Source organism: Polypterus senegalus, chromosome 5 (assembly GCF_016835505.1).
Source record: "Polypterus senegalus isolate Bchr_013 chromosome 5, ASM1683550v1, whole genome shotgun sequence".
NCBI classification, from domain to species: domain Eukaryota; kingdom Metazoa; phylum Chordata; class Cladistia; order Polypteriformes; family Polypteridae; genus Polypterus; species Polypterus senegalus.
Window position 1 is genome coordinate 29,876,075 of NC_053158.1, and position 72,089 is coordinate 29,948,163.

General features: G+C 38.6%; 1 protein-coding gene across 1 annotated transcript; it reads right to left on the reverse strand.

Annotated features, from left to right (window-relative positions):
* Positions 1-16,337: 16,337 nt before the first annotated feature.
* On the reverse strand, positions 16,338-47,241 carry LOC120530178 (peptidase inhibitor 15-like). Its single transcript, XM_039754417.1, has 5 exons — positions 46,475-47,241; positions 20,695-20,813; positions 19,787-19,919; positions 19,583-19,698; positions 16,338-17,708 (listed from the first exon to the last, which is right to left on the reverse strand). Exons 1-5 carry the CDS (start codon positions 46,733-46,735, stop codon positions 17,573-17,575), a joined length of 765 nt encoding a protein of 254 aa, XP_039610351.1. The 5' UTR covers positions 46,736-47,241; the 3' UTR covers positions 16,338-17,572.
* Between the last annotated feature and the right edge of the window lie 24,848 nt (positions 47,242-72,089).

A 72,089-nucleotide genomic window follows, 5' to 3' on the forward strand; every position in this document is an offset into this window, starting at 1 on the left:
TTTGAGATAGCAATTGTACCATCTGAAAAATGAAACAACAACTTACTGATGTCTTCTCTTTTTTGATAAACATTTCTGCATATAACGGGACCAGGGTTCTTTCCACATCTCTTTCCCTGTCTCAATTTATTTAGCCTCTATTCCTGTTTGTCACATTCTACATGCACACACATTTACAGACATATTGTTAAGACATATAGTCTCAGGACTACACACCAGGCATCCAGCCTCAACTACTACCTCCAGGCTTTGGCCTGTCCAAGCCAAGAATGGAGAACTGGCTTTAAAAGTTCAAAATGCAGTGAAAGATCAGACATGTCTGTAACCTTAAGCTTGTAGACACAATCCAAACAGGAAGTTTTATAAATTGAGATTGTACAGTATTAACTAAAAGCAAGAAAGAGCAAAAAAAAAAAAACACACACACAAACACGGGGTGGCCCTGCCTCCTGTGGCACCAACCTCAAAACACAAGGATGACTAAACATTTAAATATGTATAACACAAATAACTAATGAATAAATCTAAGAAAAATTACATAAAAACACAATAAAGTAATAGTTAAAAAAAGAACTATAAAACAGAAAATACACAAGACTATTGCTGTAACACATGGCATATGTCCAACACACAAGTGGTCTGTTCCTTGACATATTCAAAGTAGTTTAAAAAATTAGAGGCAAGCTTTTTTTAGTGTTTGAACTTGAGACACTAAACTAGCAGCTATTTATACTCGGAAGCAAAACTTGAAATATCATATAAAGTCTTAATGTAGACACTCATATAATACAAGGAAGGATTTTTATTGCATTTTAAGTAACTGTTTATAATATAAACCTATGAGACAACACAATAATTAGCTTTCCAAAATGGAGAACATCTCATTTTTAGTCATAACAATGCTTTCCGTTTTTGAAAGAGTCAAAGCCATTGTCCACCTGCAAATTGTTTGTAAGTTTGCTATAGCAATGAAAACTCTGTATTAGGTGCTTTTTGTTTAGTCTCATTAGCAGAGACAATAAAAAATTTCTGCAGCAATAAAAACCATTAGTAATTTGTTAGAGCTAAGCCACGATGAAACAGAATAAAATGCCAGAAACCAACTACTGATTTGTTTTATGAAGTGTATACTGAGTCAGTGTTCTTTTTTTTTTAATTAATTTTATTACAATCCATACAAAGCAATCAAGTTTTTACAAAAAGAAAAATTAAGTTAAGAACAGATCGATCCCCACTCCTGAGAGAGAGAGAGCAAGCCCAACGGCGTTAAATTTAAGGCTTGTAAACATACCTAAATTAATAAATTCTCTGTGCTTTATGAACTTGTTTTAAAATATTACTGATTAGATCCTGCCATGTTTTGAAAAAAGTCTGTACGGATCCTCTAACTGAGTATCTGATTTTTTCCAATTTTAAATAGTATAACACATCGGTTTCCCACTGACTTAAAAGAGGAGAGTTTGGGTTCTTCCAGTTTATCAGAATAAGTCTGTGTGCCAAAAGTGTAGTGAATACAATCACAATTTGTTTGTCCTTCTCCACTTTAAGCCCCTCTGGAAGAACCCCAAACACAGCTGTTAATGGATCAGGAGGGATTGTGAGTCCAAGGCTGTCTGAAAGGCAATTAAAAATGTTTGTCCAGAATAATGTTAATTTGGTGCAGGCCCAGAACATGTGATCTAGTGAGGCTGGGGCTTGGTTGCAGTGTTCGCAGGTTGGATCATGCCCTGGAAACATTTTGGAGAGTTTTAGTCGAGACAGATGTGCTCGATATATAATTTTGAGTTGTATAATTGTATGCTTTGTGCATATGGAGCTCGAGTGAAGTCTCTGCATTGCTACTTTCCACTCCTTTTCTGATATATTAATTGAGAGATCTTTTTCCCAGTGTCCTCTTGGATCTTTGAAAGGGAGGGATTGTAAAATGATTTTATATATTGTAGAGATGGAGTCTAAGTCCTTGAGATTGAGCAATATTTTTTCCATCATGGATGAAGGTGCTAGATGTGGAAAATCTGGAAGGTTTTGTTTAACAAAGTTTCTGATTTGAAAATAGTGAAAGAAATGTGAGCCATTGTTCTTAAGCATGAGGTAGAAAGAGAACAGCTCCGAATGAGGATTTATTTTTGGGTAACAGTAAATACTAACTTTTATTGTGTCTTGTTAGTAGAGATGTATTCATCTCCATAATATGATGAGGCAGTTCTGATTTTAGTCTTTGATGCCAGTGCATAGCTATTCTCAGCAATTTTTAAATCAACTTTGAATGATTTTTAATTATCTTTATAACATTACAAAATATTGCTGAAGGTGCTATGTCTTGTGATACAGAGTCTTGCAGCCATCTCTGTGTATCCACCTCCCAACTGCTGGAGATGCTTCCGCATTTTGTCTTTTCGGCACATGTCACATTTTGCACTTCTGTGGCATCACTACTGTAAGTTATGTTCATATGCAGCTTTTCCCTAATGGATTCCTCACATTTATGGCAGTTCACAAGTAATTGCTCTGCTTGCAGTGAGACAAGTACACTACTGACTTTCACTACTGATACAGTAAATTAGCACTATTATGATTTTTGCATTTGGTATCAAAGTATTCTTGTGACATCCCTTGTGGGCGCTAGCAAAAAGCTACTGGCATAACAATCAACCATCTGCTTTATCCTATCCTTTTCTGATACCAGGAAGTTTGTTCATGATTTCATAACATACCACATTGCCCTATTATGTGACTTCTAGTTGTAGGGTGTGTCAGATTTGCAGAATGACGTTGCTGATTTTGTCGACAGAACATGTCAGTTTACATGAGTGAAAATCAATGGGCATGTTGAATTTAGTGACTGTGTGATGACTTTTCAGCACAGTCAAGTGACAGACAATTTTTCTGACAGATAACTGCCTGCTGTCCAAAGGGTTAACAGATATCAGGTTCAGTGGCAATGTTTTCTTTTTTCTATTTTGTTGTGTTACATAAAACACAAGATATCAGACAGAAGAGCTTCTCTTCTGTTTGTAAGGTCTAAAGCCCCCGTGTTCCTTATTGCTGCATTATATGCATTGTACTTCTGGATGATCATTCATCGGTAGCCAGCTCTCATGCATACAGAGTCTGTCCCTACAACTAAATGTTTGGTTGGGGAGACTCATGGATTAGTTGGAGTGAGATTCTGGGTATGTCACTTCAGATGAGTGGACTTCGCGGGAGTGCGTCACCGTCCACCTCCGAATCACTAAGATTATGCAAATAAAGGTGATGAGCCCCTTCTAATCTTTTATCTCAACTCCACCTGACTCAAAACTCTGCTGCACAAATAATCACTTTAATTCGCAGCACTCAGCGCATAATGCTTATTTTGTTCAGTCTTCACTGGCTCCTTGTGTCTTGTAAAATTGAACACAACATCCTATAAAGCTTAAATGGCCTGTAACAGGATTACATCAATAACCTCCTGCAGCACTATAACCCTGTTTGCTCACTCCGGACCACTGATGCTGCCAGCCTTGACCTGTCCCAAAGTAAACTGTACACCCAGACCCAGAATGACCTCCTTAAAGTAATAAGTTTGCTGCTGACTCAATTCACTCTTTCAAAATGTAACATAAAACTCATCTGTGCAGGAGGATATTTAATGTTCCCTAACATTCTTATCCTTTCTGTCAATTCATGCCTCTGTATAGATTTTCTTTATTGCAAATTATGCCATGTATTTATTATTCTATAGCATTTTATTTGTATTTGTGTGCTTTGGGTAACCCCATGATTTTGTTTCCTGTGTTCCCACATCTTTAATAGTAGTTTCTATAAAGTTATTTACTGAGCTATTTCTGCTCTTCCATCCCTGTACCTTTGCATATTTCTGAAGTGCTCTACGCATGAGGAATGTGCTATGGAAATAACGCATATTATTATTATTATTATTTGCATAAGTTTGAGTTCATTTTAAAAGTTACCCTTTAGTTTAATGACCAGATTGGCTTTACAAGGCCTGGTACGCTTTGGTGCACTTTGTTTGAGTCTGTTTATTTATAGTAATCGCAGTTGAGAGGCTGTTACCGAAAATCAGCCTCTTCTCATGAATAAACTTAGTCAGGAAAATTTCTGCTGACAACTTACCACAGACATGTCTTAGACAAACTTAACCACACAATGTTTGGATCAAGGCATAGACAACAATCCTGTAATGTGCTCTTGAAACTTTGAACTGTAGCTCTATTCAGAGACTGATGGAGGCAAGTGCACAAAATGGAGAAAGTCATAGAAGCATTTACGGCATTGACGTCAGGTACACAAACTGTAGTCGTAATAAGTCATATTAATTCTTTCAGAAGATTACATGTTTATAAGGCACCTTCCATGTAGAAGTAAAAGCAAAACAGTCAACATGCTTCTACATTTAGTTATACTGGAGTTGTTTAGAGTTAGGAACATAAAAAGTTAAGACAGGAACAGCACACTGGGGAACTGGGTTTGAAAGCTGGCCGTTAGTATTATGGTCACCAGTTTTTATAAATTTTTTGGGGTTTTCCCGAATGAAAAATGATAAAGTAGGCATCTGGAGGTTCTGAAACCATAACAATTCTGATAATATTGTTTGTTTCAAGGCATTTTGAAAAAGTTGTAATGTTTTATTGTTATTCTGCAATTCCATCTTTGTTTTGTTATGGGCACCGCCATTTCAGAACAATTGCATTGGGAGTTTCCATGGTAATAGTACCCAGAATTCTCCAAAATATGAGACATCTTGTCTTTATTTTTAATTTTAAATGACCAGAAGAGAAAACATAATCTGGGATGTACAAAGTTCGGTAACCAGACGGCAATCCTATATTTTGCCAAAACAAAAAGGGGAAATCAAAAATGTAGTCAAAAGCTAGAAAGAAAGTATTTTTTTAAAGCTAGAAAATACAAAGAAATAATTGACAAGGAGTTCACTGGATTTTTATCCAATCTCAGATAAATTTTAACTAAAAGGATGACCTTTAAATAGTTGCATTGGTGACGTCAATGTTGTGCTGTCCCAGTGAATTGTTGGAATTTTGAATGTAAAGAAAAATACAAAGTCCACAAAATGTCCAAAATAATGGCGTCAAAAGATAACATAAAAAATTCTTAACTTTTCATAAAGCCTTCAGATAAAAAACAAACTGCAGAAATGGACTCCTTGGGTCTGAAACCCATAGAAAAAACTCCAGAAGACTTTTAAAAAGTGAACAAAAAAAGAAGAATCAAATTATAAAATGCATGTGACGTCTTTGGAGTGTGGTAGAAACAGAATGGCTGAGGAGCATGTTACTAACTTTTATTGTTTCTTGTTGGTAGACATTTACTCAAGTCCATTTTATGAGTAGACAACTATAATTTCATGCTTTTATATACAGTGTTGTGTTCCATAGCAATTAAATCAACATTGAATGAATCAACTTTTAATCATATTTACAACATTAGTGAATACTGCTGTTGTCTAATAGTGCAGAAATAACACCTTCTTGTTTCCAATGCTTTTCCCCGATGCCTGGCAAGAGATTTCATTGGACTAACAAAGCCTCCTGTTGACTGACTTGTTCCTGACCTCTTATTAAGACTTTAAGATGAAATGGAGGTGTACAGTATGTTTAACTTGTTAATGACATCTGATAAACACCAATTCACTTGAAATTTAGTTTGCTGAATGTCTGCATAGTGGTGTACAATTCAGCAGGGAGGTTTTGCAAAGCCACAAACGAAGGTGCTGGTCTGGGCAGCGTAACTGAGGTTCCTCAACCTTGTAGATCCAAGTTGACGTGTCATGGTAGGAATAGCAGTAAAACCCATTATTTTTGGCCCAGTTTTGTGCCCTGGTATTCAAGGGGTGTTGTGTGTATTAAGCCGTATCACAGATCATTTTCAGACAGAATAATAACAAATTGTACCCGTTATGTTTTTGCATAGTTATAAAAAGAGCACTTACCTGTCTGGTAGGTGAAGAGAAATGGCTGAAGTGGTGGTATGGAATGCCAAAGGTGGAAATGCTGTTTGGACCCTCGAGTGCCAGCATGCCAACATCCCTGCATATCTTCATGCCACACCAGGAAAGGATGTCCATTAGGCTGTATGAGATGCAGCAGGGCTGATAAAATTTGCATGTTTTAGAAATCTCGGGGAAAGAGTAAAAATGAAATTGACTGAAGTTGGAGGACAATGTGTGTGTGTGTGTGTGTGTGTGTGTGCACGCATGTATGTCGAACGCCATGCAAATGTGTGCAAGCAAAGATCTACAGTAGATCAAGGCTACGGGGATGGAAGGTCACAGGCGGCAGCACTGATTGTGTTATGTCAAGCTGGCATTAATGACCGGCCAGGAAAATCAGCATATAAAACTGAGGGACGCCCAGTAGGGATCGTCTTTTGACCATCTGGCTTTTGAGAGGAAGGCAGATGAAAACAATTTATGGCAATCCTTAATGAATATTCCTCTATATAGTTATTTATTTTTCATCTGAGTTTTTCCTGTATTTTTCTGCATTTTTCCTCTCTTTTGATTTCAATAACTATTTTTTTTCTGTGAGGAGGAAGAAGAATTGTGATCATTTGTTTTTTCTTTTTTGTTATTTATCCATCACCTTTGATTTGAGCCATTGTAAATAGTCTTATTTTCATTTATTGTCATATATATATATACAATCTCCCTGTCATTGCAGAGTACTGCATTTGATTTGAGGGGCATGATATCTGAATTTTTTTGGTCTTGCTGGCTCTGTAATACACAACTATTTTCCTTGATTCTGTGCTTTCACTTTTTCACCATTGGGTACACTACAGGCGCCCAGATTTGAGCGTGTGCCGAGGTGCCAGTGCCCGGGACGTCCCAGCGGCCTATCTGGCTCTCTTCCTGTTTTGCACTCAATACTCTTAAGAGAGGCTCTGACCTCCCAAAGCCCTGGACTGTAATAAGTGAATTTGATAATGATATTATTATTAAATATGAGGAGCTGATAATTTCAAGTGCCTAAGTGGGGGGTGTTTATGTACCACTTTGGCACACCTAAGTCTGAATCCTGCAGTAAATAATAATCTGTTGTCATTTGTATGTGTGTGTGTGTGTGTGTGTACTTTTTCATTATTTAGTTACATATTTACATAAATTGCAAAAAAATGCTGTCAACTACATTAATATATCAATTGTATTTAACATAAAATAGATACATGTTTACATTTTCTCTTCCTTTTTAATTAATGAAATTATCAAGCTTTTTCCAAAAGCTTGGAATTTTTTTCAAAATGCTATGGAATGTAAAAATGTCTTACAGTTTTATATAAAAATCTTATTTTTACTGTAATATTAAATATTCAATACACTTATAATAAACAATGAGACAAGATGCAGAAATGGTTTAATATCAAATTTTTATTTCAAAAAATATAAAAAGCAACTGGTGTTTACATTTATAAATATGAATACAACCTTAAATTATATTGAGCAGTGTCAATACAATAATACATGTCCAAGGCTATTTTACAAATTGGCAATGTACCCTACATAAATCATGAATTCCATTTTTGCTCCAATAAACTCTCATTCAGATTGTTGCTTAGTGATTAGCACTGGTGTGGAAATGAAATATTAAACTAAAACACACACAAACATTTACATGAAAATACTTACAGGACAGAAATATGTCTTAGGAAATAAGAAGCTGAAGATAATTTATCAAATTTAGGGAGAGTGCAAAATGAATAATAATAATAATAATAATAACATTGAGGATTTTAAATAGAGTAACTTAGAAAAATGAATAATAATTAATGCATAATAAATACTCAACACATATAATAATGAACATTATGCTAATGATTACTTATTTACATATTTATGACATGACTAAAATATGATGCGTCTCCTAGCTATATGGAATTGAATAAGTGGATATTACTCTGTGACTACACACATGTTAAAATGGTATGTGTAATGTGTTTATTTAATATATTTACTGGTTCAGTGGCAACTGGGCGACAGTCAACTCTGCGAAAAGACAATTCGGCAAAGAAACAACTTGGCAACATCCTTTACCAGTTAGATAATAGTTAGGTTCAAAGACATTTTTAATTATATTTAAATAACAACATGATTTAAAATGTTGAAAATAAATTTATTTAATTGACGAACAAACTTTATTCTGCAGATGGAACAAACTCTATCTTACATTATCTTCTGTAACCAAAATTGCTAATCCTTTATATAAATTGTATTGATAGTATGATAACGTTATTTAGAATACAAAAGGTGACCTGCAAGTACGGCTTAAGGAATATCTTTACTCTCAATTTATTGGGACTCTCATAAAGCAGGCGATTCTGTGGATTTTCCCGCGACCTACGTTGTCATTTAAATATCATTAAAAAATCTCTATGAACCTACCTATTACCTAACTGGCAAAGGATGTCGCCAAGTTGTTTTTCGCAGAGTTGTCATTCGCCCAGTTGCCCCAGAACGATATTGGGTTACTTGACACTGTTACCGATAATACCTTTTAATAATTTTAATTGAGTGTGTGTATGTCACTGGGGTGGGCTAGCATCCCATTGAGGACAGGGCCTGCTGCTAGAATAGGGTCCGGCCCTTGTGAACTTGATTTGGGAGAATGTAGGGCTACAGTTGCTGCAGGTTTTAATTAATTTTAATTAAAGTTTAATTAGAGATAATCATAAACAGGTTAGGATTAAACTGTATTGTAAGTATTTAGTTTTCTTTTTGCGTTTCTCGGTATGTGAATTTAAAGGTAAACAATTAAGAGAGCTGTGTAATCATTTTTCTGAATTTGGGTGTAAAGGTTGTCTTTAATCTCTAACATTTCTTTTAGGTTAATTCAATAAAGAGAGCATATATGTGAATATGTATGAATATGTGTCTCATCTCCAGAGCTAATTCAAAAATGCCATATTTTGTCTGAGTTCATTGCAGGCACATCCATGAGCCAGGACGGATTTTACTCCCGTAAGTTAAGTTTCTTCAGAAAAGCAAACTATAAGCCCAACTGTTACTGCGCTTAGAACCTCAGAAAACCTGAAGTCTAATTAAATTTTGTGCTCAATAAAAAAAAACAAATTAGCCCAAATCAGCGTGAAGCGACTTACACCAGCACCCTCCATGGACTGGGCCAACAAGTCCAGGCTGTACAGTGTATGATCCCCGAGCACCAATTATAGCAACGCCATAAAAATCACAACTGTCTGTGAGGCAGTAGACTATTTTTAATGCAAAAAATGTGTTTCCAATAATGTTGATACAGTTTGCCAAAAAAATCACAGTAAAATACATGACAGCATTTCATTGTATTATAGCACCCTGTTGCAGAGAATCACAACCTTTGCACCAATTCGTAAAACTGCTTTTATTGCTCGTTGTCAGTGTGAGGAATGTTTTTATAGGGTAAAGTGAAGGTCAGAATGCCAATATGTTGGCACACCCCTGAAGCAGCTGAAGCAAAATGCAATCTTTGTTTAAGAACATGCCAGTGTAGCTTTGGTATTGACTGACAGCACACTTCAGGCAATTGGTACACTTACGTAATTAAACTTTATCACACAGACCTTTTTTGGACTGATTATTCATTATTGTACTGTATAGTATATTGCATATATAATATTGTGAAAATATAAAAAAGGAAATATCATTACTTCTTTTGCATGAATCAAGCAATGCATGAACACAGAGAAAGAAGAAATCCATGATCAGTGCAGTATAGATTATGTATTATACAAGAAGACACTCTAAAGAGAGAAAAGGGAAAACAGGTGGAGGTCTCATTATTGGTATTTAATACAGGAGAAGAAATCAGCTGGAAAAGGAATATTAAGACAAAAGAAGAATCTCTGACAAACACAAAGGAAAGATCTCATGTATCTTACAACCAACATTTGAAAATTAAAATAAAACGCATTTACAGGAAAGATTCATTTTAAATGTTTGTCTTGATGTCACATAATAATGAAGAGCACAAATATAGCTAAGATAATGCCATGTGAGCCATAGCTTCACATTGGTGCTCAAACATTGGGCATCACGAGTACCTGAACACTTCCTCAGCGTAAAGTCACTGGTTCTGATAGACAGCCACACATAAACAGCAGCAACTTTACACACTGAAGTAGAATATTGCCGACGTTTACATTTATTTTAGATTTTTATTATTTGAGGTCTTTCTCATTAAAGGCTTTTTCCCTGGAACTCTAGTAAATTACGTTATTTTTTTTAAAAAGACAGTGTATCCAACAACATAATTTATTTAGTGTGCCAGTAAACCAATAAACAAATTGCTACAGAAGTGTATTTTTGATTTGTTTAAACAAAACAGTAACAGAAAGCATGTGTTGAGTAAATTATTGAGTATTAAAACTATACTGTAATATGAAAGGTAGTGTGGTGGGGTTTTCTCTTCTAGACTAAGACTACATCCTGTGGGTGGCATACAGGATGGACGGGCATCCCGACCAGGAGAGGGGATGGTACCGTACCTAGATGGGAGGCTCCTGGAGGACAGACGGACATGCTGGGCAAGGGATTAAAAGACTAGGAATTCCGTACCCGGGCAGGAAGCCCCAGGCAATTGGAAAGGTGCCCCGACCGGATATGTTTTGTGGACCTTCTCAGGCCGAAATAAAAGAAGAAGAAAGGGAAAACTGTCTCTGAGGGGTGTGTATTCTCCCCAGGTGCTAGATAGCAGCAGCCCTCCATATTGGCACCGATTTTGGAACCAGCAGGGAATGCCAGGAGTTATAGTTCAGCAGCAGAGCCCTGCTGGGGTCCATGGGTGCCGCAAGAGGGCCTCTCAGGGTGATTTACTCCTTATTATACATGACATCCATGTGACCCGGAAGTACTTCCAACGGGCAGTACTCGCAGGTCCTCAATAAAAAGGACTGCCCTCTCTTATCCAGGTGAGTCAGAGCTGGGAGAATGGAGAGCAACACTCAACCGGAGAAGGTGATTGAGGAGAGATAACCTGTGCTTTGTACGTAACTGAGGTATTGTGGATAATAAACCATCCTGTATTTGAACCCGGGACTGTGATTGTGTCATCGTGTTGGGGTTTGTGGCTTGCTGGTGCCCTGTTTCTATCACATCCATACTATTATGTTTTCATTTAAAAAAGGCAATTTTAAACGAAAATGATCTCCATCCACACTTGCATTTTCACATCATTTACAAAAATATCTCCATCCACAAAAACATCAATGAAAATGTGTATTATGTTTGCATTTTATATTGAAAAAACAGTACTGTGAACATAACCTAAGAGAGGAAAAGCTACAACCTGATAATGCCCAGTATGTCCTGAATTCTCCTCATCTAAGGAGAATATTTCTACAAATGTTGTGAAAAGGTTGGAAGGAGGGTTAGGGTTAGGGCTAGAATGAGATTGTAAGAAAGCAAGAGAGAGAGCAGGCTGCTTGGCTTGAAACAACTGACAGTAACTGGGAGAAATAATTTATTATAATGAGTAAGATTTCTTACTTTTAGATACTGATAGAATATCCTTTGTGTGGTGCAGTCCTATTTTTGCAACCTTACAGGTTAGTAAGTTGTTGTTAGTAATGGGACAACTCTAAAGTGAGTGTGGTCCCCAAATCAGACCAGCCCCCTGTGCCCATTAGCTCTTATTTATTCCCTGGTTTCCCAAATTCCTGAATTGGATAAGCAAATGGATGGACATCTGTTTTGTTCAGCTCATCAGTTTCATGTGAAGTTAACACTAACTGCCTTAGCTTCTTATAGATTCATTTAAAACTCTTTTTGTAATGTGGTACCTGAACAAAAACTTGGGCAGTTAATTAATAATAAATGTGTGTGTGTGTGTAAACTTAATGACGCTATGTTTTGGCCATCACATAAATTGGTAAAGACCAGGTTCTTTAATTAGCACCACTATATCGATTAAAGACCAATATGAAATGTATTTAACAATAATTATATTTAACAATTATAGTCACATGATATTTTAAGAATTGATATGCTTTAAATGTTAGAAAAACAGTTGATAAAATTGCCAGAATAAATACAAAAATTTCACATACAAAGTCTTAGTTTTTAGTATAGTCTTAAATTTCCATAAAAGCCACATATTCTGGGATTACAGAACATTTCCCAAATACAGACAAGTGCAGAATATTTAATCAAGTGCAAAACACTTGGTAACTCATTTATGAACACAATTTCAGCAAATAATGATTGATTTGACCAAATCCAGGAAAACCATGTTGGACGCCATAAGCAACAACCTATTTGCTTCTGTGCCTCCAAATCTTTAGTTAAGGGACACGCCAAAGTTATTTCTCCAAAACCATGGTATATACAGTAGAAAGTTGCCACATGTAATTGCATTCTAAAGTGAAGCATATTTTATAAATTTTAGAAAATAACTAGCCTGGTCTTGCTTTTATAATGGAGTTAACGGCTACTGGGTTCCATTGTGAAAAAAGCATAAAAACTGACAAAATATATGACATTTTTCAAGCCAAAAATGTTATCAAGCATTGATGTGCGACTTGAGATTGTATACATTTTGCAAAACAGCATATCCATGTCATTTGAAAAAAAGAAAAAAAAAAACAATTTTGTTTGATTCAACCATTTTAAAAGGAGAGCAGCTTTCCACTTCACTTTACTGCTTGAGTTCGTCTGCGACAAACTTTCATGGCCTTCCTAATTTACTGTAGGAAGTTATCACCAAGTGCCATTATCAACATTGAATGTTGATGCGAAGATGTGAATCGCTGTCTGTAGTCTGTATAGGCAACTAGACAATAATAACTGTAACACAGTCGCTCACATTCTTACAGATACAGATGTTTACTTCATTATTTTGAGATACTACTGTCTGCTGCCGCCAGTATGATGCATGCGTGTGCTTCGCTGAGTGAGAACATTGAGCATGTGTGTAGCATGCAATCAAGTGATGAGAACTGAACAGATGCCATAGGCACACATTTAGTTTTAATCAGGTTGAAGTCTAATAAGTTTGGCACAGATGTTTTAACATAGGCAGAGTGGTAACGCAAAGCTGTCATTCCTGCCTCACAGCAGCAGATTCTGCCCTAAGTTTGCACTTTCTCTTTGTGTATTTATGGATTGATTGGTATCAGGGTGTCAATGACTTTACTCACTCAAAAATATTCTGTTTTTTAGGCTCAACAAGAGTGACTCCTTGTGTGTTAAAACATTTGATCATTGGTTCGTGGCTGTTTCACTGTGGTTGGGCTTTATCACACACTGCCACTACACTCTGTAGACAGTATAAAATAACAACACAGAATATAATAGATGAAAAGTAGGTGCAATTTAGGAAAAATAATCAATGATTTGAGTGTGCTTCAGTCTGTCATTAAAAACCATACCAGAAAACAACCAAATGTAGGATAATCAGCTTGGTGAAGTAAAAGTGTGGGGTTGACATAACTTCACTCACAATGCCTGCTGCGAGCAGACAAAAAAGCAAGAAATGAATCCTTACCACAAGAAAATAGTGCTAACAATCTGTGGTGAAATGTGTTGTTTCCAGTTTACAATTGTTGTCACAAGTATGACTCAGAAACACTCAAGGCACATTTTTTTTATTTAATCAAAACCTTTGTAACTTCAAAGTGGACATAATCGGTAAGTTTTAAGGCTTTTCTTCTAAAATGTAAGGCAGACTAGATATTTTTTTTATTTATAAAATATTCTTCACTTTATAACATAATGTAATGTGGCAAATTAATGTATACATGATTATGAAGAAAAGACTTTGACTTGAAAAAAAAATTACTTTTTAAATAAATCTTTTAAATTGCTTGGGAAAGCAAAGGGAGAAAATGGGCAATTTTATTGTCAGCACAGCTTAATATATAGTGGCCAATGGAGAATTTACGAGGTGTTTTGTGTTTGCATATAAAATACTGAGAACTAGCACCATTATCAACAAAGAGTGCACCCTACAGGTTGCTACAAGGTGAACACCTTATAAGACCATTTGTATGTACTGTAAATACCTGAAATTGAACAAATACAGTATTATTTTGAATTTCTTACAAAGTAAAAAGAATATAAAACTGAAGCACCAGAAATCTGAGAATGAAAAACACTTCTTTTTTTTTTTTGATGGTGACATGATGGTACAATATTTAGTGCTGCTATTGTCCAGCTCCAGAGATGTGAACTTAGTGCCAAACATCAACATCATATGTGTGACATTTACCCTGTGTCCACATGGGTTTTTCCTTTTATCCTTTGGTGGATAACGTACTGTATCTCAAGTATCTTAGTTAGCTTATTTTTTAAGCAAGCTTGAGCATTAGGATTGTATTCTGCTTTTTGACTTTTGTTTTGCCATCGACTCCTAATTATCATTTGGCCCATTGATTCTGGCTATTTTTGATCTTTCATTTTTGACCTATTGCTTTACCAGCCAGTGTCCTTCTGTTAAAATTCATTTCCTGGTCTTTCGATACTCGCCACAACCCTCATAACAATGTGAAGATTTTTTGAAATGGTCAAAATTTTCAAATGTTTAAAGAAAATGCATTTTTTGATATACACTGAAAAAAAATGTAAATGATTCACAATTAATATTTTCAATCTGAACCAATATAATTCTTTTTAGCTTATTGATCCCACAATTTTTAAGTTGAGGCAAATCATTTAGAGTTATTGGGTGCAATTCACTTGTTTTTTTACTGAAGTAAATCTATTTTTTAAGTTGTTCTTCTTTTTTGGCAGTTGGAAAGCCATCAAACTGAAAAGTTCGACCGAAAGAATATACAAACACAGCACATGAACAACTTAAAATATTATGAAATAGGATTTTTACGTTTATTCGCTCCACCATAACTTAATTTGGTACAAACAAATTTTTTTACTTTGATTGAGATCTGAAACCAAATATTTCAAGCTGCAACACTAAATGACTAATCTTAAGTTGCTTGAAAGAGAAAATTTACGTTGAATGGACATCAATGTTATACTTTTTTCAGTGTATAATGCACTTCACATTTTTCAGAAGCATGGAAAATTGTTGCCAGACCAATTGCAACATAATAAAGAAAGCTTAAAATTAAGGCAACCAGATTATCTGACAAACACAACTAAATCGAGTCGTTAGATAGGAAGGGGAGAGTATAGGCGGTTCCAGGGTAGTTTGTGTGATTATATTTTATCTGATATTTTCTGATTTTCAGCGACAGCATTTATAATACTTGGGTTTCAATGTACAACCTATTCTTTCACACACATGAACACTGAATTTACTGGTACAGAAGTCATATAACCAAACAAAAGATGCAGACCACCTCGTATGATTCAGACCACTAACCATAAACTCTAAAATGTTATATCTAAACCAGTCTACAAACTTATTGACAGCCACTATAAATATGCAATAATAGAAATTTGCAAACATTCTTTCGCATCAGGAGGTGCTGAGTGTTGTGAATGCATTTTGTGTTTCATTTTTCATAGCATCCGCTTAGCGATGTTCACCCCCTTTCATTTCTATTAGGTGTTTTGGACTGTGTATTCCATTTATCTGGTTTATTTTTATATTTGAACCTTAATGTTATTAAAAAATATATGCAGACTCTAAAGCCATTTTGTTTCTTTGTGGACACTTCTGTTTTGTGGATCCTGCTGTCCTGATGCAAGTCCCAACTGCCAGGGGCTTAGCTTCTAAGGTCACGACTCCAGGGGTTCAGGTAGGTTAAGAGGTTAAAAGGTCATCTCACCAGCCATTTTGTATCTGACTTTGTGGATAACTCTCTCTAAAGACTTTCCTTTACAATCTTTTTTAGTTTTCATAGTTATTGGGCTACAAATTTCTGACTTTGATTCTTGTGTTTTTCTGGGGAGGTTTGATTAAAGAGCAGTTTCACATTCCACTTTTGACCTTGGTCCTTCTCTTTAAAGTATTATCTCCAATTATTAAAATAGCTCACTAAGCCGATTGTTTTCTATAAGGCAGCTATGAACACAGGGCTAGCGTTGCTCTCTGCAAGCAAATTTCACAATCATAGGACAACAAGTTGGTCTGATCGTGTCTATGTTAAGTTGAACTGATTGGTGATTGACGATTTAATGCAACAATGTAATAAGTAAGGGATGGGCAACAACATGTACAGCACAATGCCCACATCACTCTAGCATTTAGAAAGTAGTCACACCCAAAATACAGGATTAGGTACTTCTAAGAATACGTCAAGGAATGGAAGTCTGGACACCTTACTTATAACTGACTTTTTTCTTTCTTTTACAATGCTTTTAAAACTCTCACTGTCAATTTTTATACATCAAACTTATTTGATACTTTTACATGCTTTTTTAAAATGGCTCAAGTATTTCTGAAATATCTTAAAATAACTTTTTATCCATTTTAAGATATCTCAGATGCATTTTTAGGTATCTGGAAATGACTTCCTGTCTAGTCTATCCTGTCTTCCCAAAGAAAATACGGAACATCTTGAGAGGAATTGGTTTTGAGGTATCTTGAGCAAAATGTAAATTATGCCAAAACAAATTACACAGATGGGATGCTATTTCAAGTTTCCCATGAAGCCTTCCCATGTTTGTTTTCTGAGGCCCTAATTCTGGAAGAAACAAAGTGCTAAAGTTGATTTCATGCCAATCTATCAGAGAACACACTTGCATTAAGTTAGGGTCAATTTCAAATGTTCAGTCGAACCTAGCAGCATTTGTTTGTACTGTGGAAGAAAACCCAAATGGACACAGCGTAAATATGTAGCTCCACAAAAAGAGAAGGCCACCTGGAAACTAAACTCGGGTCAAGGCTTTGTTTGCCATTGACACGATGTGCTGTGTGAGAGAGCCAACGTATTTCATGGAATCCTAAAATTGCATTATAAGATAGCTAACAGTCTTGTCTAAATATATCAAAAACATGTTGCATGTTCATTAGCTCCCCGATTATTGCAAAGTAATATTTTAGCAGAATGTACTGTAATACAAATTATACTTTCTCTCAGAAACAAGCACCAAGTTGTACACCGGTTAACAGTATCTATGAATCAATAAAGCACCATTTATGACATAAAGACTGTGTATTATTAAAAAGATCTTATATCGAAAGACTGCATTGTTTTCAAATTAATATTGGTTGGCCTTTAGATAAAACTGTAACCTTGATTAAAAAAACGTTAATACATGCTTAAAACCTTTTGTAATAAAGGTACACAAATGACTTCATACTTGCATTATTCTTCTATGTAGTTACCATTTAAATGATAAGTATATACAGTAAATAGCTGTAAATTCCACACTAAGGTGACACTTCAACTCAAAGTACATTAACCAGTTAACAGGAAAATGTCCTATCTTTAAAATGGTCGCATTTGAGATGAATATTTAAACTTAAAATGCAAGTGAATTTTAAATTAATTGTTCAAAGTACTCTCTTTGTTACAATACAAGAGCAGCACAACCTAAATGTTATCTCCTGGCCCTGCTCTAGTCACAGCCCAGAGAACAATCAGCTGATCACAAATGCAAGACTCTTGGAATTATAAAGATGTGCAAATTAATTGAAATTAAAGAGCATGTAGAAATGTCTCATTTAAACCAGTACAGGTAGTTTGAAGTGACTCCTGGAAAGCACATGTTGTTGCTGCAAGAACCTCCATAACTTGGTGGACACGCAGAACATGGAACACCTACTTTGTAGGGAGCTTCTCCAATCCAGTTCCCTCTGAAAAAAGAAACAAAGACATTATATTATATTATTCTTCTTTTGCCTACTTCCATTTAGGAGTCACCACAGTGGTTCATCTGTCGCCTTCTATCTCTGTCTTTTACATCAGTGTTGCAGGATATTATATTATATTATCCATCCATCCATCCATCCATTCTCCAACCCGCTGAATCCAAACACAGGGTCACGGAGTTCTGCTGGAGCCAATCCCAGCCAACACAGGGCACAAGGCAGGAACCAATCCTGGGCAGGGTGCCAACCCACCGCAGGACACACACAAACACCAAGCACACACTAGGGCCAATTTAGAATCACCAATCCACCTAACCTGCATGTCTTTGGACTGTGGGAGGAAACCGGAACGCCCGGAGGAAACCCACGCTGGGAGGACCCGGGTCTCCTAACTGCGAGGCAGCAGCGCTACCACTGCACCTATATTATATTATATTATATTATATTATATTATATTATATTATATTATATTATATTATATTATATCAAAAAGCAGTACAGCCTTTTAAATTGATACCAACCTTTGCACACAACATTCCTGCCTAAAACTGACAAAAAACAATTCAAAACAATCCATGTGCTGTATGTTTACATTATTTTTAGTTAGAAGCTTGGTTTGTTTTTTGTTTTAACATTTGGTAGACTGCAACAACAAGAATATTTATTTCTGTAGCACATTTGCATACAAATGATGTGGCTATAAGTGCTTTACATGATGCCAAAGAGTAATTACATGCAAAGAAAAAAAATTAAAATTAAATTAGATAAATAATGCGGAAATTGTATGAAAAAAATGCACACTTTTTAAAGTTCTTAAATACAGAATTGCTTTTCTAAATGATGGGCCATTGATAAAGTCAGTTCGCCAGAGTGGATAGAAAAAATAAAATAGAGTCCAAAAAAATTAACCAACTCAGGCTTCCATATGAATAGGTATATTATTAGTAGAATGTAAGAGTCATTATCTATAATATCATATTCTAAGTCTCTAAATGTTTGTCCGATGATAAAGTCAGATGGCCAGGAGGACAAAAAAAAGAAAACTACACTTAAGCAGGAGAAAAAAACAAAATCTGTAGGGGTTCCAGGCCACATGACCTCCCAGTCCCCATTGGGCATTCTACTGAACAAACACGTTCTTAAGTTGTTCTTTATTAGTTTTAGGTGGTGGCCAGGGTCTTAGAGTGAGCAGTGAATCTGTAGAAGACTGGCATGGGATAAAACGATTAGGAACCCCTAATTGTGAGTAAACTGTATGCTGTGCCTAAGATGAAGCATGTTCGCACAGTGATTGTAACATTGCAGGCTCACAGCTCCCAGAGACTTGTTTTGAATCCCAGCCTAGTTATTATCATTAAAGAGTATGCATGTTCTCCCTTTATCCATACGATGTGCAGTACATTAGTTTAATCACCTTCCAAAATATGTTGCAGACACTGTTGTTGTAGTTAGTAGTGCTGGCCTATCTATCTATCTATCTATCTATCTATCTATCTATCTATCTATCTATCTATCTATCTATCTATCTATCTATCTATCTAAGGACCTTCTTGTAAAAAGCCAAACTACCCCCGTTGGCAAAGTTGTAAAGTTCTAGGCAGAAGTACAGAACAGTCAGACATTATTTAAGGGCTCTACATTACCTGAAAGGAACTGTGCCATTTTCAAAGATCTAATATGTGCCTGAGATTCTTTCCTGAGCCCCCTATAATAAATCTCCCAAAAAAGCAACCCTAATACTTCAAAAACAGACAAAAACGTTAAACTATTATTAGCACACTAGTTGATTCAAAGCATTCTCAGGCCCATGCATAAAGACACAGGAGTGACCTTCACGTAGGATGATGTGCCACACTTACTTGGGTGAATAATTGCACACCAGGTAGGTAGCTCTTCTCCATACTGAACCCCAGACATTCATATTATGGCAAGTATTGATCGCACAGCCAACTCGATTGGAAGTGGCCCACACCATCTAAGAAATGAAAGCAATTAAGAAGGAATGATCTTAAAGATAGTAAAATGAAGAAATAGAAAATGATGGAATGCTAGCTGTTTCCTACCTGGGTATAGTGTGTGCACATTGGGCCATAGCATTTTAATGGACATCTGGGATTGCAGTCTTGAGGGTATGGAAATGCATAATCCTTCACTTCGTCATACCAGGGTTTCACTAGTTGAAGAATGGATCGATAGCTGAAATAAAAATAAATCAAAGGAGTTCAATACACTTTTAATGGGAGACTGATTGTCATTAATGATTATTTGCTACAGACATGTTACAAATAGGAATGTACAGTGAAACACACAAGGTTTGGTTGTCCCTTAAGGTAATGATTTGAGGAGGAACATCAGGTTTCAAAAAGGGACATTGCACCTTGATAGCTCTACTTACTATTGTAGACACACTATGGCATGCTAGAGCTACCAGCACTTCATCTGTTCTCAATCTGATACATCTCTCCTCCGCTTTTAACACAGTCAACAACCAGATCCTCTTTGACTACTTTTTCTGACACTGGCACCACTAGGACTGCCTTCAGGTAGCATGAGTAATAGCTCTTGGCCAGATCCTACTGTGTGTGGTGTGGAGAGATGTCAAGGGTGTACCAGGCAAACATAGCAGTGTGCCAAGGATGAGTGCTGAGCCCTCTCCACTTCTCTTTTTACAGTACATCTCCTATTATTGGGTCCCATGGTTTTCCCAATCTGTGTTATGCTAATGATATGTAGCTGTACTTCTCATTCCCTTCTGAGCACCACAGGATATCAGCGACGATCTCTGCATGTCTCAGATATTGCAACCTTGATAAAGGAACACCATTTCCAACACAACCTGGCAAAGACAGACTTTCCTGTCATTCCAGATCATCGGTCTGTTCAATACCCAATCTCTGTTCAGCTTGGCTCTTTATCACCAAGTCTGTATGCAACCTTTTGTTACAGCTGACTCTATACGGTCATTACATACCGTCCAGTCCTTACTGACAAGTTCTGACCCAGGAATCTCAGAAGATATTGGGGCCCATGATCCCATATGCACATCGAAGCCCACGATTCTGCAGATTTTGCAAGAGTTTCATCCCAAACCTACAAAAATAAAGTGATAATTGTGGCAAGTGATAAAAGGTAAAGAAACAGCATAACATGTAGAGTCAACAACAGGTGAGCAATCTTTGGAACTGTTGTTTCTTATTAACTTGCTACCAGCTTTTATCTCTTTTTTCAGACATCTGATGAATGAGACAGCCACATTCTGTGCCTACATACAGGGAATTAAGGAGATGACATTCAAAACAAAGGCATGAAAATTCCATCTCCAAAAGACATAAACATGGGTGAATCAACTTTGGGTCCAACTTAAACCCCTCACTTTGCGGAGTTTGCACATTTCTGAATGCCTGTATGGGTTTTTATTCCATGGTGAAGAAAGTTCAGTTATTCTAAAACTGTAATTGCCCTGACATGAGTTTTAGTGTGAATAAATGAGCCTTGTTGTGGACCCCATTATGACTTGCGTTCCCAAAATGAGTTTTGTCTTTCAGCTTCTGTAGAGGATTTCTAGCATATAAGCTGTATATATATTTTGTATGTCATTGTTTGTAAACTAGACAAAGTAAATGTAATATTAGTGTTGAAGAAGGCATGTTTTACTTTATTGATGATAATAGCGGTGCTTTGATGTTTACCTAATCAACCCGTCCTGCCTTTAGGGACTGACTTGGGATGTGAAATTTATGGTGAGGGGTTGGAGCATCAGACCAGCCTAGGAAGGGTGAATGTTGTCACACACATGCGTTTGAGAGACAGTTTATGGGCTCAAATAGATCCAGTTACTCACAAAACCAGGGGTTGTTGCTGCACTCTAACTCTTTTTCCTCTCTCCCAGCAGAACAACTGAAGAAAACCACCCAGTAACATCACTTCCGGTTCCAATTATCAAGACCTCACCTCTTCAAAACATCACTTCCTGCATGGTCTGCTATATATACCGCCATCATTTTCTCTTTTGTCAGTTCCAATTTGAACTCTGTCTCTAAAGATTTTATTTCCTTTGCTTGTGCTCCAGTACTGTATATGGGGGATCCCCCCAAACCTTTGACAGTGTTTTTGTCTTTTTTTTTTTTGTTCTTTATTTCACCATATACAATTTCTTGTATTAGGAATTTTTTGCATACCCCTTAGGTTCAGAGCGCAGGGACAGCCATTGTACAGCGCCCCTGGAGCAATTACAGGTTAAGGGCTTTGTTCAAGGACCCAGCAGAGTAGGGTCTCTTTTGGCAGTGATGGTGATTCGATCTGGCAACATTCTGGATACCAGCACAGATCCTTTTACACTGTGTATTGACCATAGGAAGGCCATAAACTGACTAAACAAAGCAGCAGGGGGATGAGTTGTACTTAAGCGCTTTCATTGGTAGATGACCCAGGAAGGGACAGATAAACTAATTCTATTAGTCTAAAGTATGGCTGTTTATGATTGGTTTTGAATCTGAGGCCATTCTGTACTATGGAAGCCCATTGGTTAGTGTTTTATGGTGAGAGTAGTATAAAGTTGATCACTTTCCCTTTACCTCCCTCTCTCTCCATGAACATGAGAATACGATGAAGACAACTCTATCTCAGCAGCCATATTGAGACAGGCATATGGCCATTTTCAAAAGCCCATTCAAAGACCATGTGGTAGCAAAGCAAGCTAGACTGAAGAGAAGCCAAGAGCCGCCTATGGACGTAAGATGCACCGCTGCTTAGGCTGTAAATGTATGATTTGCCAATATTCACATAGTATTCTATTTACTTAATATTTTTAGGCATTTTATCAATAATACAGAATTAAATGTATAACTTTGTGCTTGGTGTGTGTGTGTGTGTGTGTGTGTGTGTCCTGCAGTGGGCTGGCGCCCTGCCCGGGTTTTGTTCCTGCCTTGCACCCTGTGTTGGCTGGGATTGGCTCCAGCAGACCCCCGTGACCCTGTATTAGGATATAGCGGGTTGGAAAATGACTGACTAACTGACTTAACTAATGCCCGTCTCTTTATGCTGTCTAATTGCCCATGGTTACTGATATAGAAGGGAGGGAGGAAGGAAGTGCTAAAATACCTGATCACAGAGTTGTAAGTGTATGGAGTTTTACACATTTTATTAAGGTCTACATAATAAAGACTATAAAAGGGGGAAATTCCACAATAAAACACCATCATTGGAAATTAGAATCAAAAATATATGGATGGCTGAAAATTACCTAGAAGGGGAGCACTTATGAGGACATAAGTGCTAAAAGTGTATTGCCACAGAAATGGTAGTGCATAAAAATTTAGCCCTGTTTATGGTAGGGAACCCCAGCCTAGTTTCAGCAGCAGGATGTAGAATCAGGTGAAGCTATCAGGAAGAATGTTTTGTTTCATTTTGTAGATTCTTTTATCTGTGTGTATGCTGAGTAGAAGACATGGCATCTTCATTGGCACAACATATTTAGATTGAATTACTGTGTGTTCATATTGGCTCCTTCAGGTTGACTCATTAAGAATTTGTGGAAAAGTACCTTGTTGCAAGTGGTCCTGTAAAACACACAAGACATTTACATTTAGTTGCTTAGCAGACGCTTTTATCCGAAGAGACTTGTAAAAGAGGTCAACATAATTGAGTAACATCAGTCTGGTGACTGTTTAGGAACAACTGCTACAGGACAAGGTTACAAAATTGATTTCCACAAGCGAAAAGTTCAAAACAAAATATAAACTAGTTACACTGCACAGATTTACAAAACCGAACAGCTATTATTTAGACAGATTAGTAAAAATGTTGTGTATGACTGGTTCTGTGAGCAATGCACGAAAGCCAAGCAGCCCTTCCATTCACGCCCCTGAGGTTGTTGTCCACATTGCTGATGGTATTGAAAGAAGTCCATCCTACATCAAAAGTCATCAGTATGACAATTACCACAGATGGGGTGTCACAAATATCATTTAGGTGTGTACTGCATGTGCGGGTGACTTTTTTTTGCGTGCCATTTGGTACCTTATAAAGGAATGGGAGCGATGCAACAAGGTGTTCAGAGGGTGGCGCCTTTTATAACAGTACCTTAGATGTCTCCATGGGGATTCCACTTGACAGTCTGGGACAGCCGTAGACACAGAGGCATTGAAGTTGTTGTGTTCAAGCGATATGGAAACTCCGGCAAACAGCATATTTAGGAATGAAAGAAGTGTCAACAGTTCATTTACAGTTGATAGCATGGAAGTGTCAATAAACAAAGCCCCATTCTTCCAAATACTGACTTGGGAAACTCAAAGACTATTCAAGCATGAAGTATGACTAAGTAACTTTACTTTCTTGTGTACTTGTAAGGGGAAATCCCCTGATAATTTGCAGATGGACTTCACGTCAAACTGACTCACAGACACTAGTGCACTGACTCACTGCTTTGCAAAGTTGTAATATACTGTATATTTTTGGTTGCCCTGGTAATGTACCGCAGAATAACAGCAAACATGACATACGGTGCCCCCACTATAAAAGAGAATCTCCACATGGCTTTATCAAAGAGTTCCTGCACAAGGTTTGATTTATAATGAAAGCAGTGTTTAGGCTACGGGCTGCTGAAGGTGACTGCACCAACAGTACTGGAGGACAAGCATTGGTTCCTCTGATTCTTCATCTGTCATTGTGTGCAGTCTTTGGCTTGGACTTAAAATAATTAGCCATTAATTCACAAGGAAAGCTTGCACGAGAACACAACAATCGCTTGACTTTGGCACCTATCTATCAAGGCCTGAGAATTTAAAGGTATATAAAGGGAAAACTATTTTTAATATTTGGATTTCTTTTCTCTTGCCTTCTTCATTTAAAATAGACTAAATTTGCTAATTTTCAAGTCTGCATACATTTTTGGAAGCCACAGTAGAAGAGGAACATAATGGATTAACAAAACATTCAATTCAAGGCTAGAACCGCATCTGAAAAGGGCACGTGCACTTTGGGGGGCACATTGACTCACACACTCATGGTCACTCGTAACTCCTCTGGTTAACGTCTCCAAATGGCCTGACAGAAACTGTGTAGACTGTAAAGGGAAACCAATCGGAGAAAAGTACCTCAGCCAGAAGCAAACATGGGATCCACGAAACTGAGGTGGCTCTGCAACCTGTTGTGCCTCTCGTGTTACTCTATTACACTTTCTATTTCAAAAAACAATAACAAAACTAATTTTGAAATTAATTCATATTGAAATTCTGAAATATAAAATCTGTAAACAAATATTGTATCCTGAGCGGATTCTACTGAAAATCATGTTATAAATATGCTACTTTTTTGCTTTCATATGCATTACACCAGGGGTGGGCAAAGTCATTCCTGGCTGTGGGTTTTTGTTCCAACCCAGTTGCTTAATTAGAAAACAATCCTTGCCAATAATTACATTTCATGGCTTGTTAGTGCTTTAACTCTGCTATGTCAAGTCATCCTCATATACTACATTTTTTTTCCATTCTAAGGATATCATCCAAATACTTTGAAGTGTAAAACGGATGAGTAATTCTGAATCCTTCACTTTTTTCTCTTCTCTTTCCTTCCAAGTATTTAATTAAACCAAATAGTGCACGATAAATACACACGGCTGTAAAGGGTAACAAGCAAAATGGATAACTGCTGGTTTCTTTTGTCATTTGCATCTTATTGTTAATAAGGAGTAATTAAAAACCAAGAATGCAGCTGTTTAAGACTTAAATAAGCAATAAGGGTTGAAAACCTTAATGAGGGAGATAACTAAAATGAAGCAGAAGTGTTTCTAGAGCAATATGTGCTTCTTAGTAAGCAATTGGGTTGGAACAAAAACCTGCAGCCACTGCGGCCCTCCAGGAATGACTTTTCCCACCCCTGCATTACACAAAAATTATAAAAATGGGTTGCTTTGTCTTTATAATATTATTTAATAATATTTAATATTATTAAAACATGGCAATTCTAAATTGGCCCTAGTGTGTGCTTGGTGTGTGGGTGTGTGTTTGTGTGTGTCCTGCGGTAGGTTGGCACCCTGCCCAGGATTGGTCCCTGCCTTGTGCCCTGTGTTGGCTGGGATTGGCTCCAGCAGACCCCCGTGACCCTGTATTCGGATTCAGCGGGTTAGAAAATGGATGGATAGTTTTAATATACAGTAGACTCTTTTTCTAAACGTTGTTGTTTATTATTTTGTTAATACCTCATTTCTACTGTAAAGTGCAGGTGAAGTACAACCCATAAATGGTCCTGGTAAGGTTCAAATTCATGTATCATTTTCTTTGTGAACTGTGGGGCACCTGTCTGTTGTGGGCATACCAAATTAACATTTAACCGCCAATACCACGAGTTTACTGCTGTTCTTTTTCTTTTATCTTGCTAGAGAAGATGTCACCATCACTCACACTTCTCTGGTACTATTTAGACAGGAATACACATACTTCACAAGAAGCCTTGATAAAGCAGTTAACTATTCTGCTGCTACCAATTATTCCCTACATTTTCATTTGTTTTGGTGCTATCTGCTGATTTCATTATTAATATTCACTCATCCTGAACAATTCACACTTATTGGAATGTATCATTTTGGATTTCTTTGGTAGTTATCATTGTTGTACATGGCTGATGATTTCATGTTCATGTATGGATTATTTATAGGTTTCAGGGATCAATTTTGTCAGTATCATTTTCTTCGTTGTATAGAACTAGCTGTGTAAGCCTGTGCTGTAAAAAGCCCGGGGTCCTAGAAACTAATGAAATCGTCAGAAAAAAAAAATTGAAATGTAGAGATGTCAGGTAATTGAAAGGAACTACTCTGGGCATCTCTCTCCTAGGAGGTTTCGTTTTGCCAATGTGCTCGCCTCGCTTGTGCATTAACGGTGGGAGGAAAAGTAAAAGGGATACCGTTTTGTTGATGTACTTGCCTCGCTTCTTTATTAGCCACTAAGCGAGTGACTTTCTTCAGAGGTTTTGTTTTGCCGATGTGCTGGCCTCGCTTGCATATCCTTGGAGATGGAGCCCTTACCCTAACTCCACCTCACACTGCCACGCATAGACGTTTATATACAAGATGAATATATATGATCAATTTGTTTTAAGTAATTAACAGTCTCCTCAATTTTCAATGCATTTTGACAGGACAGTTGAACCTACATTAGGGTAACACCAGTGGATGCAAGACTGGAACAAAGTCCTGATGGGGTGCATGTCTCATGCAGGCTGTGCCAATACAAACAAGCAAAATTTGCAATCCCAAGTTAATCTAAAACTCACTTTGGGCTTTTGGGAGGAAAGCCATAGCACCTGAAGGAAAACCAATACAGACATAGGAAGAATGTGCAAACTCCACATGGAAAGCAACCGGGGTGGAAATTGAGCCAAGGGCAATAGATCTATAAGGCAGCACCACTAACAATGGTTCTACCCTTTGTACTATTTGTTTGCAAAGAGTTTTATTATGATAGTCATTAAGATCATCTTGTCAGCTATTATGAGATGTTTCTTAATCCCAATAGGTGCCCTGAGACTGTGGAACAACTGAGCTGTGCCTTCCATTACTGTTTTTAAATGTAGATTTTTCAAACCACACCTTTTCCATTCACTTTTAGATGTACACTTTTATATATTACACAGCCGGTCAAAAGTTTTAGAACACCTCAGTTTTTCTTCAAATATGATCAGTTGAAATGCAATGAATAACCTAAAATGGTGAAAAGGTAAGCAGTAAACTGCCAGAGGTTTAAATTTAAAGCTTAGGTTAGCAAAAAAAAAAGGAATATTACAAATGGGCCTTCCTTAGGGAACAACTAATAGATGTTGTGCAGCAATTAAAGTAAATGAAGCCTTGCAAGTTGAAGCAAACAATTTGCACAGGTGTCCCAACTTCTGTTGATTACTTAAAATACAATCTTTCTGTCTTGCTGCAGAGTTGGAACAGACTGTGTTACTTCACCCTCTGAAGTACTACTTGGACATTATTCCAGTGATGATGGCAATAAAACATCAATTAAAAATGAAATGAGACAGAGAATTAGTACCATTAGAAGTGTAGGCCTTTCATTTAGAGAAATCGCGAAAAAAAAAAAAAATCAAAGTGAGTAGAGTGGTGTCCTACACAAAGGCAATTAGAAACTGTGATCTGGCAGACCCAAAGTCACGACCCAATCAGAAGGCAAGTATCTGAGAGTCACCATCTTGCATGATAGACACCTCACAGCACAACAGCTTTACAGTGCAGGTCTAAAATAGCAAGTATTTTCTACTGTGAAGAGGAGATTTGTGCTGCAGATTTGACAAGGTGTGTGTGAGTGGCAGTAAGAAAACCATTCCTTAAAGGTCAAAACAGGGCTTTGACATATCAGCTATGATCTTCTGCAGACTGGTAGAAAGTCTGATGGACCGATGGATCCAAATCTGAAATCTTTGGTTCATCACACAGGGTGTTTGTGTGCCGTCATGTTGGTGAAAGGATGACTTCCTCAGTGTGACGGTGTGGGGTTCTTTTGGTGGAGGAAGGATTGGAGACTTGCACAAAGTGAGTGTCATTCCGATTCAAAAATGTTACCACAGTTTGGCTGTATACTCAGCAAAAGGTGCCTACTTTGCTGTTGTTGCTTTCGAGCATGCACACATTTTGTGCACTTAATGATTCCTTGACTTATTTATTTTTTTATTTGTCATTGTTTATTTGCTATATGTCTTGATTTCATGAAACATTGCATTCATTACCACAAAAACTGAAAAAACTGAGGTGTTCTAAAACTTTTGACCGGTAGAGCATGTCTCAATGTGTTTGTGCTAATGAGTATATGGTTTGCAATTTTGTCGTCCTTTTTCATGCCTTTTATCTCTTATATATACACAACACTTTGGTCATCATGATGCTGTTTTTAAATGTTCCTTATAAATAAAATCCTCTTGCTTGCTAGCTAATCACACACAGGTCATGTCAGTCTTGTTGATGGAGCAGAATGAAAGAAAAGTAAATCAACTTTGTGCTTCTTAAATGTAAATAAGAATACTCCTTAGTTATCATGTTACTGGAAAACCCAAGGAAACATTGCAAAATAAGTACTTTATTATTAAAAATTAAAAAGAAACACTATATTATTTTGCAAAAACTTTACCACTGAGTACAAATCATGAATAGGCAGCATTACAATAACAGAAAATGCATTTACATTTGAGAATGATTTCAGCTTTGTTTTCATAGGTGTATTGTAGGCGCCCCATATACAGAATACTTTTTTGATTAGCTTACAGATAACTTAAGTGATTATAAGCATGTTCAAGCAAGTATGTTCAATATCCTCATAATAACTACTCATGGTGGCTCTAAAATCCGTACTGACCCCTACTCTCTCTTCTGTTTCTTTTTCCGGTTTCTTTGTGGTGGTGGCCTGCGCCACCTCCACCTACTCAAAGCTTCATGATGTTCCAACAATGATGGATGGGTTAAAAGGCAGAAGTCTACATGGCCATCATCATCAAGTCCTTCCGTGAGAACCCTAAATCCAAAGAGGACTGTTTCATTTATGTTAGGTAGAATGCCCAGAGGGGACTGGTCAGGCGGTCTCATAGCCTGGAATCCCTACAGATTTTATTTTTTTCTCCAGCCGTCTGGATTTTTTGTTTTTTTTTTTCTGTCCCCCCTGGCCATTGGACTTTACTCGTATTCGATGTTAATTAATGTTGATTTATTTTGTTTTCTTATTGTATCTTTTATTTTTCTATTCTTCATTATGTAAAGCACTTTGAGCTACTGTTTGTATGAAAATGTGCTATATACATAAATGTTGTTGTTGTTGTTGTTGTTAAGCAGCATTTCAGGTCAGAATAAAGAAAGGCTGGACCCCCTGGCCCCTGAAAAGCTCTGACTATATTTCTAAATTTATTAAACAGGCAAAGCCTCTATTTCCTTTTGAGCAACATCCAAGATCATGTTTAAGGTAGTATTAGATGATCAGATGTTCTGTTTTTTGTTGTTTTTTCTTTTGTGCCTATCAGAGATGGACATTTAGGATTGTGTTTTTATTCAGCATACATATATAAAAGCAAAAATTTAAGTGGCATTGGTGTTTCCAAGACGTTTGAGCCAAAATGTTGATATTGTGTGGAGAGAGTTTGTCTGTTTCTTTCTGCATTAATGTTAGTTTCTTTTAGTGGTGATAATTCCAGAGATTTAATTAATTCTATATGGTTAGCTGGAATTGCTCAACTACATACTGCATACATTTAGTGTGTGTGCCCTAGAAAAAGACATCACTTACTGTCAGCATACTATAGGTTTTTAATTCACTGCATCTTAAAAGAATAACAGTGGATATTTTATAAAAAGATATTCTATATATATATATACTAGGGGGGCAAGCCTCCCTGGCACCTTCAGTGTCCAACCCCCATTTGCGGCCAGCATATTAGTAAAATCTGTAAATGTACAAAAGAAAATTATTATTTATTGGAGTCAAAATCACAAAATTCTATAAATATGTAAGAGAAAAATGAATTGTTATTTAACGGAGTAAAAATCATGAAATGAGAATAAAATATTTACTCTCTTACCGATTGGAGTATTCCCGTTAAACTGAGGTCCTTTGTGCTCGATGAGTATTTATATGAGAATAAATAAACAATTCATACATTTTAACTGACATTCTTATAGATAAAAAAAACTTTTTTTTTTAAATGACTCTTTTAAATAACAGGAAAAATCACGAGAAAACTAAAGTGGTTTGCAGTGGGTCATCGTAACTCGATCTTCAGCTAACTAAATCACCTAAATACAAACATTGGTGTTATGAATAGATCATTTTCTTTTTAATAGTTTGTTCCTGTGAAAGAAAGATTACTCAATCAAGAATTTCTTGATATTTTAGTTTATAATTTAAAACTGGAATAAGAATCTGAAGATCTAATTTTTCTTTGTTTTTTTTAAATTGACATTCCTGAAATGACATTTTACCTGGATGATTGAATGACTAGATAAGCAGAAAACAGGAGTTCAAGACTTCTGTGTGGATTGCAAGTAAATTAACTTTTTATGTCATATAAACAAATGGAAAGTAAGAAAAACAGTATTTTCTTACTATATACTATTACATACTATATTATTATATAATATATTCATTTGACTACACAATGGCACGGTGTGGGTCGACTCCACACTACCAGTTGCATCCCGGAAGCCACCAACCCCTCCACAGCTGCATGAGCACGCACACCCATGGAGATCAATCCGGCCAATTAATTGCATATTTATTAAAATTGGCCACCTTTTACTGAGCCGTGGGCCTGCTATACCACAGGCACTTCACTGTGCTGAAGTTCTATATTTAATAAACTGCTCTTTTCAGGAAAGTGCAACTTTTAGAAAACAATATCAGAGAGACCTCCTGTTCTTCAACAAAGTTGCTCAGGATTACAGGGTAGGTGACCATGTAGTTCACCCTTAAAAGATACAGAAACTATTTAGTGTTCATGTGAAAACTTATAAATAATAAAGATCAAATCAAAATTTGGTTTAGTTTTTATGCAATAGTTAATTTATTTTATACCTATACCTGGCTTTGATTCCAACAACACAGTGTAAATGCCACATGGGCTGGACAAACATCCTGGCCAGAAGGGGGGATGGTTCCTTATCCGGATGGTAGGCTCCTAATGGAAAGGCATCCTGGCCGGGGAGGAGAGAGGGATCAGACCTGGAAGGAACGACCAAAAGGGATGGACAAGCAGCCCACTGAAAAGAGAAGATGTTGCTGGGGTTTCTTTTACTCCCCCAGCACGCTGGATGGCAGCAGCCCCGGATATCAGTGCCCAGTGGGAAGCTAGGAGGGCATGCCGGGAGATGTAGTCTGGCAGAGCAGCCCTGCTGGGGTCACTGGGTGCCACAAGAGGGTGCTGCAGGGAGACAAGCTCCCTGTTATAATAGACTTTCAAATGACCCAGAAGTGCTTCCATCGGGCAATCTCCCTGGCACCAGAAGTACTCCCAGGTCCGTAATAAAAGGGGCCGCACTCCCTTGCCCAGGCGAGTCTGAGCTGGGAGGACGTGGAGCAACACTCGGTTGGAGGAGGGCAATGCGGTAGTGGTGGTGAGAGAAAAGTATTGTGCAGAGAGAGAGAACTTGTGTCTTTGTGCTTTTTCAAACTTTGTGCAAGAATTGGTTTAATTAACCTTACATTATGTGAACTGGGGACTCACTGTGTGTTCGTGTTTGGGGGTTTGGGGCTCACTGACTCCCCTGATTTCATCACTACAGTCATATGATATGTCTAAATATTATTACAATGACTTGTGGAAAATCATTTCACTGTTATACTGTGTCCATATGTGTTATTCTTGCCACAGGTAGCTTTGGAGGACAATTTGTAGGGAAGGTGTAACAGGATAATGGAGTCAGCTGCGGGTTACCCTTCCTGCTTCTTGATTACATGTGGCTGGCAATTTGTTTAAGATCATAGAGAGGACCATCAGAACTTAGTTATGTAAGGAGAGTCCTGAATCTTTTGCAGAAATACAGAAAAAACAGAACCACTCTAACTTCTCTCTCTAATCTCTTCTAATGTTTATGCACAATATGTGTGCTTCACCCTCCAAAAAACAAGTGGAACCTTCCTATATGTATACAGTGTTTAATAATTGCCTGGTGCCACTATCATAACGTGCATCAGCAAAAACAGAAAATAGTCTCTTCTCAATGCCACATTAGAAAATAAAAAACTCTAAACACAACAGTGTGGCAATTAGTTCTTGGTAGCCCAGTTGTCACAACATTATGTTTCAAAGTCTATTTGTTTTGTTTTTAGTTAGGAGATCTTAGGGATGGACAACTAGCATTGGTGGAATGTGTGACCTGTGACATGAGCTAAATTTGTGTACTTCGTGTGTAAAGGAGAAAGAGGCATTCAGATAACAACTGGAAGAAGAAGTGAAAAGGTAAGTGATGGGGAGTTGAACATCCTGTGGTGAATAAGAATAGGAGTGTGGGTAAGTACATTGAATGATTTAGAAGAAGACATGAAGAGAAAATGACCAGAGATTTGGGTTGGTGTGCATGAACTTCTGGAAAGCAGAGTAGCATCTGCTAACCTAACAGGGTGGTGAAGTTCAAAGTCAAACAGAGTACATTCTGGTAAGAAGAATGGACAGAACATTTTGTAGTGAACTGCAAAGTAATACAACAGGAGGCCTGTATGAAATAGCAAGGGCTGCTGGTAATAGACTTGAAGATGAAAGGAAGCCAGCCTAAAAAGAAATGTGGAAATTCAAGGATTAAGATGTGGAATATGAAAGAGAAGTTCTGAGAATACAGAAGGCTGACACAGTATTATTTTAAAATTTCAAGAGGGAATAAAGGAGATGATACTTGGAGAATAATGATGACTTTGTTCATAGAAGAGACAGAAGCAACAGTGGAATGATCACGTGGATATGTTCCACCACTGGGTGATGAATTTCAAGAAGCAATAAAATAAAATTCAATGGCATTTAAGGACTAGAGGAATCTGATGGGAAAAGAAGAATGGTACAGGGAAGCAAATGCAGACAAAGAGGGCAGTGTGATGAGCAAGAGCAGTGGTATAAACATATTAGAAATTGGAAACAAGAGAAGGAGAAAAGAGTCTGTATAGGAATAGAAAGATTATAAAAAAACAAAAACGAGGTCTGGATGATTTTGTCTGTGCGAGCTGTGGTTTAGTTGGAGTGAGTTTCTGGGTATGTCATATCACATGACTGACCTTTACGAGAGCATGTCTGTAACTTGCTAAGATTATGTAAATGAAGGCTATGACTGAAAAGGCGCAGAATGTTTCATGGCCTTATGTCTGTCTGGGCATAGCCAAGCCAGCCATTCTTACAGAGTGACAAGTTTTCATCTAACAAATTTCAACCAAATGACAGCGCTGCAGATGTGCCTGTCCCCAAAGACAGTAAACCTACTGAAGATACATCACTAGACGTTACCAACAAATGTGTGCCACTGTGAGGATTCAACTGTATCACGTGAAACTGGAGAATGTTTATTGTGATAGGTCAGAGCTGCTAAATCCAATCCATCACAACCCTCATTGAATAAAGTAGGTAGAAAATGCATGAGTGGGTGAGTGAGTGAATCTTTTTCAGATGATTTTTTCATAAATACCCAATAAAATATTCTTTAGACTGTACTTCAATTTTTTTTTTTTTTATTTGTGACTAAAATATGTAGGATTCACAGAAATAATTATTCCGCAGTAAAACTCAAAATGGTAACAGTGGGAAAAAATACCAATAAAATTAAGACCTACACCGGGGACCACCTCTTACACAAATCAAACATCCTTATGACAGCCCTGAACCACTGAAATGAAAACTACATTGTTCAATATTGCCTGGTCACACATTGGGTAGAGAGGAGTGCCCCCCAAACAGAGAGCCCAAGAGACAAGAAGATTAAGAAGGAGAGTGGCAACAAGTATCATTAGATACTCATCTCTGAATTAACAGTATCATAAATCTCCCTTTAGCCATATTAGGGCCAGAGGCCCCATGAAGCCTTGTCACAAGAAGTGATGCTTTTCAGAGATGAAAAAAGGAGGATCTGCCAGTTTCCAGTGAAATGCCTGACCTGACTTAATAACAATGGTACCCAAAGAGAGTACCTTCCTATAAGGAGAGAGGGGATGAAAAGGAACCTTGATAGAGAGGGTAGCTGAAAGAAACCTTCATTGTTTAAACACAGACATTTTATGTAAGAAAGTTTACAGGTATGTCTTGCTGTTGCAAAAAAAACTGAGCCAGAATAATGTGGAGAAATACAGGAACCAGAAGCCGGGAGTACGGCAAAGAAGAATATGTAATGCTAGAACTAGGGGGAAAGTAAAAGAACCTGAAAGTTACAACCATCTGCTTATTTTGATGAAATTCTGGCCATTGAATGGTGACTGAGGCTGGACTGAGGGTAAGAACAAATCTCACTCAACTTCTCTGTACAGACTTTCAGGTATGAAAAGAGGCATCCAGTAAAAAACAATTCCTGAATAATCTTTTGGTCTGGAATATTTTTTGGAAATCCGAAATTATTCTTTGACTGTTTTGTCACTGGCCATCCATTCTTGGTGTCTTCATTTACGGAGTTATTTATTGCATCCAAATAGTAGGTGTCCATTGCTAGGATGATCTTTTCAAAAAATGTCATTTGCCTAAGAGAAACTAAGCATGTAATTTAACATGATGACACGTTTTTCAAAACAAATTAATTGATCCTGTTGAAATTGGTTAGAATAATAATATGACACCAACTTGATATTATGAAAACATAAAAACGGAGAGAAAAAGCAATCACATAATGGGAATACATCTTTTAAAACTATACAAGTGAAATTTTACAACCACATAGCCATTAGTTAACCAGATAAAACTAGTGCTCTGAAAGTATTTGTATATAAGATGACAAACTTTATTATCAAACCTTCTCATCCTGATCAAAAACGTAACAAGCACAATTGGTTCAAAATACCAATAACAAATATATTAGACCAAATGCAATGACTAAACACCTTTCCTATTCTCAACAGTCCTGATCTACTAGCTATTATCAAGTAATCTGGTGTTTAATTATGAATCTTGGAATATCCGTCTGTTCTTCTTACTTCACATTGAGCTATGAGACATATGGTGTCTTCAGATGGCAGTCTTTGTTCACCTCACTTTCACTTGGCCTATCTAGACTGCGGTTGAAACACACTGAGCTGGACAGGCCATCCTTTCCTCTTCTTACTCCTTCTGCGGAATTCTCAGACAGTTAAGCAATACAATCCCACCATCATGTGATAGGGAAACCCATGGATGTTCTTCCAGTAGGTCTTTTCCTATACTCCTCCAGTTTGAGAACCACCAAAGATGCATTACAACTACATGCCCAAATCAACTAAACTGCTTCTTTCAATACGGAGAAGCCGTTGTTGCACTCCAAGATTCTCCAATTTTTCTGTGTTCCTCATTTTGTCACAGAGAGTGAGTCCTGCAACCCCTCAATGGAAAGTTTCAGTATTTTGGATACTTGTACTTGGAGTCTTATTCTCTCAGTCACTATCTGTTCTGTAGATGAGGTGGAATGTGGCGAGCAACTAGGGCTTGGGTAATCAGACCAGGTGTATGCTCAGAAAACTGTAGTGAGAGTCTGTTTCAAAGGTCAGAGCAAATCCAGAGTGATAAACCATAAATGCTATTAAGAGGGGAGCTGCCTGAAGTGACTGACCAAAAGATGTACTGTCACCAAAACCTAAGCTCTAAACCATTAAGGAAGTCAAAAGAAGAACTGCTGGAAGTAGGTAACTAAAAGACATTTATTACTAGAAGCACACACACAGAAATTGTTTGAAATTTGAATCCATAACCTCAGGTGCTGCAAAGAATGCGGTACAGAGCTGGAATTTAAGCCCCCAAAAATGGTGTTCTACATTACACAGCCACTAAATGGTGGAGCTTATTAAAAGGCAATTTGGCAAACTCAAAAAATAAAGATAATACAATTCTGTTTAGTTGTTGCTGTTATATTCATGTAAGACACCAATGTATCAACATTATCTGATTTTCAAAGCTTCCAAAAAGAAACAACAGGACAACAGAAAAAAAATAATTTAAGAAAAAAAAAAAACAGCAAAATGGGGTGGCACGGTGGCGCAGTGGTAACACTGCTGCCTCGCAGTTAGGAGACCCGGGTTTGCTTCCCAGGTCCTCCCTGCGAGGAGTTTGCATGTTTTCCCCGTGTCTGCGTGGTTTTCCTCCCACAGTCCAAAGACATGCCGGTTAGGTGGATTGGCAATTCTAAATTGGCCCTAGTGTGTGTCCTGCGGTGGGTTGGCACCCTGCCCAGGATTGGTTCCTGCCTTATGCCCTGTGTTGGCTGGGATTGGCTCCAGCAGACCCCCGTGACCCTGTGTTCGGATTCAGCGGGCTGGAAAATGGATGGATGGATGGAAAACAGCAAAATGTCCCAATTCAACACACTACTCAGAGCTTATGATTTAGAAAAAGCAATATATCAAAAGCTTCACCTAAGAACTTAGTTCCTACTTTATTTCCACAGTCTGGTATTATATTCACAAAGCTGTTGTGCGTTGATCGGTCAGTCAATCTCACAAACACTTGATTCTTAATTCATTAACTGGATCCCCATGTGATTAGGTTAGCACTGCCCTTGATAAGGATAACGGTCTTCCTGCTGTCTCAAAACATCTACCACATCAATTGAGATCCATTCTTTATGTCACCTAGTTGTACCCATGAATGTCCACCAACTTATATTCTATTCCATACTTTATTCAACAACTAATATTTAAGCCTTGTATATTTTTAACTTATGAACTAATCTTCATCTATAGTTTTTGATGATACTTTCTACCATGCAATATATGTATTGGTTGATTCAGTGACTGATTAACTGATTGGACATCATGCAGTTCACATGCCTGAGATACATCAAGATCTCCTCTAAGCAAACAGAGGATATGTTGTAGAAATCTGGAATGTACAGTGAGACAAAGAACAACAGGAGAATGTGGTATCATTGGTGGCCACTACTGTATCTTCCATAAGGCAGTGTGGCCATAAGGACAGAGCACTTGACTTTAAATCACAAGGTCGCTGATTTATTCTGCTCCTCTGATTCTGATCTTCCTTTGCCAGTTATTTTCTTATTCATCCTCTTTCTGAATTCACTCATTTAATTAAAGTGTCACTATGACCCAGGAGAGTTGACTTCAAGGCAAGACCCAGGCCCAGAGGGAGGCAGGTCCATGACATGGCACACTCAGCACACACTCCCACTTTCATTCATATTGGAGAAATGAGGAGTCACTGGTTAACTTAACTTAACTATGTATCACAGAAATGTAAAAGAAAACCCCAGAAACTGGAGAAAGCCTACTAAAGCTGGTATCATATTACATGACATCTGGTAGGAGGTGATGTCAAACTTGAGAACTATAATTACTGATGTCAGTGCCTGAGGATGTAAGATTACATGACTAAAAATCGCAGGAGATGACAAATTAAACAATTCCATAATGATTTCCAGCATAGCGTCACATTTCCAAAACATTGTGAGATTGTCCCTTTTTTCTGACAGCCAGTAATGTGCTGTCTAATAAAGCTGGCGCCCATGCCAAAGGTTTTACAAATACAGCGAGTTCATCACAATCTCTGTCTTTTTTTGTTCTTTCTGTCAAATTTACTTAAAACATAAGCCATCACACAGATTTGTCTCTCTTTTGTTTGGAGTGTTCCTTATTCCTCATAGTTCCATTATATGTATTTTATTTATGGGTGAGCACTTAATGGGTGTCAATTCACAGACGCACACAGGGCCCGCCACTATGACGTTAAGGCAAAATCAAACCTGTTTGATTTTCACAGGGTGAGTTGTAGACTGGTGGGGTTGAGTTGTAAGGATCTTAGACTACATGAAGGATGGTCATGGGATTGTGATGCGACTGCTCCAGACATGCTATGATTATGTAAATAAAGTTCTGTGACTGCAAATCACTGGAAAAACTGTGTAATGTGACAAGGCCTTAAGACACAGGGAGAACATTCTAATTCCACAAAACACTACCGGACTGAAAATTGAGCCCAGCTTCACAGAGCCTAGAGGGGGTAGCGCTTACTACTGTGCCAATGTGCCGCTCCTTAAAATATAGAAAACAAAACTCCATGCCATTAACGACAACTGAAGGTTTCTCCAAATACTGCTTGCCTTTACTCAGAAAGGTTTTGCATTTTATATATAACTTTTTATTTTATATCTTGTCTTGAAGGTTACTAGAGTTTGTGGCATTTGCCTCTGCTGGAACATATGAATTCTTTTGACCCATTCCAAGACAATACCACATGCACTTCAGAACAGGTCATCTACCTTAAGCTAACTATGTTCAGGCCTGGCCAGTACTTGGATGGGAGACCATCTAGGAAAAACTTGGGTTGCTGCTGGAAGAGATGTTGGTGAGGCCAGCAGAGAGCACTTACCCTGTTTTCGGAATGCAGATCCCAATGTTCCAGTGCTGTGACTGGGACATTGTGCTGTAGAACTTGGTGCCGTCCTTCGGATGAGACATAAAACCGAGGTCCTGACTCTCTGTGGTTATAAAAGATCACTGGGCATTCTTCATAAAGAGTAGGGTGTATCCTAATGTCCAGGCTATATTGTCTACCGAGGCCTAGACATTCCAGGCCCCTAATCATCCCCTGCCTATAAATGGCTATCTTTCTGTACCACTTCACCACCTAATGGCTAATCTGTGGTGAGCATACTGCTGCAAAAATGTCTGTCATTGTATCATCTACGTGGATTATACACATCAGTTATGTCTGAAGTGGCTCATCAGTCACTAGAGTGATTTGAGTAGCGATGATCACCTGGGATTTTATCTTCAGTGTTGTTTTTATTGTATTTGCCTCCCTTTATAATGAGCATTTACTTAACATTACACAACATGCCTGGTGCTCTCATCTCTGCTACACAAACAGTCTTTCTGTAGTAGAGGTATCATTAATGAACCATAACAAGCTTTCACATCGAAAACAGCTAAACTCCTAAACAGCTAAGTGATCTACATTATTACTTTTGGACCACAGATAATTTACAAAATGAAGGATCTGAACACAGGCCCTGGTGGTTACCATACCACTTAAGTCTTTAGGTTGAAAGCTGTGAAACAAGACTTACATGAACCTATCACATGTTACACCAGCACTAGTAGAGAATCATCTCAAGAAGTAAAGGAGATCCCCTTTATTCCATCTAGCTAAGGGGCTTGACTGCTAGGCTGGCCAGGCAGGACTCAGGTCTTCATACCAGTAATGAAGTGACTCATAGCAGTGGAAGTACCAACTCCCTCAAAAATGACCTCCAGAACAGTAAATGTGCATATATGCTGTCACAGGTGGCTGGGAGTGTTTGCCAGCCGGGATGCCCCAGAGGACCGGAGGAGGGCTTATGACTGCCCTGGTGGCTTTGGGGACCACGGGAACTGAGCTTGGAAGCTCAACCCTATAGGGGCCCGTGGTCAGCGCCAGGGGGTGCCCCAATGCCTTTGGAGCCCTGGTGGGTGTGGTAAGTGCTGGGGGGAAGAAGACCAGGGACCGCTTCCGGGTGTGCAGCTGGTACTTCCGCCACACTGGGGAGTGCTGGCAGAAGCTAATCAGGAGGCACCTGGAGCATGTCCGGGTGAGGATTAAGGGAGCCGCCTCCCTCCATTCGATGGTTGGAGTCAGGTAGAAGAGGACAGAGCTCGGGAGGTGAGGAGCGGAGGCGGTCAGAGACAAAGAGGAGGCATTGGATAGAGAGGCCTGGAATTTGGGGGAGTTTTGGGGGTTGTGTGCACTGTAAATATTGAAGGGAATGATTAAACGTGAGTTGGGTGAAGAACTATCGGTGTCTGCCTGTCTGTGTCTGGACAATGCTCCACAATACATTATGTTATGTATAGTTAGTAAGAAAATGTCCTTGTGTACCGCCTGGTATCTTTTAAATTACCCTTCAAAAATGTATACCATGGATTTATAACAGAAATAATTTCCTAGAACCTTCTTAATTCAATTGGGTACAGAGGATCTAGACTGTTCTGCTGATCAAAAGTTTACAGTTGTTTGTATGGAAAAAAGACATACAGGTGTTGATTATTACAATAGCTTTATTAACTCAATAGCTTTAAGGAGAAGAAGACAACTAATATGAATAAATACTACAATAATTAATAAATAGTAATACAAGAATATACTATGTGTTTTGCATACTCATAACTGTAAACCCTGCAGTGGACTGGCGCCCTGCCCGGAATTTGTTCCTGCCTTGCTCCCTGTGTTAGCTGGGATTGGCTCCAGCAGATCCTGTGACCCTGTAAACCTGCTTTTGCACACCCCGATATATAGATAGATAGATGTGAGAGGCACTATATCATAGATAGATAGATTTCACAGTTTCGCAGAAGCTAAGGAACACAGAAATATTATAACAAATAACAAAAGCACCACCACCACCAACACAGACAAGTAGACCAAACCTCTGCCTTGGCAGGAGCAGACTCTGAGTGGAGCATCAGCCACTCCTGCACACACCCTCACACACTGGATCGCAGTTGAATCTAACACACACATTGTTGGGTCTGTAGGAGAAAAAATAGGAGTATCTGGAGTAAAACCCACACAACAATGACTAGACACAGAATTCACGATACTGGATTTGTGAGGAAGCAGCACTGACCACTGCACCATGATGCCACTCCCAAGGATTATATCCTTCCTTACTCCCTTATTTTGTCTGCTCTGGCTTTACTTTAAAAATTAATTTTCACAATCAGATTATTGTTGAACCACAGGGAATCACAAAGCAAGTCACAGTGTCCATCTTGTAAATAAGACCTACCACAAACCCTACTAGAACAAATCACCCTTCCTCTGAGAGGACATGATATTATCCAAAGGAAGACTAAGTCTATATATTCCTGGCACCCAGTGTTTATTACCTTTATATAATTTATCATCATAATATAGAGTAGGTCCTCCACCTAACAGGGAAAACTTGGGGGTTGGCAGCAGGATTGGCGCTTCAATCACCGCAAAAAAACCCTCACCCTGTTCCAGTGTGGTGCAGGGGCTTCACTCACTGCACTCGGGTCCCAATCTTGTCATGTGGTATGTGCGGAAACACGCTATCAGCGCAAGCTCCCAGACATAGTGGATAGCGCTTACTGTTAGAGGTCTAAAATGATTGGATAGAATTGCAGTATGAAGAGTAATCTTGTGAGGAAATGCTTCATAACGCCAAACCCTTCAATCATTTTCTAAATCTGTCTAATCCATTAGATGAGTATGGTGAGGTAAAAACCTCCTCTGGCAGCGTTGGCCACAATGGGGCCAACTGTGGACACAAATCTTATCAACACCAGTTTAGATGTGTCAAGTAAACTAACAAGTAGTGGTGAGTGAAACAGGCAAGTTTTGATCCACGTGGTTTCACAAAACTAACACTAAATTTTATTGAGCAGGCAATTTTGCAATTGTGAAACACCAAAACCACTAAAGATTTGGTTTTGGGTTTCATTTTTTTTTGTAGGTGTTAAACATGAAATACTGCTTCCTAAAGCCACATTCCCATTTCTCTGTTCACCTGTGCTCTTTTCTACAGCTGTATAAAGCATGTAATCCATGCCACACTGGTAAAATCAACTCTATTTATGTCTGTCATTCACATCAGCACCATACGTAGAGTGCAGTACATTTTTTTTAAAGTAGCATGCTGCACATTCTTCCATACAAATAAAACATCTAAACACACCATCATGCACATTACTGTGTTCTCTCCACAGGAAATCTAACCACACAGAAAGTCTCCTCTGCCAAGTGTCATTACCAAGCAACTGATGGAGATATGCACACTTCCCGTGATTTTTTGTTTGTTTGTTTGTTTTTTTGAACTAGAGATCTTTATTTAAATACTAGCTGTGTAAGCCTCTGATGTAAAAAGCCTGGGGTCCTAGAAACTGTTGAAATCATCAGAAAAAAAATGAAATGAGATGAGATGTCATACAATTGAAAGGAACTACTGTGTTCATCTCTCTGCTAGGAGGATTCATTTTGCCGACGTGCTTGCATCGCTTGTGCATTAGCGGCGGGAGGAAAAGTAAAAGGAATACTGTTATGCCGATGTAAGCGGCTAAGCAACTTTGTCCCTATTCTGAGGTTTCATTTTGCTGACATGCTCGCCTCGCTTGTGTTATTAGCAGCTAAGCGAGTTTTCTAATTCCTCAGAGGCGAAGCCCTTACCCCGACTCCACCCTTCACTTCTGGGCCGGACAGACACACACATTTCCACGTGTAGACATTTATATATAAGATTAAATGACAGGCAGGCACATTCAGAAATAATGCATGAAAACGCTTCCAGACAAATACCAAACACCTTTTTCTTTTTGTGTGAATGGCACGAGTGATGGTAAGAGTGAAACAACATTTATTTTATCTTTTTAATTTTTTTGAAAAACAAAACAAAGAGATTCTGCTGTATATTTAATTTTGCATTAATCACTATACTTTGTACTACTAACATATAGGGTGGTCCAGATCTAATTATACAATTTTCATCACGTTATAACTTATTAAGTTTATTACACAGAAAACCACCCGAAAAATCCGGGACCATCGAGAAGTGTGCGAACTGACGACATGAAAAATCGTATTTCCGCCGAACTGGAATCGTCGCCGCATAAATCAAAGTCATCCAGACGATCTGGATCTGCAGAATTAGACCTGGACCACCCTGCATGTGTCATAGGCAAGATACCTACACAGATTGGGAGAGAACATGCAAACCTCACACTGGTTCCTAGAGTCATTAATCATCAGCACTAGATGGGCGGAGTGGTGGCTCTGAGGGGTAGGGTTCAAATCCTGTGAATACCAGAAGCGACTCTACCCCGTTCGGCCCCTCAGCAAGGCCCTTAACCTGCAATTGCTTGTGCTGAGTATGACGTTAATCATCGTCCAGCCCTGTAAGTAGGTCCTCCAACTTACAGGGAAAATTTGGGGGTTGGAGGCAGGATTGGCACTCCAGCCGCCATAAAAATCCTCACACTGTTCAGTGTGCTGCTGAGGTGTCACCCGATGCACTCGGATCTCAAGCCAGTGCTGCAATATGCTGTTATCAGTGCATACTCCCAATGTGCCGCCCGATACTTCAACTCTCTATTGCAACTGGACTCTTCATTTCCACGAGATATCCCCTTATGTATTCCTAATGATTTGCAAACATATGTTCATTTCAGAAACAATAAATGTATGGTAAATCTCTAAACTCCACTTCTAAATAGTGATGCCTGCTAAACTGACATTTGCATAAGTTGGGGAGGGAAGTGTCTATCATTTGGTAACACCTCGCACACAGTAATAAAATGAGGTCTCTCCAAGCTGATATGTTGTATTTTGGGCATGTCAGACAGCTTCGCAATTTGAGACTTTTCCCTTAGTGGTACACACTTGATCAATTCCAAACTAAAAGCTTGCAGCTAATATGTTAATATGGACGAGAGTTTTTTCTACTTCTACTTCTACTTCATCCTACTTGGATGGACTGCTTCCCTGAGTTCTAGTCTCTCTGAAATGTTTTGGATCCTTTTCTTGCTGACTCCTGGTGGTCTTGGATTCCTCAAGCTGCAGTCCAGCTGTTGAAGGCAGAAGGGATTGTGAGATACTAAAATGACACCTAAACGGCACCCAATGGAATACTGCTGGCCACTGTTTATTTTTTTTTATATATGTTGCTTTGAAGACCTGGTAAAAGAATTCTAGGCTGCCGAATGTTAAAATCGTTACTGTATTTGCAAACTTTATTCTAAATATTGAAAAACTTTGTCATTTTCATTAATGTTAAAATCCATAAATACAAGCATTTAAAAAAAAAAAAATGTCATATTAATTCAGGAAGGTAAATGAATTTTACATTACGATTTTGAAAATTCACTAAACCCCTAAAATGTTTCAGTTATAAAATGAATCAGAATTCTACAAAACGTAGAGCTTTTTCAACAGATAATATCTTCAAACCACCTTAATCCTATTCAGGGATGTGGAGTCTATCGAGACAAATGTGTGACTACCTGGTGCTTTATTGTGACCAGTTGTAGTAATCCGCTGTAAATAATTAGGACATCATAATACAGTAGCGCAATAACCACTAAAAAGGACATTTCAAAAGCAGCCTTACAGCTCCCCCAATACAATGTTTACGTGTGTTTTTCTCATCAGGATTTCTAACACGACTTGTTATGGCGTTTCACTGGACATTAATCTTTGCAGCAATCTACCCAGTTAAAACTCAGTATACAGAACGGTGCTGGAGCCTTTAGTTCTTTTCCAAGAAGCATGAAATCCACACCACTGTTTATTTTGCTAGGATTTCAAGCTGCTCTTCGCTGATGAAGTTGTCTCTTTGCTTCCTCAGACTGCGATTTCCGATGCGCACCGTTGCGGCTCGTAGCCCACTGTGAAGTAGTCGCCAAGGGTGCTATTGCTGTTGTTATTATTGTTATAATTGCCTATATATCTGACATCTTTGCCCTGTCACAGTAAAGACTGCTTTGTTCCCGTTGCGAGTACCGCGAGTACGAGCGCCCGCCATGTGTCTCCCGTCAAGGTAGATAAGCGCACGCTCCCTGATTGGATGGGGAGTTCAAAGATTAGGCAGACACTGGGGCTCCTCTCACCGAACTGTGCCAGTCCGTGTGGGTTAGGCATTAAATAAGGTGGTCGCCTTTGCATATCACGCTAAGCAGGCGCAGCCCCCTTGGGAGAAGGCTCGGGACCGCCTTGGGAATTCCGAACAAGTACCAGATGGGAACAGGGAGGCCTCATCTGCGGGGCAGTGTGTTTACGTCTAAGGGGGCGTGTGACCATAAAATCAGCTTTTGAGGCTGCTGGAAATGCAGAGCACTTACTGTACCACCTTCAGATGATGTGTTGTCACCGTTATATAAATAATACATCAGTTTGTGTTATGAAGTACTTTAAACATTCAATTCAGAACATACACCAAGTCGAAAAGCACGATAAAATAAATTGACCAACAATAGTAGAAAGTGCACCAAAGCAGGAAATGGAAGAGAGCGAATCACCACCCTAGAAACATTTGTACTTCTAATGACATCGCTTTAATTCGAAAAGTACACATTTGAAATACTTATAAAAATAAGAGGTAATAATGTTAACAATTAATAATGCACGTTATATTGGATCTGCCGTCTCTATTCTTTCACAAACATTGTTGATATAACATTGGATACAAATATGTTCAATAAAATATAGCGCCTTACAACACTCGACCACTTGTAAACGCATATACACTGTGCACCGTCCGTCTGTAACGTATGTAGCTTTGTATAATAGAGCAACATACTAAAGTAATTTCTAATTGTTGTATTGTAAAGATATCCCATTTATGCAGTTGCAACTTCTAGTTTTGATAACCGGCATGGCACTTTTTATGTGCTTGCCTGCCAAGAAGTCGGGCATTCTCATAGATAGATAGATACATAGATATATAGACAGACGATACATTATACAAAACAGATATGGAATAATATAAATAGATTGACAGATTTTATTATTTCTGCCTCTTTCCAACCTCCAAATAGACACATATGGACAAACTTCAGATAGATACATTTTTCATTACCCAATGCAATTGATAGATAGATAGATAGATAAATAATTTTGTTCATTTAATGTGCAGATATGCCCCATAAGTGCATATGCATTTAACTACGGAAAGTATATACATGTACATTTAATAGAATACTTCATGAATCGTTTTAATGCAAGACATTGGATTTTCTATGGAACTTTAAAAAGTTAATGTAACATTACTCAAACCCAGTTAAACCAATTAAAGGTTTCCGGGTGGGAACGTGGGCATACATCGCAGAGGCACATTCACGCAGTGCCAATTGCAAATGGCCAGTTAATCTGTTGTAACCTGAACGTTTTTTGGGATGGAAACCTGTACACCCAAACACGGGGAGAACGTGCATACTCCAAACTGAGAATGATCAGCGCCGTATTTGGCTAGGACGTTGAGTCCTTAAGGAAGTAGTACTAACCTCTGCGCCACTGTGCCGTCTTATTTAAACAAAAATATGTTTCCATGCTGTACGTAAACCAAGAAACACCCCATTTTTGCCTCCGATGTCTATTTATTATATTAAGTGTTCTATTCAACTCACCATGTATTCCATGTTAGCAGCAGGTGGGAAGACTCGTCCTCTGACCTTGTTATGGTAATCTAGAATAGCAATCATATCGTTTTCGGAAATGTATCTCTTCCTTCGGGTTTTGGAGATGCTCCCAGAGTCCACGGCTGAAGCAGTCTCCTTGAAGCTACCAGCTGTCTCCAGCGAGTGGTCCGTGCTGTTCGTGACTGTCCATGCCCTGGCAGCGTAAACTGCAAAGCACAGCACCAGTGCTGGTAGAAATGACAGCGGCATATCTTGAAGAAGATGTGAGGTGCCCGCGCGGCTCAAACAAGAGGATCACCGCACAGAGAAGGATCACTGCGGAATGCGGGAGGCTACTTAATGTGCTTGGGCTCCTGAAACAAACGTTGTCCGGAGTCAGGAGGATGAGCTTAATTATCAAGTGAATTCAGAAAGCGCTGCCGCCTACTTCAGACGCGTATGTGTATTAAGAACGCATTAGCACACACGATAAGGTGCTAAACAGTAAAGGGAATTTCTTTAGTGGTCCGACTAGAGCAGAGTCAGTTGAATAAAATGTAACAATTTAATAAAGCGACTTCAGTGACTGTTCTTTAATCTTGTCTGGAGTCACCAATTAACCTAACCAGCCTAGCAGCTCTGCTTGTCGCTGTCCACTAGACGTTTCAGATGAGCAGGATACCTGATAAAAAGCAGGCGCACGCTGCCTTCTTTTATTCAGAGCGGCAACTGGACGACTTGAAAGGTTTCACCGGTAAGAACTGCGCCGCTTCTCACCGAGCCAATAGGCGAAGTGAGGCTAGCGGCGTGCCGGCTGCGGCTTTATATAGCGTGGCTGCTGCGCTGTCTTTCTGGGCTGTCACTTGATGCCTCGATTTCATATAAAGGAGATCTTCACCTTGAGAAGGCTTTTTTTCATGACCTCTTTGTATTATTCGAATCAGAAAATAAAAATAATAAAACTTCGTGTTCACCCCCGTCATTTCTTTTTCATCACACTCTAGTAGCTTCCCCTAAAATAGTAGAAATGAATCCAACATGTAAAATATTGTAGCTTGTGCAACATTTGTACCGTGTATTCCACTATAATATTCTTTTGTATGTAAAATAACTACGCCACAAAAAAAATCAAATTTGAACTTTTTTATTCATACAGCCACCCATGCGTTTTCTGCTCTCGTGCGCCACTCCAGCGCGGGGCACATTCACCCAGAAAGCCACACTTTTTCCAATTTAGAAACCTCCATTAGTCAAAAATTCATGCAGCTTGGCAGGAAACCATATAGACCACCGGGGAAAGTTAAGGGGACACGGGAAAATTTCACTGAGACAGCGATCCACTTCTATAGATAATATAAATCTATTCATTTCCTAACCAGCTAATCCAGTTTTGGGTAATCAGGGTACATACTGTCCAATCAGAGTGAACACAACCCTGAACGGGTCAACCCCCAGAACCACCTACCAGAACTTTCTAGAGACACCAGCTAACCTAACAGGTATGACCTTGAGATGGGCTGGTGTTACCACAGGGTTGAGTCCTACCTTGAACCTGATCCTGGATCAGACTTCATTCTTTTTACAATGCTGTTTCAATCAAATATACCTTTGGTTTATTAATCAATTAGTAAACATTTTCCAATAACTGGTGTTTTTCAAAGTCGCCCGTCTCCTTTTTTCAAAAAGACTTGAATCACTTCAGTTCTTGAGGAAAACCGTTTCTGCAGGTCTTCATGCCAACCAACGTCTGCTTTTAATTAGACAGCTACCTTCATTAAACAAGCTGTTACTTCCTGCCTTCTATGTTTTGGTATCAATCCAGAAATTATAATTAGATTTTGTTAGGTTTTATTGGAATGTAGCACACACATACATGTACTGTATGCCACATGGGTATGATTTAGCGTCTTTCTACATTGTAACAAAAGGAACTCTCGTTTAAAGAAGTGCTACTTTATTGTATATAGTTGTGTAAACAGTTATGAGGACGTTCACCTCAAAGCACTGCCATTCCCCTATGTATTTACAACGAAAAAGCTGTGTCACATTACATGACTTTTCCAGCAGTTTTCAGAAGAGAGACTCGTCTGCCTGATGTGCCATGGTTTACATAACATGATAAATTTGAAAAAGAAAAAAAAGGGCAAAGATTAAGGCTAAACTCCCACACATGGGTGCTGTCTCTGTCAGTCAGCACGTTATTAGCCGTCAGAAAAAGCAACGCACCACCATACTTTGAAAATGTAAAACTATGCTGCAAAGTCCTTATGCAGTCTGAAATTTCTAATTGTGTGATCTGACATACTCAGGTGGCAAGATCAGCAACTGCCCTCATCAAGTTTGATGTCCCCTCTGACTAGAAGTCATGGGCATGTGAGAAACGCAGAACATCTAAGTGTTGGTGGGCAACTCAATGTTATTTAATATAACAAAAGAATTGAGATTCGAATTTCCATACAACCCCTATTGCCTAGTGAAACTCATATTACTTACATTCAGAACAGGAAGTGTGCACGCTCTCTATCTTTGCTTTAAAGATTTCCATCACCATCATCATTTTCTCATGTTTTGATTATTTAAAGCCATTTTTCACTATTACTAGTAACATATAGTGAACCTCAAAAGTCTACCTCATGGGTGTCAGGTTAAATGTTGTTACTGAAAAGAGTTTGAATGGGACATTAGGAATAAACCAATTTGCCTTACACTCTTTAAAATAAAAGTGCCAAAGTGGCTCTTCTGAGCAATGCCATAGTTTGCGCCACCATGAAAATGATTCATATGTAATCCAATGGGGAACCATTTTTGGTTTACAAATGACCCATCCACATGAAGGTTCCAGATAACATTTATTTATTTAGATCCAAAACAAGCTCCATATAGTAAATAACCAAGAACAGATAGTAGCACATTTGTGAAATTCCAATGGCTCTTGCTTTTAAAAGCACTCTTTCTACACACAGTAACACATGCAGATTTTCTTAATCTGTTAGCGTCCTGTTAGGTAGCCTACAAAACATTAAACATTTCAGGTTTTTTCTACGTATTAGAAAGTTTTTCAAAGCACAAAGGACCAACTTCATATGCAATGAACATTTCCCAGAATGTAATGATGCTTGAGCAAGTCATAGTTGTACGAGAAACTACATAATCCAGTAAAGAACCATAAAATGCCATTAAACAACCAGTAACTTTAAGAGTTTAGAATGGATGTTAACCCTCCAGGGGACTGATGAAGTCATGTCCATCAGAGACAGTCTATTAGCTCTGCCTCTTCTGCTTCCACTCCAGTATAAATACACCCTACAGACAGAACGAGGTCATCATTCACAACTGGACCTTCATGAGAGACATCTTCAATGAGGGCTCCCTACTCTACCAGCATTGTTAAGTACTTTACCACATTTTTAAAAATTTTTCTTTGATTTTCATCACTGGGATATTAAACTGGGTTTACAAGCTGGTGCCCAACTCTTTTATTATACAGTGGCGTAATCAGCAGGATTTCAATGGAGAGATGACAGACTTGGTGGACCTCGCAGCCTTTGCACATTCGCTGGCTGAACAAGTCACGTAACTATGAGTACAAGTGGTAAACCAACAATCAAGCCTGGTGGAAGCGGAGGCAGCTATTTAAAGAGTGTGATCATTCAGACCCTAGTAGATGTTTGTGTTACTTCACAGGTCAGACAATATTGAAGCCTACTTATTAATATTCAATAGAACAGCAAAATGGCAAAACTGACCTAAAGCCATAATTCGGACAATCTGGCAATTAATAATTAGGACCTAGTAAAGAACGAGATCCTGGGCCTCTATGCAGTTTCTCCAGACATATGAGCCCCAAAATGCTGGGAGTGGCAATTTGACACCTGTTGTACAAGCTTTCGATCCGTGGGAAAACTAACCTAATGGCTACAACCGGACAAGAACAGCTTAGAACATATTGTTGAAATCACTGCCTGTGGATTTCTTTGAAATGGTGTTCCTGAGTCTCATGCCAGGCTATTAAGAAGGCAGACCTGGAAGGACATTGAGTCATCAAGTGACATCGAACTACAGTGGAAGGTAAACCCACAGACAAAAGAAAGAGGACCAAATCTCACCAACAGCATCCTAGGGTCTAGCCCTATCATACTCATACCAAAGCCCGATGGAAGCTGGTGTTTTCTCAAGAACGTACACAGTTATGACCAGGTTTCTCATTTTGACATTTACCCGATGCCTCTGGTAGATGATTTCATTGAGAGATTAGAAAATACGCATTTTCTCATAATGTTAGAAATGACCAAGGACTATAGGTAAGTCCCTCTAGCCCCTGAGGCTAAAGAAAAAATTTAAAATAGCACCCATAGTGGCCACTGGCAATACCGTGTTTTACCCTTTGGGCTACATGAGGTGCCCTGTAACTTTCCAGCATCTATCCTTCCAACATCTCTAGAGGCCATAGAGATTTTTGTATGTTAGCCTGTATGCTTGTGGACAGAAAGAAAGAGGAAGACCCCCTCACTGAAGCGCTTTAACTAGTGAGGAAAGCACTATATACTTATATATAATGAATTAACTTTTTTATTATTATCATTATTATTATTATTAGTTGACACCATGTTGTTCATATATCATCATGTTTTTGTTCACATTCTCATGAGGTCAAGAATTAGTGACATCACCAACTTTCTGGTATAAATATGGCAGCCCTTGATGGATAAAAAAATATTTTTTTCCCCAAGGAGCCAATCAATTGATTTTTGTTGTTCTAGTTTTTACCTTTCATCAGTATTTTGACTTACAATTTTGTTTTGCTCTTTTGTTCCTGAAATTCCAGAAGACCTGAGAAAGAAAGTTACTGAAATATATCAGCACAAAAGGATGGCAATACAATCCATAAAACCCTAAGACTCCAGCAAAGCTTCTCCGAATGCAGAAACCTCGGAACATTGGTAAACCTTTCCAGAAGTGGCTAGTCTAGTAGAATTCCCCCAAGAGCACATAGCACACTCATCTAGGAAGTCACAGACACATCCAGACTAACATCTAAGGAACTGCAGCCTTTTTTCAGCTCAGTTAACATCAGTGTTCATTACTCCACCATTATAAAGACACTGGGATCTATGAGAGAGTTGTAAGGAGAAATCCACTGCTAAACAAGATGACCACAAAGAATTGTCTAACATTTGCCAAAAAAACAACATCTTGATTATCCTCAAAGGTTTTGGAATAATGTTCTGTGAATGGATGTGTCAAAAGTTGGGCTTTTAGAAAGACATGGGTCCTGTTAAATCTTTTATAAAGCTAACATAGTTTTAAGAACACCATGCCCACAACCAAACATGGTGGTGGTAGTGTGCTGGTGTGAAGACACTTTGCTACTTCAGGCCCTGGGCAACTTTGTATAATTGTGGGCAGCATGAATTCTGCTCTCTACCAGGAAGTACTAAACGAAAATGTCTGGTCTCCAGTCTGTGATCTAAAACTCAAGTGGAATTGGCTTACGCAGCATGAAAAAGATCCAAAGCACAAAAGCAAATTGAACTCTCAATGGCTGAACAAAATAAATAAATAATAAGGTTTTGGAGTGACCTGCTCAAAGTCCTGACCTTAAACCCACTGAGGACCTTAAATGGGCAGTTCATAGCTGAAATCCCCCAGTGTGACTGAATTAAAAGAATTCTGTAAGAAGAGTGGGCCAAAACGTCTCCACTGTGATGCCAAACACTGAAGCATTTGATAGTAACTGTTGCTACTGAAGATGGCATAATTAGGTTTAAGGGGGCAGTTAATTTTTCACATTGGTGATATAAGTGTTTTCCTTCAATAAATCAAATGATCATTTAAAAACTGTATATTGTGTTTACTCAGGTGTCTTTTGTATCATACTAAATTTGTTTGAAGTAAGCACAGCTTGGGTTTGCATCCAGGGTCATCCCTGTGTGGTAGCACTTTGAATACTGAGTAAAGCGCTAATAATGAATTATTATTATTATTAAGTGTTATAAATAAAAAAAAATAATAAATAAATAAATATAAATAAAAACAGAGGAAATCATGAAGTAGGAAAATACTGTTTCACAGCACTATTCAAAATATTAGTAATAATTACCAGTCATAACGAGGGGATCAGTTGATATGCACATCTGTTGGGCTCTGTCACAATTTCATTCCATCACTTATAAACAAACTGAAATTCAGGAAGGGACCATCTCCATCTGATACCCTTGTCTTCTGGTCCCAAGATCCAATGAACCATATTTTAAAGTTGACCAACACTATTGTTGTACCACACAAATTAAAATATCTATTTGAACAAAAGTTTCATCTCCATATGCTTCACAATCCCTAGAGACTGTCGGTAAAATCACAATATGATTTGTATTCTTCTTCATGCGTCTTTTCTGCTCTCACAATCTGCTCCCACAATTTGGGTTCAACTTGCCTTGCCAGTGCAAATCCTGTTCAAGCAGCCACCCTCTGCCACTATATGCCACTTATGGGAGACAAGTAAACTTGGGGATGATGGAGTGCATGTAGCTACAGTATCTGTGGACAAGTTACCTCCGTGATAACAGTAAAGGGGTTAAAGACGACTCGGTCCGTCAGTCCAGTGGCTGCAAAGTTTCCTTGAAGAACAAATTTTGATTTGATATACTTTGTTAATCCACGAGGGGAAATTGTTTTTTAGCATTACCTTTGGAGGTCAGAGTGCAGGGTAAAGCAACCCTGGAGCAATTTTCAGGTTAAGTGTCTTGCTGAAGAGCTCAACAGGGAAGGATCCCTTCTGGCAATATAGTAGAACAATCTAGATGAAGACAGACCTTTCAGCCCAACAAAGCTCGCCAGTCCAATCCACTTAATTCTTCCAAAATAACATCAAGTCTAGTTTTGAAAGTCCCTAAAGTCCTACTGTCTACCACAGTGCTTGATAACTTATACCAAGTGTCCGTTCCTAATTTTTGTGTGAAATGTACACTTAACAAGTTTCCAACTGTGTTCCCTTGTTCTTGATGAACTAATTTTTAAATGACAGTCTCGATCCACTGGACTAATTCCTTTCATAATTTTAAACACTTCAATGATGTCTCATCTTACTCTTCTTTTCCTTAAACTGAAAAGGAACAGCTCTTTCAATCTTTCTTTCTAATTCATCTTCTGTAGCCCTGGAATCAGCATAGTCACTTTTTTCTGGACGTTTTCTAGCGCTGCTATGTCCTGTTTGCAGCCTGGAGACCAAAACTCAGGACTCAAGATGAGGCTTCCTCATTGTGTTTTAAAGCTTCACCATAACCTACTTGGACTTGTACTCTACACATCAGGGCGCTTTAAAACCTAACATTCTCTTAGCCTTCTTAATGGCTTCTGAACACTATTTAGCAGTTGATAGTGTCAAGTCCACTTCTTTTTCTTTTGGCATCCCCTGTTAGGGGTCGCCACTGTGTATCATCTTTCTCCATATCTTCCTGTCCTCTGCATCTTGCTCTGTCATATCCATTACCTGCATGTCCTCTCTCACTACATTCATAAACTTCCTCTTAGGCCTTCATGTTTTCCTCTTGCCTGACAGCTCCATCCCTACTATCTTTCTCCCAATATACCCATCATCTCTCCTCTGCACATGTCCAGACTAACACAAACTCATCTCTCTGGCTTAGTCTCTAAACTGTCCAACCTGAGCTGACTCATTCCTAATCCTGTCAATCCTCATCACACCCAATGCAAATCTTAAAATCTTTACCTCTGTCTCCTCCAGCACTGTCACCTTTCTTTTTGTCACTGCCACCTCCTCCAATCCATATAACATAGCTGGTCTCACTGCTGTTTTGTAGACCTTCCCTTTCACTCTGTCACAAATCACTCCTGACACTCTTCTGCACCCATTCCACCCTGCCTGCACTCTCTTCTTCATCTCTCTTCCTTACTCCCTGTTACTCTGTACTGTTGATTCCAAGTATTTAAACTCATCCACCTTCTCCAACTCTACTCCTTGAATCCTCACCATTCCACTGGCCTCCCTCTCATTTACACACATGTATTCTGTTTTGTTCCTACTGAACTTCATTACTCTCCTCTCTAGAGCATATCTCCATCTTTCCAGGGTCTCCTCCACCTGCTCCCTACTCTCGCTACAGATCACAATGTTATCCGCAAACATAGTCAATGAGGAATCCTGTCAAATCTCACCTGTCAAGCTGTCCATCAACATTGCAAATAAGAAAGGGCTTAGATCTGATCCCTGCTGTAATCCCACCTCACCTGTAAATGCATCTGTCACTCCTACCACAGACCTCACCAATGTCACACTTAGCTTGTATATATCCTGTACCACTCTTACATACTTCTCTGCTTCTCCCAACGTCCCCATATAATACAACAACTCCTCTCTAGACATCCTCTCCTATGCTTTCTCTAGGTCTACAAAGGCATAATGCAACTCCTTATGGTCTTTTCTATACTACTCCATCAACACCCTCAGAGGAAACGTTGTATCTGTGGTGCTCTTTCCTGGCATGGAACCATACTGCTGCTCACTAATCATCACCACCCTTCTTAACCTAGCTTCCATCACTGGTTCCCATAACTCCATGCTATGGCTGATCAATTTTATCCCTCCATAGTTACTACAGCTCTGCACATCACCCTTATTCTTAAAAATCGGTACCAGTAAACTTCTTCTCCACTTCTTACACTGGTTACCTGTGTCATTCAGGACTGACTTTAAAATTCTGCTTATGGTTTATAAAGCCTTAAATAATCTCACCCCATCTTATATATCAGAATGTCTGACACCTTATATTCCAAATCGTAACCTTAGATCCTCAAATGAGTGTCTCCTTAGAATTCCAAGAGCAAAACTTAAAAGAAGTGGTGAGGTGGCCTTCTGCTGCTATGCACCTTAAATCTGGAATAGCCTGCCAGGCTAATACAGTGGAGCACTTTAGAAAACTGCTGAAAACACATTATTTTAACATGGCCTTCTCATAACCTCACTGTAATTTAATCCTGATACTCTGTATATTCAATTCATTATAATAACTATTCATGGTGGCTCTAAAAACTGTACTAACCCCTACTCTCTCTTCTGTTTCTTTTTCTGGCTTGTGCCATCACCATCTACTCAAAGCACCGTGATGTTCCAACAGTCAGAAGTCTGCATGACCATCATCATCAAGAGCATCCGTGAGAACCCTAAATACAAAGAGGACTGTTTCATTTATGTTAGGTAGAATGCCCAGAGGGGACTGGGCAGTCTCGTGGCCTGGAATCCCTGCAGATTTTATTTTTTTTCTCCAGCCGTCTGGAGTTGTTTTTTGTTTTTTCTGTCCTCCCTGGCCATCGGACCTTACTCTTTTTCTACGTTAACTAATGTTGTCTTATTTTAATTTCTTATTTTGTCTTTTATTTTTCTTCATTATGTAAAGCACTTTGACCTACTTTTTTGTATGAAAATGTGCTATATAAATAAATGTTGTTTTTGTTGTTGTTCTCGGGCATCCTCTCACTTTCCAAGTTTGCATTAAACAATCTGGCTAAAAATTCCACTGCCATCTCTCCAAAACATCTCCATGCATGGTATCTGGATCAACAGCTTTCCCATTCTTCATCCACTACCACTCCTAAATCCTTCTCATAAGGCATACTATCGATTTTCAGACCTCCCATCATGAATTGAAACCTAACATATTCTCCTACATGTAATACTTTACAGTTACTGACACTAAATTTAATCTGCCACAAACCTGCATGCTGTCCAAGTCCCTCTGTAATGATTTAACGGATTCCAGATTATCTACCACTCCACCTAGCTTGACATCATCTGCATACTTGTTACTTATATTCATATCTAAATCATTTATGTATATGAAAAATGACAGTAGCCCCAGCACTGACCCCTGTGGAACACCACTTTTAACATCAGTCAATTCTGATGAAGTTCCTCGCACTATCACACTCTGCTTCCTGGATCTGAGCCAATTTTTCACCCCTCCATAAACATCACCCTGAAGTCCCACTTCTTTTAATTTGATACCCAACCTCTCATGTGGCACCTTATCAAATGCTTTCTGAAAGTCCATATAAATAATATCATAAGCTCAACTTTGATCATATACTTTTGTTGTTTCCTCATAGATTTTAAGCATATTAAAACATGACCTTCCTCTTCTGAATCCATGCTGACTGTTCTTGCCATGTGTTGCTCAATCTTATCCTTAATAATTCCTTCAATTAATTTACCTGTGATTCATGTTACGCTTACTGGTCTATAGGTGTTTAGATCTGCCTGGTCACACTTTTTATATAATGGGATAATATTTTAAAGTCATTCAGAATTTCCCCAGTGCACAGAGACTTCCTAAAAAGTGTGTCAAGGGTTTATACTGTATCTGTACTTGCTAACCTATTTAAGAATTTGAGAGTAAATATTATCTGGTCCTCGAGATTTGTTTTATTTCAGCATATTTAATCTGAGCAGTACTTCTCCTTCTAAAAGTTATAAATCCTTCAGTACTCCTTAGTAGTCCCTGTTATCGCTTGGAGGTTATCTAATTCCTCACTTGTGAAGATCTCAGAAAAATGTGAGTTTAGAGAATTCAGTGATGGGATTTGAACCAGCGACCTTCCAGATATCAGCACAAATCCCTAGCCACTAAGCCTCCACTCTGCCTAATAATTGTTTATAAAGATATTTTAATTAATTTTAATTAATTTTATGAGCCGTTAGCTACAGCCCTGGTTACCCATGGACAAACTGTAGTTTCAGCATTTCATCATTCTGTCATTTTCTTTTTGTTTGTTCCTGTCATTGTTAGTTGGCATAATTAGGATACAATTAGAGGAAGGTACTCCCCAGAAAACAGGTATTAATAAGACAAAACAGAGTTAAGAATTTAAAGTTATGGCAAATAATACAAATATTTGTAAATATTTTCTAAGTGTAAACCTCACCTTACTGTGCATTTATGATTTCAAAATAGGACTAAAAGAACAGCTATTTAAAAATTGGAGGTAAAGTGACTTTAAAGTGCTGATTATGAAACCAGTTGGAGCAAAAACCTAAAGCCACAGTGAGCCCCCAGAATTGAATTTGAGAAGCTATGATGTAAGTGACAGACTAACAAAATAAGAACTGCAGTGTGACTCGGATCATGTAATATTGTGTGAAGATGTACACTAAAGACTAATTGAAATTGTGATGTAATGTCTTGTTTCAGCTCTGTACTGTTTAGTATCCTGTCAAGATTAACTGTCTTCATTTTTTTAAGCACTTCAATGGGATTTTTATTTTTTTGTTTTGCACAGATCATCCAGATGACGCACGTTTGTATGACTAAAGGGTCAACTCAAAGCACATGCACTTCTTACAGCTGTACATTCAAGTTCAAGACCCGGGAAAGTGGGTTTTACATAAACTCTGTGGATATTATCTTTACATTATCTTGAGAAAATATTTAGATTACTTTAATGCTCAAAAGGATGTTGATTGACTTTCTAATTAGTCACATCTAAAAAAAGTATGCCATGTGAGCAAAGAAGAATCAAGATAAAGAAGATGCCGTTTCACCCAATGTTTCATTATAGTGCAGGCTACACTTGTTTTGAATTTGGCTCCAGAAGGCCTTACTCCAACTCGAAGGCGTCTTTGCCAAGTAAAGAGCAGCTTCAGCAGGTTGTAATTTTCTTTGGCAGCAAGATAACAAATTAGGGCATAATGACGCAGGAACAAATCTTTCCGAAAATCACTTCAGAGTTTATATGACAGCAGAGAAGTTGGAGAGCTGTCTTAAGTTAGCAGACGCTATTTTCTTGGAGTGATACTGCCAAGTGAAGTCTGTTTAATATGGTTTTCAAGACTGTACTATTGGAATGCAAATTTAAAAATCCAGCATATTTTGAATTCATATCCTAAGCAGAATATAATAAACATCTACCTAAATTGTTGAAAAAGATTACCCTGGTACTGAAATGCTATAGATGGCAATAAATTGTTATTATTTTGCGTGCTATGCAGGACAACTTACAGAGACTTGTGGAGATGAAATGACCCCCTCAGTCTTGATTACTTTTATTTATTCAGTTGATATGTGATTCTTTAAAATCAGAGAATTAGATGGTGGTCAATTACTAAAAATTACACAGACTGCAGCTTTATAATCTTTCAGTTTTTTTCCTCAATCATGCAGAACCACTACTTCTATTACTACTACTAGATAGATAGATAGATAGATAGATAGATAGATAGATAGATAGATAGATAGATAGATAGATAGATAGATAGATAGATAGATAGATAGATAGATAGATAGATAGAACTTTGTTTGTCTCCAGGAACGAAATTTGGCTTTTTTATAGAAGCTCTTCAAATAAATGTGTACATAAATAGGTAGATAAGTAAATAAATATGAGGGGGGACCTAAAAATAACCGGAAATATTTTTAAAACGTGTTTAATTTAATTTTCTGTACAAACTACAATTAGTCTCCTTCAAAGTACTCTCCATTGCTGGAAATACACTTACCTAACCGTTTGTTCCATTGTTCAAAACATTTTTTAAATTTGTCTAATGTAATGCCCATTAATGCTCTGGTCGTTTCTTGTTTTACCTCTTCGACGTCAGCAAAACGCCTTCCTTTCAAGTCTTTTTTCATCCGAGGGAACAAAAAGAAATCACACGGAGCTAAATCCGGTGAGTAGGGTGGGTGGTTCAGGGTTGTCATATCGTTTCAATAACAATAGTTTCTGCAACACTTTTTTCAAGAAAAAAACAAAATTTCACTGCCGCACGTTGCTCACGATAATCGGCCATCATAAAAAAACGACGCTTGCACAAAACTACTTTTACAAAATTCACTGAACACAAGCACAACCTTCCAGACTGATGGCACTTGGCAGACTGACTTGTGAGGAGTGTAACTAGATCGCCCTAGCGGCCCAACCATGTACTACAAGTACCAACCTAACAACAACAAAATTCCGGTTATTTTTGGGTCCCCCCTTGTATATATACACACACACTTTGATCTAAACACACACCAGAATGACTAAAAAAAGGAAAATTTAAAAAAGAATGTAAAGAAAACTTCTGACTTGGCAGTCAGAGTCTCATTGATACATCATGCAGGCGTACTGCTGTTGGCATAAAGGTGCCCCGTCATGTTTCTTGACACACTTCTGTAAAATGACTTGAAGTCCTTAGTGTTGGTGTGTCAGAGAGAGGATGTGCAGCATTGTTCATAATGGCACATATTTGCATATAATTGCTACGACCTCTAGGGGGTCCAGAGTGTGTCTCATAACTGAACCTGCCCTTTTAATTAGCTTGTTGATTCAGTGGGCCTCTCTTGAAGTGATGTTACCAGCCCAGCACATCACAGTGTAGTAAATTGCACTGGCCATCACAGAGTCATAGAAGATGTGAAGGATTCACTTCCCATATTAAATGATCGCAGTCTCTTAAGGAAAAAGAGCCTGCTCTGCCCTTTCTTATATATACTCAGCAAAAAAAGAAACGTCCCTTTTTCAGGACTGTGTATTTCAACAATATTGTTTTAAAAATCCAAATAACTTTACAGATCTTCATTGTAAAGGGTTTAAACAATGTTGTCCATGCATGTTCAAATAACCATAATCGATTAATTAACATGCACCTGTGGAATGGTCGTTAAGACCTTAACAGCTTACAAAAAGTAGGAATTTAAGGTCACAGTTCTAAAAACGCAGGACACTAAAGAGACTTGTCTACCGACTGTGAAAAACACCCAAAGAAAGATGCCCAGGGTCCCTGCTTATCTGCGTGAACGTGCATTAGGCATGCTGCAGGGAGGCATGAGGACTGCTGATGTGGCTAGGACAATAAATTGCCATGTCCGCACTGTGAGACGCCTAAGACAGCGCTACAGGGAGACAGGAAGGACAGCTGATCATCCTCGCAGTGGAAGAGCCCGGATCTCAATCCCATTGAGCACGTCTGGGACCTGTTGGATCGCAGGGTGAGCGTTAGGGCCATTCCCCCCAGAAATGTCCAGGAACTTGCAGGTGCCTTGGTGGAAGAGTGGGGTAACATCTCACAGCAAGAACTGACAAATCTGGTCCAGTCCATGAGGAGGAGATGCATTGCAGTACTTCAAGCAGCTGGTGGCCACACCAGATACTGACTGGTACTTTTGATTTTGAGCCTCCCTTCATTCAGGGACACATTGTGAAACATTTTTAGTTTATGTCTTATGGTGTTGACTCTTTTAGTGTTCATACAAATATTTACACATTAAGTTTACTGAAAGTAAAAACAGTTGAAAGTCAGAGGACATTTCTTTTTTGCTGAGTATATATTATTGTTATTCATTTTAAATGCAGTACAAAAATTAAACAATAGTGTTATTTCAAGATTAGAAACTATAATAATACTAAAAAACATCAATGAGTATATGAAAACATAATATAAATATAATTTAAAAATTTGTAAAGGGGAATGACAACAGGGGTATGTGAAAGGGTTGGGACCAGCCTAGAACCCATTTAACATTCATATACTGTAAGTAAAAAGAAAAGTTGTAAAAAAGAAATCGCCATTGTTTAGAGTTTCTCAGGCTAAATGATAATTTCAGTATTTTTCAAGTCAAAGTCATTTCTTCACAAACATGGCATATATGTATTTGCCACGTCAAATTGGGTTCTATAGTTAAACGTTTCCTATAACTTTTTTAAAATGATCTTGCCCACACTGAAGCTTTACAATGGAGACCAATGGGGTATCACCAAAATGTAAAAGCTTAAAAATGTATTGAATATGTCCATGACATTTGTCATGTATTGAACCATGTCTTGTGATTACATTATAAAATGTTTTATACATGTAATTTTTTTGCAAAAAGACCAGCTATGCACACCATCTCAGCTTTTGTTTTCATCTGCAATAATCTTTCACCCCTCTTGGGTGTGATTTCCTTTTAAAAGACCAAATCACAGTAAACTTTCTGTCCCGTGGGGTTCGTTTTGTTTTAATTTATTTCCGCATTTATGTGAGAACTCAAACAAACAAACAGAATACTTATCCTTACCATGAGAAAAATAGTACCAGCTATATGCGATATAATGATTATTTCCAGATCTCTTTTTTTTTGCGCTGAAAACATTGGAAATGTGTTTTCTTATACGAAAACTAGCTGTCCCCTGGGCTCCGCCTGTGTAGTAGTGTAAAAGGACAAATTTTAAAATACAATAAACAAAAGGGCATTGCTGGCTAAGTGGAGGCAAGGTATGCTCCAAAATGTGGCCAGAGGTTTACCGATTGGAACGGAGGCTGGCACGTGAGTAAGGTGGGCCCTGTCCGGCTCCCCACTCCCCTCGGCCTACAGCATGTCTCTGATTATTGTGAATAAATCGTTCCTGCAAGCGAACTATGATACTTAGCGCGATGACCGAAATCACAAAATCAACCGGAATGTTCAAGCAAATTATGGAAAAAATTTCGATCTAAATCCATTAAGTAGTTCTCTTGTGAAAAGCAGACAGACATACATACTGAAATACAGACAGATGATGGTTTGCTGCATCTGCTTCATCAATAAGGTTTTAGGCTTTTCTTTCTCGTGGTACCCCATGCACATTTGGCCTCCATTGTAATGTGCCAGAGAGAACAATTAGTTTTTGGAAATGTATAGAAAAATGCTTAACTTCAGAACACAATTTTGTGTGGCAAATGCTTATATGCCATGTCTGTGAAGAAGTAAGTTCGATTGCAAAATACCAAACTTATCCTTTAAACATGTGAATTGTTATCTGCTGTGGAGTTTAATTTGGTTCTGTCATAAGTCCAGAAACAAATGCCAACATATGGCGATATTGTTCTTTAAATAGTCCTTTATGGGGAATAGGCAGGACTCTTGGGGTGAAGCCTGAAGCGACGCTGATGGTGATCGTGGGACTCATCATTCGGTCTATAGGGGAGAGAATAAAAGTGTGTTAGGCCATTTCACAGGGTTTAGTTTTAAGGAGGTTTACAATGATTATAGATCTATTCAGAGTTTCAGAACCTACCTGGTTGTTTTGAGACAGTGAGGTGTATTGGGGGGATATGGCAGCTGCACAGAATCATGTTTTGAGAGGTGGTGCATTTGTGAAGATGAGCAGAGGTTTGAGTGGCTGCCAGGATTTGCATGAGCACATGAGTGGGACTGCCATTATTGCATCATAGTAGGGGGAGACTGTGAAAAAAGAAAGACTTCTGAGTGAGTTCAGGGCCAGGGGAGTGCAGGAAAAGGACACCTGTACACTGTTCAGGAGAGTGGACTGAATGAGAGAAGATGCAGGATAAAGGTTGCCTATACTGTACTTTGTGTGATAAAGGTGCCTGAAGAGACGACTGCGTGAGCAGTAAACACGAGAGGAAATGTGAGATGATGTTTCAGACCACTTAAACATTTTTATTGCTGCACTTTAAAAAGTGCCCTGAATTGTAGCATCATTTTGTGGTATGGTAAAATCACCACGGCAATGTTAACCAAGAACTTTATTTACTTTTATTCATTTAATCGTTAATTTATTTTAGTTCTTTGCTGCATTTTCCTACAATATTTGCCCAGCATTGCTGTGGTGGTTTTTAGATTATGCCAGTTCCAAGGCTCTGTGACGATTGCCAGCTGAATCCTGCCACTGGGGTGTGACACTTCAGAGTTTGAGACTTCAAAGAGATGATCCGCAGCAAGTGAGTTGTCAGATTTTTCCTGATCTTGCTGTGGAACTGCTAGATGCCGTCTACTTGACTCACTTTGCTGTATTTTTCCAGACGGTTACTAATTTCTTGTTTCTCCTGTTTGATTTTTGCTTACTGTTTCCATTTTTGTTCTTCTTTCCCCCTTATAATTTTTGTCTGATTTTTTTTTTTTTTGTGTGTACAGAAGGTTTGTCTGTTCTTTGGAGGAAGTTACTGTTAAAGACGTCTCTAATTTGTAAAGTTGGAGGGAGTGAATACTGTCTTGCTATTTAAAGGCCCAGCAGACCATAAGATTGCTGCTGTTACATTAGATAATACTACTGTCTGTTGTGTGTTTGTTTTTTGTTTTTTTTGGATTTCAGATTCTCAATTCTTATAGTAATTATTATTTCATTTTCTGAAATTCTGGTTGTTGGACATTAGCCTTGTTTTAGTTTAACATTTTTGTGATTCTGGACTGTCTCTTTTGCTCTGAGGTTTTCCTTATAGTTATAATCTCCTTTGCCTTATTTATTAAATTGATTCATAAAGATTTATTATATTACAGTTCCTCCATTCTCTTTCTTATTTTTTTTTTAAATTGGAAAATCCTTTCCCTTTTGTTTGGCCTGTTTAGAATGAAAGCCTGCTTCTAGATTTTGGGTAGAAGGCCCTTGAGGGGAAACTGAGGCCTACTTCTGAAGGCAAAACTTGTAGATTTTTGAGTTTTCAGAGCTGGGCAGATCAGAATTGTTTTACTACTTGCTAAAACATCATAATATTGTGGAAATTTATATCAATTGCTACCAAAATTAAACTTTCAGCCACCCTGAGCACAATGGGTGCTGTCACAACATCAAAGCCCAGAACACTAAGTTCAAAAACAGCTTTTAGTGGAGGACTGTGATGATGTGGGTTCCACTTCATGCTCACGTCACGGTTTTGGGAGCTCTTGAACCCGACACCGTCGATAATGTAACTGGAGGAGCTGGACAGAGAAGACATCACAAAGCAAGGGGATGGTGCAAAGTGCAGATGTGTTTTTATTAAAAACAACCAAAAGCAAAAACAGTGTCTAAAGTGCAGTGCAATTGAAAAATGCCAATAAATAAATAATCCATTAAAAACCAGTGAAATGGTGGAGGTTAAAATCCAATAAATAGATCCTTTAAATATCAAGGTTAAAACAATGGCTGGAAGCTGTCCTTAAAACAAAGCCCGGTGCCTTCTTCTACTGGCAGCTTCCCTACTTCTCCCATCCAGGCTATGCGCCAGGGGAGTCGCCCTACCTGCAGCTGACCTTCTGTTCCTACTGGTTTGTTTGCCTTCCAGACCCTGGGTCCGGTGGGCTCCACCAGACCATGACTTGGGCTCCCCTGCGACCAGGGTGTTTACGCTGGGGCTTTCACCTCCCATGTCCCAGATTCCCATTACATTATGTGGCAAGCCAACCACCTTCCGGTCCCTCCTGCTCCTCCAAACAGCTCATCAAGAGCAACCACTTCTAGCTGCCTCCAAGTGCCGGCCTAACACTCACGAGGGGCTCTCCTTCCAGCTGCCTGATCTCTCTCTTGCAAGCCTGCCTTTAGCCACTCGCACGCGCTCGCGCTCTCGCACACACCAGCTTTCAGCTTCTTGCCTTCTTCTTCTCCCATTACCTTCATCCAGTTTTCTATTATTTTTCCCCCCCTCCACACTCGCTCTCCAACTATATATAATGGGGATGTGGCTCAGGTGTGGCGATTAGCAGTTCCTGGCATCAATTTCAGATGCAGACGATTCCTCACCTGTGCACATCAGCAATGAAACGCCCACCTCACGTAGCATCCTGGTGTGACGGAAGTGCTGGGCTCCAGGTTTCTTCAGGCACTGGGGCACCGCCTGGCGGTGGCCACGGGCCCCTACAGGACTGGGCTTCCAAGCCCTCTACCCGTGGCCCCCAATACAACCAGAGCGGTCGCCCCCTCGTGGTCTGGAGGAGGTACAAGCCCTCCTCCGGTCCTCCTGGGCATCCCGGCTGGATGCCACAACTAATTAATAAATAAACAATTAGTATACATAATCTAGACTTGCATCTTACCTGAGAATTTGTTCACAGCACTTTGTGTCTGCACTCTTTGAAGAGTGCTATACAAAAATAATTTGTATTTTGTTATATTGTTACTAAATGTAAATTAAACGTAAAGCTGATTAGTAATTCAGGATTGAATTATGGAGCACTGAAAATGGTAGTCTAAGCGAAGATTATTTGAAGGTGTGAAAGAGGACCATGCTAAAAGTTGAACTGCATGAAAGTGTGTTCAGATTATAGCCTGTACTAATCTAGGTTAGATACACAAATCCAAACTAACAGTGGAGTTCATTCATTTGCATTTGGAGGGCACATATTCCAAAACAGAAGCTTGTTGAGATGGAACCTACCCAGCAGGATTTGGCAACATGTCAGGAACCACCAACTGTGATTGTGGTGCCAGTCCAAACTGAAACACATGCCATCTGCACTTATCCACACAGGTCTGGTCAAGAGTCACCATTCCAACAAAACGGTGTGTGTTTTGGATGTGAGAAGATGCCAGAGTACCTGCAAAAGACCCCCACTGACATAGGGAACAATAAAAAAACTCCTCATCGAGAGTGACTAAGCCTCAATCTGTGTGCTTGGAGCTTTGAGGCAGCACTGCTGAATAGTTTCTCCCATACTAACTGAATGATTGGGTTAATAGCAAAATAAATATGTAAAAGAAAGAGATTTAGGAAGACAAAGGAAGAGCAGTACAGATAAAGTCACTGGAAAATGATAATTCACATCAATCTGCAAGCTTCAAAAAAAATTATAAAAAGGCACAGACCTTAGCAGTAATTACAGTAATCTGACGTAGCTACTCTAAGTATGAATTATTTTATTTTTTCTTTAAGAGATGCTCATAAATATTGTTCAGAGTTTGAGAGTACCAGTTACTAATCAAAAGGTGGGAAATGTTGGAAGACATTGTGTCTGAACTTGAACCTTGATGACTGTGGCTAGGTGTGATTCACAAAAGGGACCTTTTAAATTTATTTACCGTTTTTAATTAGCCTCAAATGTTATCTCTGATTTTTCTTAGTGAAGGAAAGGTTCTATTAGCTGGTGTTAAAAGAAAGTGTTTTTCACTACTTATTTAGTGCAAAGTCTGATGGAAATGTTGACAGAAGGCTGATTCTGTAGAGCTGGAGTTAGACTGCGTCTCCATCATTATCATGGTAATTCTGAACAATATATTCCTCAGTGACTTTCCTAATTGTTATTTTGTTTTTTTTAATCTTATATTGGGAACCAAATTTATCGTAATATATAGTAGGTTTCCTTGAACACAGGTAGTGATAAGTGAAACAGTCTAGTTTTGTTTCTTATATAGTTATGTGAAACAAACAAAAACTATCTTGGATGCAATTTCAATGTTGTGAGCTGCAAAACTTAATAAAAACTATTTCTGGGGTGTTTAAAGGTTTCTTGGGTAGGGAAAACAAGGAATATTGAGGGGTACAAATTTGATCTAACTATGTCAACATCTTTGTCGGCTTGTTGGAAGAGCATTTCTTTTCTTCTTATGTAGGCTTTGTGCCAGAGATTCTTCATTGATAGAGGATACACTTCTCATACTGTGGAAAGGGCCTTCAATCAAGCCAGGAGCAGAACTTCTAACATCCACTCTAAGAGGAACCGCAATAATGAAACCCATATACCACTGGTCTTCGCATCCCACCCTAACATTCTATCTCTCTCATAGACCATCAAACAAAATTTCAAGATTTTGCAGATTGAACCCAACCACAGGAGTCTATTTTCCTAACCCTCTCTTGATCTCCTTCTGACAACCACCTAACCTCGATCCAGCAGCTTGGGATCAATGGCCATGTCCATTTGTTATCTGTGCATATTTTCCACAGGTCTGCCTGGGTTTTTCTTTGTGTTTCTCTGATTTTCCCTTGAGTGACTTGAGTGAGGTGAGTCGGAATTATTGTAGTGTGAGTGAGTGAGTCTTGTGGCACACAGTCATTCCATCCAAGGTTCCTGCCTCGAGTTTCATACTGCCAGTATAGTCCCTGAATGCCAATGACTCTGAAATAAAAAAGGTCTGAGAAGGCATGTGTCTTTCATCTTGTGAATGTTAACTGTTTGGTTAAGTTTACATGACAAAATTAAAGGAGAAAGGGTGTGGCAGGTGTCAGCAGAGCAACATATGTGACTATTCACTTGTTGACCTGCATATGGAGCAACGGCTCCACCTGACTTTGCCCACCTTATTGCCCACAGGTGCATCATTACAAAAGGTTCTCAGATTTACTTCACCATTTATTACAACTGGTTGGCAACAACTACTCCACCAAGGCCTTTAGACTGTGAAATATTCTTTAGCAGCAGCTTGTGAGCAGGTTCCTACCTTTCCAACCCATCATCTTTCACATTCTTTAAGAAATTATGCTTTTCAGAATGTCAACCTTTTTTGCTCATCTTTATGTACAATTTCAGAAATAGTACAGTGAAATCCTTATTTTTTATGTTTTCTTTCAGGAACAAAACAAAAGTAAATTTTTAACAAATCAAAACATCAAACAGAAAAGTACAAAACAGTCATTATGTAGCTTAAAAGTTGTGATATTTGAAAGCTCTGGAGTTAAAGGATAGAAGATATACGTACCAGGTGTCCCAGCGATTCGTGACATGTTCGATTTGTGGGTATAAGACAGATTCTGGTCCTTTATACACGTATGCCAGCACACAGAGCAGAAATAGTTTATGCCCAGATTAAACAACAACAACAACAACATTTATTTATATAGCACATTTTCATACAAACAGTAGCTCAAAGTGCTTTACATATTAAAGAATAGAAAAATGAAAGACACAATTATAAAACAAAATAAATCAACATTAACATCGAATAAGAGTAAGGTTCAATGGCCAGGGGGGACAGAAAAACAAAAACTCCAGACGGCTGGAGAAAAAATAAAATCTGTAGGGATTCCAGACCATGAGACCGCCCAGTCCCCTCTGGGCATTCTACTTAACATAAATGAAACAGTCCTCTTTGGATTTAGGGTTCTCACGGAAGGACTTGATGATGATGATGGTCACGTAGACTTCTTCCTTTTAATCCGTCCATCATTGTTGGAGCATCATGAAGCTTTGAGTAGGTGGAGGTGGCGCAGGCCACCACCACAAAGAAACCGGAAAAAGAAAAGATTAAACTCGTAATCCAGTATTGTTACAAAGGCTTCATTTTAATTTAACTCTTGTAACAGAATAGGGCGCTTCTCGCACCCTTGTACCCTCAGACTATACGTCAGACACCAGGTAAAAGTCCAATGATGATATTTATTATAATAATAAAGAGCACAAAGCACGCTCCTCTCCACAATTCTCAATAAACAATACAATAATTAATAACAATCCTCCACTCCCAGACGCTTAGCCAACCTGCCTCCCAACTCAGCTCATCGTCTGGGACCTCCCAAAGTCCTTTTATATTCCCTGACCCGGAGGTGTTCCTGCCCAATAGTCTACAAGTCCTTATTCCTTCCGGGTCAGGGTAAATAGTCCTTTTCTTCAACCCGGGAGCACGTCGTTTCTTCCTGTCACGTGACCGTGACGCACTCCCGGGTCATAGGGCACATAAGAGCCTACGAACCCCCCTACAGCGACGCCTGGTGGCCCCCAAGGTATCCAGCAGGGCTGTGTACAAACACTACATAGTCCATGATGCCCTGCTGGAACTCGGGGCATGATCATGCTGTCGGGAGAGCTCCTCCTGGTGGCCTGGGGTTGAGGGCCGGAGTGAAATGCCGGCAATCCACCACACTCTTTAATTTAATATTAATATAACTCTTTAATTTTTAATTTTTTTTTTTATCAGTATGCTGCTGCTGGATTATGTGAATTTCCCCTTGGGATTAATAAAGTATCTATCTATATCTATCTATCTATCTATCTATCTATCTATCTATCTATCTATCTATCTATCTATCTATCTATCTATCTATCTATCTTTTTGTCTGCTTTTGTTATAGTATATAAGTCTACATCCATGGCAAATCACTTCTTCTGATTTCTCTGTTTTTTTTTTGTGCGGTGAAGTTACAGAGTGTATCCCAACAGCAACTGCAATGTGAAATGGGGTGCCCCTTAATTACTATCGGGACTTTCAGGAGGTCAAACAAAGTGCTATTAAGATAATGGAAACCAGAGGATCTGTACGCAGGGAGGGCTCACACCCTTCAGCCGTAAAAGCCAACATTGTGTCCATTGCTGTAACAAAGTTAATGCTGAATTTGCTCAATTCTTACTAGTCCTTAAATGGCAGTTTTCCACCTGCAGTTATAATCTCTCCCAGCAAAAAGGACGTTTTTGTGGTCAGCATCGTGCCAACCCCACTTGTCTTGCAGTTTTTCATATTCTAAATTGTTACTGAATTATAAATTGCTGAATTGCTACTATTATACATTATAAATGACAGAATTATAAATGTTGGAAGTACCAAGTATTTAAAAGTACACTGCGTCTTGCATATGAGGACCCTCCTAGCTGTAAATTATGCTATTACATTAAGGACAGAGTGAGACGCCTGCTAATGTTGCCTCTCTGATTCTGGTTTTGGTGTCATAAATATTTTCACATCAAAGGGTGAGATGAGCATCATTTTGTGATATACAAAATATTACAGATCTGTTGTAATGAGAGAAAATAACACAGTTACATGTTTCATGTCCTGAACAAATGAGACCCTTCAAACATCATATTTGCATCTTAGCCATCCTCAATACACTTTACTTGTATCGGTCAGCTTGACTTCTTTATTTGCAGTCTCTGATATGGTCTTTCATCTGACATGATGTTTTCATTTATTTTTTCATAGCTTTTCAGTCTGTTGAACAGTTTTTTTAATTTCTTAATAGGTTCTGAAGTTCAAAGGTAGCAGTGAAAATAAGCCTGTACTGGAATGAGGAGTACAAAAGCACAAATGTGGCTTAAGCATTGGGTAAAACTGACCAGGGGCCATGTGCATTGATTTAATAACCACCTTAAAGATGGTGACACTTTTAGATAGTCATGCTCAGTTTAGTTTGGTTTTTCAAGACTTTGTTATGCCGACTTGAAGCGATCCCTTTGATCTCACACTGCTGCTTATGGTTATGGGGAACCAGCCTGTCAAGCATTTTGATCTTTTGGGAAGATTTTTTATGGGCATAATAACAAAGAGAAGAAACTTGTGCTCAGAAGATGGGAGGGATCAGTCAGTCATGGCTGCCCGACGATCCAATGATGATGCTGACCATCCATTTGTCCAACAGCTTGCGAGCAGGTTTCTACCATTAAAACCCATTAGCTTACACATGCATTAATGTGCGCCACCACCACCTGATCAAAGCACCGTGATGTCTCTACATTGATTGATTAAAGGCCAGAAGTCCACGTGACCGTCATCATCAAATCCTTCCATGAGAACCCTGAATACAATGAGGACTGATCATTTATGTTAGGTAGAATGCCCAGAGGGGGCTGGGTGGTCTCGTGGCCTGTAACCCCTGCAGATTTTATTTTTTTTCTCTAGCCGTCTGGAGTTTTTTTTGTTTTTTCTGTCCTCCCTGGCCATCGGACCTTACTTTTATTCTATGTTAATTAGTGTTCCATAATTTGAATTCTTATTTATTTTGTCTTTTTTATCTTTTTTCATCATGTAAAGCACTTTGAGCTGCAATGTTTGTATGAAAATGTGCTATAGAAATAAATGTTGTTGTTGTTGTTTAAGGAATTATGCTTTTCAGAACGTCAACCTTTTTTGCTCATCTTTGTCTACATTTTCAGAAATAGTAGAGTCAAACCCTTATTTTTATTGTTTCTGTTAGGAACAAAACAAAATTAAGTCAAATAAACATAAGGAAATTTTTAACAAATCAAATATTTGAAAGACTTGATATTAAAGGACAGAAGATATGCATACAAATTCCCCCAGCAATTCGTGACATGTTTGATTTGTTTCATAAAGTTTAAAGAACTTTATTACATGACTTCCATCCATCCAGCTAAATCCTAACTACAGGGTCACGGGGGTCTGCTGGAGCCAATTCCAGCCAACACAGGGCGCAAGACAGGAAACAAACCCCGGGCAGGGCACCAGCCCACCGCAGGACACACACACACCAAGTACACACTGGGGACAATTTAGGATCACCAATGCACCTAACCTGCTTGTCTTTGGACTGTGGGAGGAAACAGGAGCACCCAGAGAGAACATGCAAACTCCACGCAGGGAGGACCCGGGAAGCGAACCCAGGTCTCCTAACTTCGAGGCAGCAGCGCCACCACTGCGCCACAGTGCCGTCCTATTGCATGACTAAAGTAAAGTAAAGTAAAGCAATACATATAATTAACATGTTAAACCTAACTAATGTTGTTTATGTATTTATACATTAAAAATGATAATCATGATAACATTTCATAACTTAACTTGTTGTAACAGTATGTAATGATACAGTTAGAAAACTTTTGCTCTGAGTCCTGCTCAACAGCATTAACTTGGCCCAATCCTTTACAGAGTTAAAGCTCATTGCCGGACAGACTAACGAAGCACCTATATATCTACTATATAATGGCGCTTTTCCACTGCATAGTACGGCACAGCACGGTTCAGTACAGCTCACCTTGGTTCGGCTCAGTTCGGCTCAGTTTGCGTTTCGACTGCAGTTTAGTACCGCTTTAGAGTGGGCGGGATTATTCACGTGTCGTTACAGTTGCGCCGCCTCTACTACTCGCTCTTCATTTTTTTTAACTTGTCCCTACACTGTTTGTAAGTCCGATGGTAGCCATGTGCGCCCAAGAGCTTAGCGACCTCCTGAAAAACTTTTTCATTCCGCGTCGCCCCATCCAGCTCTCGCTGGATCCGCCTCGCTACCAACGAGGAAAGT

Bases quoted from the DNA above. Each gene is read 5' to 3' on its own strand.
- LOC120530178 (XM_039754417.1), bottom strand. From the start codon at position 46,735: ATGCCGCTGTCATTTCTACCAGCACTGGTGCTGTGCTTTGCAGTTTAC. The intron at 20,814-46,474 runs GTGAGTTGAATA...TTATTTTTGTAG, and splicing joins CTGCTAACATGGAATACATG to GTTTGGGATGAAACTCTTGC. The intron at 17,709-19,582 runs GTAAGTGTGGCA...TTCTTTTTTCAG, and splicing joins GTGTGCAATTATTCACCCAA to AGGGAACTGGATTGGAGAAG.